Source organism: Triticum aestivum, chromosome 4A (assembly GCF_018294505.1).
Source record: "Triticum aestivum cultivar Chinese Spring chromosome 4A, IWGSC CS RefSeq v2.1, whole genome shotgun sequence".
NCBI classification, from domain to species: domain Eukaryota; kingdom Viridiplantae; phylum Streptophyta; class Magnoliopsida; order Poales; family Poaceae; genus Triticum; species Triticum aestivum.
In genome coordinates, this window is record NC_057803.1 from 632,376,533 (window position 1) to 632,448,621 (window position 72,089).

The 72,089-nt window shown below is 45.4% G+C and overlaps 3 protein-coding genes, 1 long non-coding RNA gene and 1 pseudogene across 4 annotated transcripts; 3 read left to right on the forward strand and 2 right to left on the reverse strand.

Annotated features, from left to right (window-relative positions):
• Window positions 1–20,029: 20,029 nt before the first annotated feature.
• Window positions 20,030–21,860, forward strand: LOC123082773 (uncharacterized). The gene is made up of 2 exons (XM_044505024.1): window positions 20,030–21,382; window positions 21,469–21,860. The coding sequence occupies exon 1, from the start codon at window positions 20,119–20,121 to the stop codon at window positions 20,824–20,826; it is 708 nt and encodes a 235-aa protein (XP_044360959.1). The 5' UTR covers window positions 20,030–20,118; the 3' UTR covers window positions 20,827–21,382; window positions 21,469–21,860.
• An 18,583-nt stretch (window positions 21,861–40,443) lies between these two features.
• On the forward strand, window positions 40,444–41,248 carry LOC123082774 (uncharacterized). The gene is made up of 2 exons (XR_006439113.1): window positions 40,444–40,886; window positions 40,973–41,248. It is a non-coding gene; the product is annotated as an uncharacterized lncRNA (long non-coding RNA).
• Window positions 41,249–41,608: 360 nt separating this feature from the next.
• On the reverse strand, window positions 41,609–45,324 carry LOC123082775 (protein FAR1-RELATED SEQUENCE 6). The gene is made up of 5 exons (XM_044505026.1): window positions 45,049–45,324; window positions 42,395–44,694; window positions 42,222–42,314; window positions 42,089–42,139; window positions 41,609–42,012 (listed from the first exon to the last, which is right to left on the reverse strand). Exons 2-5 carry the CDS (start codon window positions 44,690–44,692, stop codon window positions 41,794–41,796), a joined length of 2,661 nt encoding a protein of 886 aa, XP_044360961.1. The 5' UTR covers window positions 44,693–44,694; window positions 45,049–45,324; the 3' UTR covers window positions 41,609–41,793.
• Window positions 45,325–46,212: 888 nt separating this feature from the next.
• LOC123082776 (uncharacterized) lies at window positions 46,213–48,097 on the forward strand. Its single transcript, XM_044505027.1, has 2 exons — window positions 46,213–47,404; window positions 47,650–48,097. The coding sequence occupies exons 1-2, from the start codon at window positions 46,255–46,257 to the stop codon at window positions 47,679–47,681; spliced, it is 1,182 nt and encodes a 393-aa protein (XP_044360962.1). The 5' UTR covers window positions 46,213–46,254; the 3' UTR covers window positions 47,682–48,097.
• A 2,609-nt stretch (window positions 48,098–50,706) lies between these two features.
• On the reverse strand, window positions 50,707–56,869 carry LOC123082777 (linoleate 9S-lipoxygenase 1-like; annotated as a pseudogene).
• Window positions 56,870–72,089: the final 15,220 nt, after the last annotated feature.

Consider the following 72,089-nt stretch of genomic DNA (forward strand, 5'->3'; position numbering starts at 1 on the left):
GAGTCTTACTCAATTTCGCACCTTGCAACACAGCCAAGAACTCTTTCTTTGACTGTTCCATTTTGAACTACTTCAAAATATTGTCAAGGTATGTACTCATTGAAAAAACTTATCAAGCATCTTGATCTATCTCTATAGATCTTGATGCTCAATATGCAAGCAACTTTACTGAGGTCTTTCTTTGAAAAACTCCTTTCAAACACTCCTTTATGCTTTGCAGAATAATTCTACATTATTTCCGATCAACAATATGTCATACACATATACTTATCAAAAATGATGTAGTGCTCCCACTCACTTTCTTGTAAATACAGGCTTCACCGCAAGTCTGTATAAAACTATATGCTTTGATCAACTTATCAAAGTGTATATTCCAACTCCGAGATTCTTGCACCAGTCCATAGATGGATCGCTGGAGCTTGCATATTTAGTTAACACCTTTAGGATCGACAAAACCTTCTAGTTGCATCGTATACAACTCTTCTTTAGTAAATCCATTAAGGAATGCAGTTTTGTTTATCCATTTGCCAGATTTCATAAAATGCGGCAATTGCTAACATGATTCGGACAGACTTAAGCATAGATACGAGTGAGAAAATCTCATCGTAGTCAACACCTTGAACTTGTCGAAAACCTTTTGCGACAATTCTAGCTTTGTAGATAGTAACACTACTATCAGCGTCCGTCTTCCTCTTGAAGATCCATTTATTTTCTATGGCTTGCCGATCATCGGCAAATCCATCAAAGTCCATACTTTGTTCTCATACATGGATCTAATCTCAGATTTCATGGCCTCAAACCATTTCGCGGAATCTGGGCTCATCATCGCTTCCTCATAGTTCGCAAGTTCGTCATGGTCTAGTAACATGACTTCCAGAACAGGATTACCGTACCACTCTGGTGCGGATCTCACTCTGGTTTACCTACGAGATTTGGTAGTAACTTGATCTGAAGTTACATGATCATCATCATTAGCTTCCTCACTAATTGGTGTAGTAGTCACAGGAACAGATTTCTGTGATGAACTACTTTCCAATAAGGGAGCAGGTACAGTTACCTCATCAAGTTCTACTTTCCTCACACTCACTTCTTTCGAGAGAAACTCCTTCTCTAGAAAAACTCCGAATTTAGCAACAAAAGTCTTGCCTTCGGATTTGTGATAGAAGGTGTACCCAACAGTCTCCTTTGGGTATCCTATGAAGACATATTTCTCCGATTTGGGTTTGAGCTTATTAGGATGAAACTTTTTCATATAAGCATCACAACCCCAAACTTTAAGAAACGACAACTTTGGTTTCTTGCCAAACCACAGTTCAGATTGTGTCGTCTCAACGGACTTAGATGGTGCCCTATTTAACGTGAATGCAGCTGTCTCTAATGCATAACCCCAAAACGATAGTGGTAGATCGGTAAGAGACATCATAGATCGCACCATATCTAATAAAGTACGGTTATGACATTCGGACACACCATTATGCTGTGGTGTTCCAGGTGGCATGAGTTTGTGAAACTATTCCACATTGTTTTAATTGAAGACCAAACTCGTAACTCAAATATTTTACTTCTGCGATCATATCGTAGAAACTTTCATTTTTGTTACGATGATTCTCCACTTCACTCTGAAATTCTTTGAACTTTTCAAATGTTTCAGACCTTTGTTTCATCAAGTAGATATACTCATATCTGCTCAAATCATCTGTGAAGATCAGAAAATAATGATACCTATCGCGAGCCTCAATATTCATCGGACCACATACATCAGTATGTATGATTTCCAACAAATCTGTTGCTCGCTCCATTGTTCCGAAGAACAGAGTCTTAGTCATCTTGCCCATGAGGCATGGTTCGCAAGCATCAACTGATTCATAATCAAGTGATTCCAAAATCCCATCAGCATGGAGTTTCTTCATGCGCTTTACACCAATATGACCTAAACGGCAGTGCTACAAATAAGTTGCACTATCATTATTAACTTTGCATCTTTTGGTTTCAATATTATGATTATGTGTATCACTACGATCGAGATCCAACGAACTATTTTCATTGGGTGTGTAACCATATAAGGTTTTATTCATGTAAACAGAACAACAATTTATTCTCTTACTTAAATGAATAACCATATTACAATAAACATGATCAAATCATATTCATGCTCAACGTAAACACCAAATAACACTTATTTAGGTTCAACACTAATCCCGAATTTATAGGGAGTGTGCGATGATGATCATATCAATCTTGGAACCACTTCCAACACACATCGTCACTTCACCCTTAACTAGTCTCTGTTTATTCTGCAACTCCCGTTTCGAGTTACTAATCTTAGCAACTGAACTAGTATCAAATACTGAGGGGTTGCTATAAACACTAGTAAAGTACACATCAATAACATGTATATCAAATATACTTATGTTCACTTTGCCATCCTTCTTATCTGCCAATCACTTGGGGTAGTTCCGCTTCCAGTGACCAGTCCCTTTGCAGTAGAAGCACTTAGTCTCAGGCTTAGGATCAGACTTGGGCTTCTTCACTTGAGCAGCAACTTGCTTGCTGTTCTTTTTGAAGTTCCCCTTCTTCCCTCTGCCCTTTTCTTGAAACTAGTGGTCTTGTCTACCATCAACACTTGATGTTTTTCTCGATTTCTACCTTCATCAATTTCCGCATTACGAAGAGCTTGGGAATCGTTTCCGTTATCCCTTGCATATCATAGTTCATCACGAAGTTCTACTAACTTGGTGATGGTGACTAGAGAATTCTGTCAATCACTATCTTATCTGGAAGATTAACTCCCACTTGATTCAAGCGATTGTAGTACTCAGACAATCTGGGCACATGCTCACTAGTTGAGCGATTCTCCTCCATCTTTTAGCTATAGAACTTGTTGGAGACTTCATATTTCTCAACTCGGGTATTTGCTTGAAATATTAACTTCAACTCCTGGAACATCTCATATGGTCCATGACGTTCAAAACGTCTTTGAAGTCCCGATTCTAAGCCATTAAGCATGGTGCACTAAACTATCAAGTAGTCATCATATTGAGCTAGCCAAACGTTCATAATGTCTGCATCTGCTCCTGCAATAGGTCTGTCACCTAGCGGTGCATCAAGGACATAATTCTTCTGTGCAGCAATGAGGATAAACCTCATATCACGGATCCAATCTGCATCTTTGCTACTAACATCTTTCAACACAATTTTCTCTAGGAACATATCAAAATAAACACAGGGAAGCAACAACGCGAGCTATTGATCTACAACATGATTTGCAAAATACTACCAGGACTAAGTTCATGATAAATTTAAGTTCAATTTAATCATATTACTTAAGAACTCCCACTTAGATAGACATCCCTCTAATCCTCTAAGTGATCACGTGATCCAAATCAACTAAACCATGTCCGATCATCACATGAGATGGAGTAGTTTCATTGGTGAACATCACTATGTTGATCATATCTACTATATGATTCACGCTCGACCTTTCGGTCTCCGTGTTCTGAGGCCATATCTGTATATGCTTGGCTGATCAAGTATAACCTGAGTATTCCGCGTGTGCAACTGTTTTGCACCCGTTGTATTTGAACGTAGAGCCTATCACACCCGATCATCACGTGGTGTCTCAGCACGAAGAACTTTCGCAACGGTGCATACTCAGGGAGAACACTTCTTGATAATTAGTGAGAGATCATCTTAAAATGCTACCGTCAAACTAAGCAAAATAAGATGTATAAAAGATAAACATCATATGCAATCAAAATATGTGACATGATATGGCCATCATCATCTTGCGCCTTTGATCTCCATCTCCAAAGTACTGTCATGATCTCTATCGTCACCGGCATGACGCCATGATCTCCATCATCTTGATCTATATCAATGTGTCGTCACACGGTCGTCTCGCTAACTATTGCTCTTGCAACTATTGCTATCGCATAGCGATAAAGTAAAGCAATTATTTGGCGCTTGCATCTTATGCAATAAAGAGACAACCATAAAGCTTTTGCCAGTTGCCGATAACTTTAACAAAACATGATCATCTCATACAAAAACTTATATCTCATCACGTTTTGACCATATCACATCACAACATGCCCTGCAAAAACAAGTTAGACGTCCTCTACTTTGTTGTTGCAAGTTTTACGTGGCTGCTACGGGCTTAAGCAAGAACCAATCTTACCTACGCATCAAAACCACAATGATAGTTTGTCAAGTTGGTGCTGTTTTAACCTTCGCAAGGACTGGGCGTAGCCACACTCGGTTCAACTAAAGTTGGAGAAATTGACACCCGCCAGCCACTTGTGTGCAAAGCACGTCGGGAGAACCGGTCTCGCGTAAGCGTACGCGTAATGTCGGTCCGGGCCGCTTCATCCAACAATACCACCGAACCAAAGTATGACATGCTGGTAAGAAGTATGACTTATATCGCCCACAACTCACTTGTGTTCTACTCGTGCATATAACATCAACATATAAAACCTAGGCTCTGATACCACTGTTGGTTAACGTAGTAATTTCAAAAAATTTCCTACGCACACGCAAGATCATGGTGATGCATAGCAACGAGGGGAGAGTGTGATCTACATACCTAGTAGATCGACAACGGAAGCATTTGGTTGATGTAGTCGTACGTCTTCACGATCCGACCGATCAAGCACCAAAACTACGGCACCTCCGAGTTCGAGCACACGTTCAGCTTGATGACGATCCCCGAACTCCGATCCAGCAAAGTGTCGGGGAAGAGTTCCGTCAGCACGACGGCGTGGTGACGATCTTGATGTACTACAGCAGCAGGGCTTCGCCTAAACTCCGCTACAGTATTATCAAGGACTATGGCGGCTGGGGGCGCCGCACACGGCTAAGGAATAGATCAGGTGGATCAACTTGTGTGTTTCTGGGGTGCCCCTGCCTCCGTATATAAAGGACTAGAGGGGGAGGCTGGCCGGCCAAGGGTGGCGCGCCAGGAGAGTCCTACTCCCTCTGGGAGTAGGATCCCCCCCCCCAATCCTAGTTGGAATAGGATTCGCGGAGGGGGAAAAGAGAGAGGGGGGGGGGGGCGGCCACCTCTCCTTGTCCTAATAGGACTAGGGGAGAGAGGGAGGCGTGCAGCCCATCTTGGGTAGCCCCTTCTCTTTTCCACTAAGGCCCACTAAGGCCCATATAGCTCCCGGGGGGGGGGGGGGTTCCGGTAACCTCCCGGTACTCCGGTAAAATCCCGATTTCACCCGGAACACTTCCGATATCCAGACATAGGCTTCCAATATATCAATCTTTATGTCTCGACCATTTCGAGACTCCTCGTCATGTCCGTGATCACATCCGGGACTCCGAACAACCTTCGGTACATCAAAATGCATAAACTCATAATATAACTGTCATTGTAACCTTAAGCGTGCGGACCCTACGGGTTCGAGAACAATGTAGACATGACCGAGACATGTCTCCAGTCAATAACCAATAGCGGGACCTGGATGCCCATATTGGCTCCTACATATTCTACGAAGATCTTTATCGGTCAGATCGCATAACAACATATGTTGTTCCCTTTGTCATCGGTATGTTACTTGCCCGAGATTCGATCGTCGGTATCCCATACCTAGTTCAACCTCGTTGCCGGCAAGTCTCTTTACTCATTCTGTAATACATCATCTGCAACTAACTCATTTAGTTGCAATGCTTGCAAGGCTTAAGTGATGTGCATTACCGAGAGGGCCCAGAGATACCTCTCCGATAATCGGAGTGACAAAACCTAATCTCGAAATATGCCAACCCAACATGTACCTTTGGAGACACCTGTAGTACTCCTTTATAATCACCCAGTTACGTTGTGACGTTTGGTAGTACCCAAAGTGTTCCTCCGGTAAACGGGAGTTGCATAATCTCATAGTTATAGGAACATGTATAAGTCATGAAGAAAGCAATAGCAACACACTAAACGATCGGGCGCTAAGCTAATGGAATGGGTCATGTCAATCAGATCATTCACTTAATGATGTGATCCCATTAATCAAATAACAACTCATTGTTTATGGTTAGGAAACATAACCATCTTTGATTAACGAGCTAGTCAAGTAGAGGCATACTAGTGACACTTTGCTTGTCTATGTATTCACACATGTATTATGTTTCCGGTTAATACAATTCTAGCATGAATAATAAACATTTATCATGATTATAAGGAAATAAATAATAACTTTATTATTGCCTCTAGGGCATATTTCCTTCAGGGGGTGGGCCAAGGGGGCGCACCAGCCCAATATGGGCTGGTTCCCCTCCCACTTCAGCTCGTGGGGCCCTCCGGGATGGGTGGTCCCACCCGGTAGACCCCCGGGACCCATCCGGTGGTCCCGGTACAATACCGGTGACCCCCGTAACTCTCCTGATGGCCGAAACTGCACTTCCTATATATAATTCTTCACCTCCGGACCATTCCGGAACTCCTTGTGACGTCCGGGATCTCATACGGGACTCCGAACAACTTTCGGGTTACTGCATATTCATATCTCTACAACCCTAGCGTCACCGAACCTTAAGTGTGTAGACCCTATGGGTTCGGAAGACATGTAGACATGACCAAGATGGCTCTCCGGTCCATAACCAACAGCGGGATCTGGATACCCATGTTGGCTCCTACATGCTCCTCGATGATCTCATCAGATGAACCACGATGTCGAGGATTCAAGCAACCCCGTATACAATTCCCTTTGTCAATCGGTACGTTACTTGCCCGAGATTCGATCGTCGGTATCCCAATACCTCGTTCAATCTCGTTACCGGCAAGTCACTTTACTCGTACCGTAATGCATGATCTCGTGACCAGACACTTGGTCACTTTGAGCTCATTATGATGATGCATTACCGAGTGGGCCCAGAGATACCTCTCCGTCATACGGAGTGACAAATCCCAGTCTTGATCCGTGTCAACCCAACAGACACTTTCGGAGATACCCGTAGTATACCTTTATAGTCACCCAGTTACGTTGTGACGTTTGCTACACCCAAAGCACTCCTACGGTATCCGGGAGTTACACGATCTCATGGTCTAAGGAAAAGATACTTGACATTGGAAAAACTCTAGCAAATGAACTGTACGATCTTGTGCTATGTTTAGGATTGGGTCTTGTCCATCACATCATTCTCCTAATGATGTGATCTCGTTATCAATGACATCCAATGTCCATAGTCAGGAAACCATGACTATCTGTTGATCAACGAGCTAGTCAACTAGAGGCTTACTAGGGACATGTTGGTGTCTATGTATTCACACATGTATTACGATTTCCGAATAACACAATTATAGCATGAATAAAAGACAATTATCATGAACAAGGAAATATAATAATAATCCTTTTATTATTACCTCTAGGGCATATTTCCAATAGTCTCCCACTTGCACTAGAGTCAATAATCTAGTTACATTGTGATGAATCGAACACCCATGGAATTCTGGTGTTGATCATGCTTTACTCTAGGGAGAGGTTTAGTCAACGGATCTGCTACATTCAGGTCCGTATGTACTTTACAAATATCTATGTCTCCATCTTGAACATTTTCACGAATGGAGTTGAAGCGACGCTTGATGTGCCTGGTCTTCTTGTGAAACCTGGGCTCCTTGGCAAGTGCAATAGCCCCAGTGTTGTCACAGAAGAGTTTGATCGGCCCCGACGCATTGGGTATGACTCCTAGGTCAGTGATGAACTCTTTCACCCAAATTGCTTCATGCGCTGCCTCCGAGGCTGCCATGTACTCCGCTTCACATGTAGATCCCGCCACGACGCTCTGCTTGCAACTGCACCAGCTTACTGCCCCACCATTCAAAATATACACGTATCTGGTTTGTGACTTAGAGTCATCCAGATCTGTGTCGAAGCTAGCATCGACGTAACCCTTTACGACGAGCTCTTCGTCACCTCCATAAACGAGAAACATTTCCTTAGTCCTTTTCAGGTACTTCAGGATATTCTTGACCGCTGTCCAGTGTTCCTTGCCGGGATTACTTTGGTACCTACCTACCAAACTTACGGCAAGGTTTACATTAGGTCTGGTACACAACATGGCATACATAATAGAACCTATGGCTGAGGCATAGGGGATGACACTCATCTCTTCTATATCTTCTACCGTGGTTGGACATTAAGCTGAGCTCAATTTCACACCTTGCAACACAGGCAAGAACCCCTTCTTAGACTGATCCATATTGAACTTCTTCAATATCTTATCAAGGTATGTGCTTTGTGAAAGACCTATGAGGCGTCTTGATCTATCTCTATAGATCTTGATGCCTAATATATAAGCAGCTTCTCCAAGGTCCTTCATTGAAAAACTCTTATTCAAGTAGGCCTTAATGCTGTCCAAAAGCTCTATATCATTTCCCATCAAAAGTATGTCATCTACATATAATATGAGAAATGCTACCGAGCTCCCACTCACTTTCTTGTAGACGCAGGCTTCTCCATAAGTCTGCGTAAACCCAAACGCTTTGATCATCTCATCAAAGCGAATGTTCCAACTCCGAGATGCTTGCACCAGCCCATAAATCGAGCGTTGGAGCTTGCACACCTTGTCAGCATTCTTAGGATCGACAAAACCTTCCGGCTGCATCATATACAATTCTTCCTTAAGGAAACCATTAAGGAATGCCGTTTTGACTTCCATTTGCCATATCTCATAATCATAGTATGCGGCAATTGCTAACATAATTCGGACGGACTTCAGCTTCGCTACGGGAGAGAAAGTCTCATCGTAGTCAACCCCTTGAACTTGCCGATAACCCTTAGCGACAAGTCGAGCTTTATAGATGGTAACATTACCATCCGCGTCCGTCTTCTTCTTAAAGATCCATTTGTTTTCTATCGCTCGCCGATCATCGGGCAAGTTTGTCAAAGTCCATACTTTGTTTTCATACATGGATCCTATCTCGGATTGCATGGCTTCAAGCCATTTGTTGGAATTTGGGCCCGCCATTGCTTCTTCATAGTTCGAAGGTTCACCGTTGTCTAACAACATGATTTCCAAGACAGGGTTGCCGTACCACTCTGGTGCGGAACGTGTCCTTGTGGACCTACGAAGTTCAGTAGAAACTTGATCTGAAGTTTCATGATCATCATCATTAACTTCCTCTCTAGTCGGTACAGGCACCTCAGGAACATTTTCTTGAGTTGCGCCATTTTCCGGTTCAAGAGGTAATACTTCATCAAGTTCTACTTTTCTCCCACTTACTTCTTTCGAGAGAAACTCCTTCTCTAGAAAGGATCCATTCTTGGCAACAAAGATCTTGCCTTCGGATCTGAGGTAGAAGGTATACCCAATAGTTTCTTTAGGGTATCCTATGAAGACGCATTTTTCCGACTTGGGTTCGAGCTTTTTAGGTTGAAGTTTCTTGACATAAGCATCGCATCCCCAAAATTTTAGAAATGACAGCTTAGGCTTCTTCCCAAACCATAATTCATACGGTGTCGTCTCAACGGATTTCGACGGAGCCCTATTTAAAGTGAATGCGGCAGTCTCTAAAGCATAGCCCCAAAATGATAGCGGTAAATCGGTAAGAGACATCATAGATCGCACCATATCTAATAGAGTGCGATTACGACGTTCGGACACACCATTACGCTGAGGTGTTCCAAGCGGCGTGAGTTGTGAAACTATTCCACATTTTCTTAAGTGTGTGCCAAATTCATGACTCAAGTATTCTCCCCCACGATCTGATCGCAAGAACTTGATTTTCCTGTCACGTTGATTCTCAACCTCACTCTGAAATTCCTTGAACCTTTCAAAGGTCTCAGACTTATGTTTCATTAAGTAGACATACCCATATCTACTCAAGTCATCAGTGAGGGTGAGAACATAATGATAACCACCGCGAGCCTCAACACTCATTGGACCGCACACATCAGTATGTATGATTTCCAATAAGTTGGTTGCTCGCTCCATTGTTCCTGAGAACGGAGTCTTGGTCATTTTACCCATGAGGCATGGTTCGCACGTGTCAAATGATTCGTAATCAAGAGACTCTAAAAGTCCATCTTCATGGAGCTTCTTCATGCGTTTGACACCTATGTGACCAAGGCGGCAGTGCCACAAGTATGTGGGACTATCATTATCAACCTTACATCTTTTGGTACTCACACTATGAATATGTGTAGCATTACACTCGATATTCATTAAGAATAAACCATTCACCATCGGAGCATGACCATAAAACATATCTCGCATATAAATAGAACAACCATTATTCTCGGATTTAAATGAGTAGCCATCTCGTATTAAACGAGATCCTGATACAATGTTCATGCTCAAACTTGGCACTAAATAACAATTATTGAGGTTCAAAACTAATCCCGTAGGTAAATGTAGAGGTAGCGTGCCGACGGCGATCACATCGACCTTGGAACCATTCCCGACGCGCATCGTCACCTCGTCCTTCGCCAGTTTCCGCTTATTCCGCAGCTCCTGCTTTGAGTTACAAATGTGAGCAACTGCACCGGTATCAAATACCCAGGAGCTACTACGAGTACTGGTAAGGTACACATCAATTACATGTATATCACATATACCTTTCGTTTTGCCGGCCTTCTTGTCCGCTAAGTATTTGGGGCAGTTCCACTTCCAGTGACCACTCTCCTTGCAATAAAAGCACTCAGTCTCGGGCTTGGGTCCATTCTTTGGCTTCTTCCCAGCAGCTTGCTTGCCGGGCGCGGCAACTCCCTTGTCGTCCTTCTTGAAGTTCTTCTTACCCTTGCCTTTCTTGAACTTAGTGGTTTTATTCACCATCAACACTTGATGTTCCTTTTTGACTTCTACCTCTGCTAATTTCAGCATTGCAAATACTTTAGGAATGGTCTTTTCCGTCCCCTGCATATTGAAGTTCATCACAAAGCTCTTGTATCTCGGTGGAAGCGACTGAAGGATTCTGTCAATGACCGCGTCATCCGGGAGATTAACTCCCAGCTGAGTCAAGCGGTTATGCAACCCAGACATTTTGAGTATGTGCTCGCTGACAGAACTATTTTCCTCCATCTTACAGCTGAAGAACTTGTCGGAGACTTCATATCTCTCGACCCGGGCATGAGCTTGAAAAACCATTTTCAGCTCTTCGAACATCTCATATGCTCCATGTCTCTCAAAACGCTTTTGGAGCCCCGGTTCTAAGCTGTAAAGCATGCCACACTGAACGAGGGAGTAATCATCAGCATGTGTCTGCCAAGCATTCATAACGTCTTGGTTCTGTGGGACGGGTGCGTCACCTAGCGGTGCTTCTAGGACATAATCTTTCTTGGCAGCTATGAGGATGATCCTCAGGTTCCAGACCCAGTCTGTATAGTTGCTACCATCGTCTTTCAGCTTGGTTTTCTCTAGGAACGCGTTGAAGTTGAGGACAACGTGGGCCATTTGATCTACAAGACATATTGTAAAGATTTTAGACTAAGTTCATAATAATTAAGTTCATCTATTTAATGAACTCCCACTCAGATAGACATCCCTCCAGTCATCTAAGTATAACATGATCTGAGTTAACTAGGCCATGTCCGATCATCACGTGAGACGGACTAGTCAACATCGGTGAACATCTTCATGTTGATCGTATCTTCTATACGACTCATGCTCGACCTTTCAGTCTTCTATGTTCCGAGGCCATGTCTGTACATGCTAGGCTCGTCAAGTCAACCTAAGTGTTTGCATGTGTAAATCTGTCTTACACCCGTTGTATGTGAACGTTGGAATCTATCACACCCGATCATCACGTGGTGCTTCGAAACAATGAACTGTCGCAACGGCGCACAGTTAGGGGGAACACTTTCTTGAAATTATTATGAGGGATAATCTTATTTACTACCGTCGTTCTAAGTAAACAAGATGCAAAAACATGATAAACATCACATGCAATCAAATAATAATAGTGACATGATATGGCCAATATCACATAGCTCCTTTGATCTCCATCTTGGGGCTCCATGATCATCTTGTCACCGACATGACACCATGATCTCCATCATCATGATCTCCATCATCGTGTCTCCATGAAGTTGCTCGCCAACTATTACTTCTACTACTATGGCTAACACGTTTAGCAATAAAGTAAAGTAATTTACATGGCGTTTCTCAATGACACGCAGGTCATATAAAAATAAAGACAACTCCTATGGCTCCTGCCGGTTGTCATACTCATCGACATGCAAGTCGTGATTCCTATTACAATAGCATGAACATCTCATACATCACATATATATCATTCATCATTCATCACAACTTTGGCCATATCACATCACAAAACACTTGCTGCAAAAACAAGTTAGACGTCCTCTAATTGTTGTTGCAAGTTTTACGTGGCTGCAATAGGGTTCTAGCAAGAATGTTTTCTTACCTACGTGAAAGCCACAACGTGATTTGTCAACTTCTATTTACCCTTCATAAGGACCCTTTTCATCGAATCCGCTCCAACTAAAGTGAGAAAGACAGACACCCGCCAGCCACCTTATGCAACTAGTGCATGTCAGTCGGTGGAACCGGTCTCACGTAAGCATACGTGTAAGGTTGGTCCGGGCCGCTTCATCCCACAATACTGCTGAAGCAAAATAAGACTAGTAGCGGCAAGAAAGTTGACAACATCTACGCCCACAACAAATTGTGTTCTACTCGTGCAAAAAGAACTACGCATAGACCTAGCTCATGATGCCACTGTTGGGTAACGTTGCAAAAAACAAAAATTTTCCTACGGTTTCACCAAGATCCATCTATGAGTTCATCTAGCAACGAGTGATCGGATTGCATCTACATACCTTTGTAGATCACGCGTGGAAGCGTTCAAAGAACGGGGATGAGGAAGTCGTACTCGACGTGATCCAAATCACCGGAGATCCTAGCGCCGAACGGATGGCACCTCCATGTTCAACACACGTACGGTCAGCGTGACGTCTCCTCCTTCTTGATCCAGCAAGGGGGGAGGAGAGGTTGATGAAGATCCAGCAGCACGACGGCGTGGTGGTGGATGCAGCAGTCACCGCAGCAGGGCTTCGCCGTTCTTCTGCGAGAGGGAGAGGTGTAGCAGGGGAGAGGGAGGCGCCAAGAGTCAAGGGTGCGGCTGCCCCTCCCTTCCCCCTTTATATAGGCTCCCCAAGGGGGGCGCCGGCCCTAGGAGATGGGATCTCCTAGGGGGCGGCGGCCAAGGGTGGAGTGGCCCCCAAGGCAAGTGGGGCGCCCCCCACCCTAGGGTTTCCAACCCTAGGCGCAGGGGATGGGCCAAGGGGGCGCACCAGCCCACTATGGGCTGGTTCCCCTCCCCACTTCAGCCCATGGGGCCCTCCGGGATGGGTGGTCCCACCCGGTGGACCCCCGGGACCCATCCGATGGTCCCGGTACAATATCGGTGACCCCCGTAACTCTCCCGATGGCCGAAACTGCACTTCCTATATATAATTCTTCACCTCCGGACCATTCCGGAACTCCTCGTGACGTCCGGGATCTCATCCGGGACTCCGAACAACTTTCGGGTTACTGCATATTCATATCTCTACAGCCCTAGCGTCACCGAACCTTAAGTGTGTAGACCCTATGGGTTCGCAAGACATGTAGACATGACCGAGATGGCTCTCCGGTCAATAACCAACAGCGGGATCTGGATACCCATGTTGGCTCCTACATGCTCCTCGATGATCTCATCGGATGAACCACGATGTCGAGGATTCAAGGAACCCCGTATACAATTCCCTTTGTCAATCGGTATGTTACTTGCCCGAGATTCGATCATCGGTATCCCAATACCTCGTTCAATCTCGTTACTGGCAAGTCACTTTACTCGTACCGTAATGCATGATCCCGTGACCAGACACTTGGTCACTTTGAGCTCATTATGATGATGCATTATCGAGTGGGCTCAGAGATACCTCTCCGTCATACGGAGTGACAAATCCCAGTCTTGATCCGTGTCAACCCAACAGACACTTCCAGAGATACCCGTAGTATACCTTTATAGTCACCCAGTTACGTTGTGACGTTTGGTACACCCAAAGTACTCCTATGGTATCCGGGAGTTACACGATCTCATGGTCTAAGGAAAAGATACTTGACATTGAAAAAACTCTAGCAAATGAACTATACGATCTTGTGCTATGTTTAGGATTGGGTCTTGTCCATCACATCATTCTCCTAATGATGTGATCTCGTTATCAATGACATCCAATGTCCATAGTCAGGAAACCATGACTATCTGTTGATCAACGAGCTAGTCAACTAGAGGCTTACTAGGGACATGTTGGTGTCTATGTATTCACACATGTATTACGATTTCCGGATAACACAATTATAGCATGAATAAAAGACAATTATCATGAACAAGGAAATATAATAATAATCCTTTTATTATTGCCTCTAGGGCATATTTCCAACACTAGGCTAGACCCTGCTAGAGACGCGAGCCTAGAACACTAACAAAATCACGACGCTGCACGTAAACAAGGGAGGAGCACACTCTGAATTTTCTCTCTTTTTTTGCACTTTTTTGCACTGCAACAATTTTTTTCGAAAAAGTCTACGAATGGTCTAAAAACTTCCTAGCCAGAATTTTCCACACTTGTTTTTTTTGAGTTTGGAACTATTTTTTACTGCGGGTAGCACGGAAGTTGGAGAGTCTGACTTGGTCACGACTCGTACTATCGCGTGATCTGGAACTCGAAAATAAAGGAACAAATACTGGACTCGGACTAGGACAGATGGCGGAGATGAATCTGGTGGAACTCAGACTGGTGACGACGATGAATCTGGTGGAACTCGGACTGGTGGCCGATATATGTTGCAGGTGGACTCGGATTGGCGTGATGACGGCGGATAGGTGGTGGCGTATATGGACTCGGATTGGCGGTGAATATGTAGTGGTGGTATATGGTAGTGACGATGAAGTTGGTGCGGTGGTGGTATACGATAGCAGCGATGATGATGATGCGGTGGTGATATATGACAGCAGCGACGTGACAACCTGTGAACAAAACTCGAAACTCTAATGGACTAGACGCTAAGACCAGCAACTTGACACGACGATGCAACCGCAAATTCAACAAAGCAAATACAGAAAAGATTATGCAAAGGCTCAGATTGGTTCGGATAGGATGAACTAACCCTATTTTTTTTGCTTTTTCGTGGACTGTAGGTATGACGAACAAACTCGATTTAAACTACGAAAAACTGTAAAATCTCATCGAGGAATCTGGAAATCTGATACCACTTGATAGAGGCAAAGGTGTCCCGTCTTTCGATGAGATGGTGGCTATCGTTTTGGAGGAAGTCAACTTTGACGAACCGACTACGAACGTGCGAGGACGCCGCGCCTTAGCAATCGCTAAACCAACTCCGAGAGATTATTGACCACGCCGGAGCACGATCAACCTGACCACGAATGTCTGTTTCCTGCAGGCAAACGAAGAACAAGCAAGAAACTAAGGTTGCAATCTGGATATTGCGAATATAAGAGAAAAGTTTTATTGATCAAAGGTGGGGTTCTGTGACGTCTTGGTCTGGTCGTTGAACACAAACGAAGTACGCGAAGTTACAGCTAGGGCGAACTTTTAATCTAAACAAACCCAAAACAATGCCTAAGGGCTGTATATATGGAGGAGAGAGGGGGGAATTTCGTGGCCCTTGGAGGAGGGGTCCGAAATCAACCCGAACTCTTGTTTCCCCACACATACGGACTCTAAAAACTGCCTATAATTAAGTATTTTGAAATTACATGGGTCTGACCCAAAAATAAGGTGACGCGGTACCTAGAATAGTCTCTGGACGAAATTTATGAAGTGACATCTTGTATATTTCATCCAAGACTCATGCACTCATCGCTTCAAAGTTCTGAAATCATCACTTGTAACTCCGTTCTTGTTGCCTTTGCGCATGCCATCATCTTCATGTTTGAACTTGCTCCAAGGTTCATCTTTCTTGTCCAAGCTAGGCCCTTCATTTGTAAGCAAAACAAATGTATCCAATTTAGTCAGCATCATATTCTCATGAACATTCGAATCGTTACCAAGAAACGAAAGTACCTGATAATTCAATTGGCGTGCGCGAGTTCTAGTAATTGGTCCAGTATGTATAGTAGCAGGGGCTGTGGGTGTAACAATGGTATTGATGTCCTCATCATGACCCCCCCTGCTCTTGACTGGTTTACAGGATCCTCCATAAACGACTGAAATCCTCTAGATATAACAGATCGGGGCTTGAATATAGGGAAGCCTGTTTATTGGATATGTTGTTTTACAGAATCTATTCATGGCATTTTTGTAGCTTGTATCATAAATACCAAGGTTTGATCGCTTTTACGAGATCTACTAGAGATGCTCTAAACATGATGGTCCTCGACCACATGTACAACCACACAGTGGCGGCGAACATGAAGGTGTTCTGCGGCAGCATGGCTTTGCAGAACTTGTAAATCTGACTACTTCTATGACGGCTTTTACGGAATCCATGACGCCTATGCATCCGGGGATGTGTTTGCACCAACGCGGCGATGCGGGCAGTGGACGACGTGCCCAGTGACAAAAAATTTACCGACGAACCAAGACAAATCTGACTACTTCTCTAGTTTTCCTTTGAAACAACTTGTAAATAAATCAACTCAGGAGGGAGCCGACTCACAATGAAGTTTTTTCTCTTTGCGCCACTCAGCAAAAGCGCATGTTAGCCTCGCATAAGGATTTAATCATGACATACCCAAACACATATGACAATATACATTTGCTCATTCGTGGATTACATATATAAACCTTTTTTGCGGGTAATTACATATATAAACCTAATCCTGCCAAAACAAAACTAAGCATCAACTGAAACCATCACTAGTAACACAAGCACTGCCTGATACCTCGATGAAATCTAAGACGATGATGGACTCCTATCTTTATTGTTACTACTAGATCGATGCAAGGAAATAAATTGGCGGCGGACAACCATGAAGGCAGAGCCTTTCATGACGCCATAGTCAGTCATTTCGCACTCATCATCAAGCTCCTTTCCTTTGAGGAACATCCGCTGAAACGCGGCAGGGATTTCCGCTTCGTCCTCCATGAGCTCCTTCAGCCTTTCAACGCTGGTTAACTTATTAACCTCTAAGTTGATGTCGCGACGAGCACTCACCTTAACGGTCACATTGAACTTGAACGCCATTGCAATTCGGAGTTGGCTTCCCACCGGTGTGCCAAAGTGGAGGGTGGGCTCAAAGTTGACCGCGGGAAACTGAAGAGGAAAACAACCATTATTACCTCCTAATCATGTTGTCCAAATAAGCTCAAATTTGCCTAGATTACTATTGTCTGCTAATCCGCCTGTCCAAATAAGCTCAAAATTTGAATCTGTCTCACGACATAGCCATTATCTGCTAATCCGTTTGTACAAATAAGCTCAAAATTTCCCAGGTTACTACCGGGAACATATCATATTTACTGAAATCTTTATGAGCTATAGGAAAAATATCATATTTTGAACCGAAATTTAAGTATGTTTAGCAAATTTTTCATTATCTCCTAATCCTTTTAGTCCAAATATTTTGATTTTCCCTTTGCAAAGCTTGCGATATTTGATTTGACATGAACTGGGACAGGTTCGGGTCAGGAGGACTGCACGAGTAAAAATTGCACATATTCATAAATCTGCAACTAAGTAGTATTTGGACATGAAGCTTGTGGTGCTACCGGTGCACGGATCTCACATTGTGCTTTTAAAATGTTTAAAAAATTCTGAAAAATTTAGCACACTCACTCAACATCAATGTAGGTTGTCACAAAATTTCAAGTGAAAATTCAAAACATAACACGGAAAACAAAAATGACAAATTTAACGCTGAATAGTACATAACACAACTTGGACTTTAGATTCGGCCCATTATCACATTGATGTCAAATTTGTTATTTTTGTATCTCAAAAAATATTTTAAATTTTTATACGAAATTTTGTGACATCATACATTGATGTTGTGTTAACATGCTAGAATTTTTTTAGAATTTTCAAAAAATTTTATGGCATCCGGTGCACCCGCAGCGGGTGCACCAGATACATTCCCCTGGTGAGTGTGCGTGTGTGATACTGATAGGCGTGGTTGGCCTGGGCCGAGAGCTGAGCTAATGGGCTGAGTAAGAATAGCTAGTATTCCTCTGTAAACTAATGTAAGTTCGTTTTCTTCTAAGAAAATGTAAGATCATTTAGATGAAACGATATTATATATTTCTTTACAAAGGAAGTACTAGTAAAAATGTTCACCGGATGATCATGATACAATCAGTTTTAGGCTATTGATGATATGATGCCGTTGATAGACGAAATTCCTAAATTATAGCACGTTGTTGCGAGAACTGTTAACAAATAATTTAATGTTTGAAAACATGAGAAATTTGTGAAACATGGTATTAGTTGATGATAAAAAAATTTATTTGAAAGAAATATTGTTTATAGTGAGCATTTAGAGAAAATTTAAGAAAAAAATCCAAAAAACTGTGCGATTTATGCTATGTTAATTTTTATCTTGACATATATCAGCGAGGCGATATGAGACGAAAACAGTGTTGAGTACAAACAGTAGACATCTCTTTTTTTATCGTTGTTGTTGTTCCTGATCACTGCGAGAGATTCTGCGGCACTATAATAGATGACTTTGTTCTTCTTTTTAAGAAAACGAGTCTAGAATTTACGTACGAGCTCACCCAGCTTCTGCACTATGAGGGTCGGGTCTTCGGCATCCGAGGGCTTAACATAAGTGCCATGGAAAATTTCATGAACTCGGCCTCGAGCGTGGCCCATGAGTCGATCCACCCTAGAGGCAGAGTGTGTAGCCAGTGTCGAGCCGAGCCTACAATCTTAACGGCAACTATTTGATGGAGTGTAAATCATCGCCGTTTGCCACGTGGATTGCGAGATATAGTCCTTGATCTAGCGATTCTGGACCGAGGGGTCTGTTCACCCGTCATATTTTTCGACAATGACGATCTTGAAGCCTGTCAGGAAAAAATGAGCCATTACCCTATCGGGAAAACAGGGTGTATGCGTCGCACAACGGGTATGGGTGGTATCGACGGCGTGACATACATCATGATTACCTACGTCGCCATATTTGGAGTAGGTATGCTGATCTTTGTGTTTGTCATCCAAGTCATCCGTCCTGCTTGTTCGCCGAATGTTCTCCATACTCTTCGTGAGAATCCGTAGTGTACTCCATGCTGCACAGTCTAACGATCTGGCCTGTTGCGAATGTTTCAACTTGCCCCATGTTCGTGATCTCCGAGTAGATAACACCTTACGTCCTGCTTGTGTTTTAATACTTTGGATTGGAGCAGGGATGAAGCTAGAAAAAAAAGCTTGATGGGGTCATATCCATGGCAATGGGGTCATCTTTTATAAATCAACAATGATTAGTACTAAGTTAATGAAGGATTTAGTAATTTCATTGAGGTCAATTGACCCCAATACCTACATGCCAGCTCCGTCCCTGGATTGGAGTAAAAAGTACGGATGATCTACTTTGGATTGGAGTAAAAAGTACGGATGATCTATTATGAGATTGTTGTCTGTTCTCTATGAGCCCCACCCGTTAGTTTATATAGATCGGGGGGGGGGGGGGGGGGGGCTAGGGCTAATTGTGTTTTTTTTTGTCTTCATGCACTGGAGAACATTTTCCCTTCAATTTTTTTTGCTATGTGAGTGATTTCTATGTTGCCTTGGCAAAAAAAATGTCATGGCATTATAGTATTTCCATCATGGCAATTCTTATTTTTTATTAGATTTTTAATTTGTTGGATCATTTTATCATTAAAAACATATTAAATCTTGTTGGCATATTTTTCTCATGTAGGCACCTTTTTATTTTGTACTCATTTTTTAGGGGGTTTTGTTTTGTACTAGTTGAGCAGTGACAATTTTCTGTAGGCCTTTCTTTTTATAGGGTTTATTATCATGCTATAATTTTCTGTGGTTATTTATTTTTGCTTTTCATTTGAGGGGTCACCAAGTGTTCGTACAGAAGCCCAACAGGAAAACCCGAGGCCCACCGAGCTGAACGGTGCCCTGTCGAACCCTAACCCCCAAAATCCAAATCCCGATCGGCCGAACCCTAACCCCCACCGCCCAAATCCGCAATCCCGGACGGCGACGATGGCCGCCGGCAACCCCCGCCTCCCCAACTTCATCCTCCTCGACGCGGCCACCCGCATCAGCGATCTCCGCAACGGAACCGCCACCGCGTGGGCCTTGACGACGGCGGGCCTCACCATACAGGTCTCCTTGGTGGTGGCCGCGCCGCCGCGCCTCTCCCACTTCTGCGTCTGCTGCCCCGGCCGCGACGCGACCGCCTTCGCGGACGCGCCCAGGGTCGTCTGCTCCACGGGGGACCACGCCCTCATCCGGGCCGGCTTCACCACCGGCGACTCTCCGCAGCACTTCATCTACCGGGCCAGGGGCCCCGACGGCCGGCCGTCGCTTGACCTGATCCCGGACTTGATTGATTATTACTCCCGGAAAGAGATTTTGAGTCTGCCCCTCGGGTTCGTCTCCAGCCGCGACCACTTGGTCATAGCGGCTCTGAGCTACGGGCCGACGGACTTGCAGTACTATCTCCACACCCTCAGCTCCGAGCCGCGGTCCACCTGGTCCAAGAAGCTGCTGCAGGTGGAGCTCCCCCATGGATTATCCAAGAAACCGTTTGTGATCGATCACAGCAAGGTGATTGCCCTTGGAGGCGGGCTGCTGGGATGGGTCGATCTCTGGGAGGGCATCCTGATCTGCGACGTGCTTGACCCTGGGACGGCCCCGTTGCGCTTGGTGCCGATGCCCAAGCTGCTGCCCAGCAACAGACAACTCTGACCAGCAATCTTTGGCACGGGCGGTTCGGGACGTCACCTTCAGCCGTGGCTACATCAGATGCGTCGAACTTGAGGAGCTGGTAGAACTCAGAGTCAGAACTGTGCCGCCTCTTCCTGACCCCTCGGACATGGATGAGCTCCAAGACTCGGAATGCACCATCGATCCGCCCCAGGAGGATGGGGAAGAATATGTTACGTTGGTTGGAGGCTCATCACATGGTACAGGGCATTGACTTGGAACTGTTGGCGCAAGGGGATCATGGTTCATTCCGATGAGCTCGGTACTGTCTCCTTGCCTCAGCTAGGAGGTAGTGCCTGTGGTTTAAAACTGCCACTCAAGGACCTGAGAGTAGCTGCTCCTATTCTGCACAGCGACGGTGATGCTGTTTACCTCGCGTCCGCGCTGCATGAGCGGGACCCAACTGCATGGATTGTCGCTGTTGACACTAGGAGGAAATCGGTGGAAGAGCTTATGCCATACTCTGCAAAGGGGCTGTATCTTTACGATCCGACCTACATTCCATATGTGCTGACCGAATATCTGAATGATAAAGCAGGTAACTATATATGCTGTCACTGTTATCATATCTATTGAGTAGCCAGTGCTCATGTATCTAATGGTTTTCCGCTCTTTGTGTACTAGATGGAGCTCAGGTACAGACGCAAAATGCTTGTCATCACACTCCACGAAACTTTGATGGGTCCGAGAAGAAGCGGCAGCGACTTTCACATACAGAATATGAAGTCTGAAATGTTGATGATTTCATATACAAAATGCTCATGGACTTCGAGGATTAGTGAAAGCTTCAGATTTCTTGTTTGAGTAACTATCAAACTAGAAGATACAGTTTAGTAATCTTCAATTCATGAGTAAGTTTGGTAGCGTGAGTTACTCTATTTTGAGCCAGAATCGCTATAATCAGTCATGAAGTTTCATCATTTGTTGGCTTTTAGATTGATTGAAACTGTTAATTTCATTGTCAAATTCTTAGGCAGGGAACAGCCACATTGATTATTAATACTTTAGTTTGTTCATTGGCTTTCCTTTATATTTCTTTGTTACGTTTGAGCATAGTTTAATGGTTAAGCTTTCTTTGGGATGCCTTTTGGTCTTTGAACTCTGATATAATCCGTCTAATCCATGCATGCTGCACTTACACGTTTTTCTAGCTTAATTACCTCTTTTTTTTTCTGACAATAAACATGTAATTTTATATTCATCCAATGTGTGCTAAGAGTTCTCCTGCACAACTTATCCTTTTCATAGAATGATCTACAGGTAACACAAAGATGGGGTTGCATGACCTGGTAAGTTGAGTCAGCTGGGTGGTTTTGTACTGGGCAGTGCTGACATCGTAGGAGGATGCTACTAACAATGGGGATTAATTCTGACATTAATTCTGTGTCAACATTTTATTTTCAAAGTTGTGGGGAAGAATATGCTCGTTCTTTTCCTTGTAGCCCAGCAAAACGCAATCATGCCACTGCTGTCTTTGGTGACGCTGATTCTTCTACAGTCTTGGTTGAGTAGTTTGATTTTGCGACATGGACCTGCTTTTGTACTATCTTGTAAACTGGGATCAGCAGTACTCATGTAAATTTTGTTGTGTGCAAAATAATATAGTGGTGTTGCTATGATGAACTGTTGTGCAGTCCAACTACAATTGTTGTGATGAACTCTTGTTGTGGTAAACATCTCATTTTTATTCTTATTGTCTAATACTCTAATTGTACAAAGCTTACCCCTGCCTATCTAACAACAATTTTATGTGTGAGAGAATGTAGGGGATTGGTATGGGAGGGAATGTGGAGAATTGTTGAGGTATCGCTTAGCTAGGGGTGGAGTGGTTGTGGATCGAGTTCGGTTTTCAAGCCGGTACTCAGTGCGTTGTAAACTGACCTTTTTTGTACTTTGTTTCCCTAAATAAATGAACACGCAAAGCTTTTTTTTGTTTGAAAATAAATTAGTTTTTTGCAACGTTGTCAAGTTCAGACTTCGTTATCCGAACATGTTTAATTCATGTTTTTATGATTTAGCCCCTTCTATTTAGTTTATTACTCCCTCCGTCTAAAGCTAGTACAAAGTCGAGTCACTTATTTTGGGACGGAGGGAGTACTATTACCCTTGTTTACATAAACATGTGATAATCCAATAAAGGTATTGTCTGATGAGTTTGTAGGCTAATTGCTAACTTTTTCATCTGACTAACAGAAAACTACAAAAATTGACGAAAATCACAGTGTGCATCGTGAAGGGATCTGTACTCCATCGTTCTTTTCCTTTTCCAGCAATGGGGATTATTGTAGCCCAGCAGAACGCAATCATCTTTTGATGGTGTCACTGGTGTATGCTGCCGCAGCCTTCATTGCCTTTGGTGATGCTGATTCTTCTTTCTTTGAGTAGTTTGTTTTTGGGACAGGGACGTGCTTTTTTTGGTTAGTTCCTGGGAGTGTTTACCTGTTAGTCTCGAACTTCTAGTGTTAATGTTTCTTTGAGAGTATGCTGTTAGCTTTGCACTATCTTGGATCAGCAGTGCTCATGTAAACTCTGTTGTGTTCAAAATAACAGTGGTGTTGCTATGATGAACTGTTGTGCGGTCCAACTACAATTGCTGTGATGAACTCTTGTTGTTGTGAGGTCCTCAAGTTGAAGTCATGTGCTCGGGGCTGCCCTCTACCAATGACTCTAGAAATGGTTGTGAATGATTTCCTCCTTCAGTTTGTGGTCCGTGACCCAACCATTGTTCCTTTGCAGATCGTGGATGTGATTCTTTCTTCGTCTCGCATTGACACGTAGGTGGAAAAACTTAGTGTTGGCATCCTCCTCTTTTATATTATCAATGCGAGCACACTGCTTCTTTATTACTCTCTCCATAACAGCAAGTCTAAGATGCTTTGCTTGAGACACGCACGTGCATGTAGATCTTGCTCATCGGCAAAATGGGCTAAAGATTCCCGAGCGATGTTAAAGAGAGACGGATGGAGGTGCAATTCTGCCTTTGAGAAGAGGCCTCTACTCTATTTGGCAAGGACGCTCCCGTATGCTTGAGCTTATGAAACAGGTTTTGAGACGGACGACTCTGCACGCCAGGATGGCGCCTGCCAAGACGTTGGGACAAGGTCAGAGAATCTTGGAAGGGAAAAAAAAAATCTCAAACTTGAAGCTTGTTGGTCTCTTCAGGCCCCTATTGTTGGTGACGAGGAGAGGGCAGTGGTCGGATAATGAAGTGGAAATTGCATGAAGCACATGAGAATCAATATGCATGTTTTACTCGGCATTACAGAAGTAGGAGTCAAGCTTGCACATCATAGGGTTTGCCTGCTCATTGCCCCAATTAAGTGAAGCGGTGATTTTGTAAACGGATCTCTTTGAGCTCGCAAGTGTCCAGGGTGGTCTCAAAATGGTTGATTCTACTTTTGTTCACATTTCTCTTAATTTTTGTCTTAAGCGCGGTATATTAGATCGAAGTCTCACAGAGCTAGCAGAAGTCAATGATGGTGATGTCGGAGATGCAGATAAAATTTTCATACCAAAGCATGAGAATACCACCACGAGTCCTATTAGCCACCATTGCGTGGAAGTACGAAGGCAGTTGAGTTACCAAGAGCCCAAGACCACGCACTAAATCAAACGTGTGGCCTGGCTAGCCGGGGTTGGGCCGATCGAGTTGACCTGGGCCAGCCAGATGAGATCGTTAGAGAAGGACGGCTTGACGAAAAGAAGAGATGAAGAGATCAATTGTTCCAGCGATTCGTGTGAACAAATACGAGATCGACCCAGACATGGAGAGATCGATCGTTCCGTTTGGCTGTGATCCGTCCGGTGGGAAAAAAACTTCGATCAAGGCTTGACGAAAGAGGACAGATTACGAGATCAGGGGACACTGCTGTTTTTTAGATATAAGTAGATAGGAGAGATTTCAAAAATAAATATTATGTTAATTAACTACTCCCTCAGTCTTCGACAAGTATTTTCGGACAGAGAGAGTATTTTCTAATTAATTAATTAGTTAATTAATTAATAGAGACGGTGATTATTATTTTTAGATTGGTGATGAGTTTGAGCACGAAGGGAATAAGGATCATATAAAAAAAAATCCAATTAGGTCCGAACTGGGCCGTCTAATTAGAGAAGAAGGGAGGGAGAGGGAACAAACCCCAAAAAACCCCGACCCCGTCCGCCCGTCCGAAGGAAGACGAACCCAAACCCCAAATCGCCAACCTCGATCCATCGATCGGCCAAACCCTAACCCCGACCGCACAAATCCCCAATCCCGGCCGGCGACGATGGCCGACGGCAACCCCTGTTTCCCCGACTTCGCCCTCCTCGACCCGATCACCTGCATCAGCGACCTCCGCAACGGAACCACCGCGTGGGCCTTACCACGGCGGGCCTCACCATTCAGGTCTCCTTGGCGGCGGCCGCCCCGCCGCGCCTCTCCCACTTCTGCGTCTGCTGCCCCGGCTGCGACAAGACCACCTTCGACGACGCCCCCGACGTCTTCTGCACCGCGGGGGACCACGCTCTCATCCGGGTCGGCTTCACCGCCAGCGACTCGACGGAGCACTTCATCTACCGGGCCAGGGGGCCCGACGGCCGGCCGTCGCTTGACCTGCTCCCGGACTTCGATGATTATTCCGACGCGGAGAGTCTGCTGCTGCCCTACGGTTTCGTCTCCCACCGCAAAAAGCACCTGGTCATTGCGGCCCTGAGCGACGGACCGAGACCGACGGACTGGGAGTACTATCTCCACACCCGCAGCACCGAGCCGCATTCCACGTGGTCCAAGAAGCTGCTGCGGGTGGAGTTCCCCCGTGGAGCAGCCAGGAAATCGGCTATGAACGATCCCGTAAAGGTGATTGCACTTGGAGGTGGGCTGCGAGGTTGGGTCAATCTCATGGAGGGCATCCTGATTTGCGACGTGCTCGATCCCGGGGTGGCCGCGCTGCGCTTCGTCCCGATGCCCAAGCTGCTGTCCAGCAACAATCAACTCTACGACAATGAATCTCGCGAGGGCGATTCGTGACGTCACCTTCAGCCGTGGCTACATCAGGTGCGTCGAGTTTGAGGAGCTGGTAGAACACAAACCTATGCCGGCTGTTCCTGATCCCTGGGACATGGATGAGCTCCAAGACTCGGAATCGGCCGATGATCCGCCCGAGGAGGAGGAGGAAGATGTTATCGTTGGTTGGAGCCGTGGGAGAGCTTTGTTCTGTAGAGGAAGTCTATCTTTACGATCCGAGCTACATTCCATATGTGCTTACCGAATATTATCTAGATGATAGATCAGGTATATACTATCACTGCTATCATATCTAGTGAGTTGCAAGTGCTAATGAATCTAGTCTAATGGTTTTCTGCTCTTTGTGTACTAGGTGGAGCTCAGGCACATACGCTAAATGCTTGTCATCCCACCCCACAAAACTTAGATGGGTCCAAAAAGAAGAGGCAGCGACTTTCACAAACAGAAGAAGTGTTGATAATACAAGTCATGCATGGACTTTTGAGGATCAGTGACGCCGCTTGTTCTGCTGTGTCTGCCGTGGAAACACACACATACATATACATGCATATCTCCAACACCAGCGTGGAGCCCGGAAGAGTCGAGGAAGCACCTCAAGCAGGCTGGTGTGTTCGGGCATCATCAGACTGCAATAGTGCTCAAGTATGTCCCTACAGGCAGCTATATTAAATCCATAGACACGTGCTAGCTATATATGTGAACTTTGATTGACTGAAAGAACACTTGATTTGATTTAGATGATCACCTGAACCACACTCCTTGGTATGTACCCAACAGTTTCAGGTTAGTGAAGAGGAATTTGGGCTGAGGATTCCTTCCTCTTTTGTTTGAATTTTCTGTAGCATATATCAGCTTACTACAAGAGTAAGGATCAAAAATAGCTTCAGTGTGTGCCAGCAAGCGACAACAGATTCCTTCCTCTAATTGACACTCAAACAAAATTTTAGGTGTAAGAATCGCCAGATTACTTTTGTTTGACTTTTATGTTGGATGTACATCTGAATGTTCAGTTGCAGGCTCAAATCTAAAAATGTCGATGAAAAAGGTTATTGGCTTTTGGATTTTTATTTTTGCATTCAACATCTTCTGAAATTCATTTTGTTTTGCTACAAATATAAAGGTCAGGCTTCACTGCACCATCGCAAAAAAAAGGGCTTCACTGCTCCATAGATGCAACGTTTTCGTTTCTCTTGGCAGATTTGGTGCATATTAAAAAAAATATTGCATGGATGGGTTTGGAATGTTGTTTTATGTGTATTTTTCACATACGGCCTGAATAGCATGGCGACAATGTTGCGTGCATAGAAAAAACTAATGATGCCTCACGAAGAATTTTTGTTGAATCAACTTGCCAACATATTGATTTGTATCGAGGGGCTCAACATGAAAAAGGAAAATCCAGCACAAAGTAATATCTTGTTTTCTTCAACTCAACAGCATCAAACAAAAGCAACGAGAGGTCCCATCTTAAAAAAATCAATGAAAAATCATCTGCATACCTCAACGAGAAATGAAAAGGTAACATATATGGCATAAGGAGATATACAAAGGGTCACTAGTAGAAAACAGGGCTATGGTCCAGGCCGGCTCAGCCCATTAGTCCCGGTTCAGTCTAGAACCGGGACCAATGTGGGCATTGGTCCCGGTTCGTGAGCCCAAGGGGCCGGCCGGGCCACGTGGGCCATTGGTCCCGGTTCGTCTGGACCTTTTGGTCCCGGTTGGTGGGACGAACCGGGACCAATGGGCCTCGCTCCTGGCCCACCACCATTGGTCCCGGTTGGTGGCTTGAACCGGGACCAAAGGCTTCCCTTTAGTCCCGGTTCATGTCATCAACCGGGACCAATGAGGTGCCTATATATACCCCCTCGCGCAAGAGCAGAGCACAGTGCTTTGTTTTTTCTGGCCGAGGGGGAGAGGGCTTTGTGGTGCTCTAGCTCACCTCCTATGCACATGAGGTGTTCGATGGAATGCCCGAGCCACACTACTTAAGCTTTCTCCTCTCGAAGCTCGACCTCCAAGCTCCATTTTCCTTGAGATTTGTCTAGATTTAGCGGTCCGTCACGCCCCGTCCCCGTCTTCACCGCCGTCGATCACCCGCGCCGATCTCATCACCGACACCACCATGGTGAGCCTCTTGTTCTTATCTTCTTTCTGAAAGGAAAAATATTCTTACTTGTATGTTTAGATAGATACTTGTATCATTTTCTTACATTTATTATTGCATCTTATATAGTGCGATGGTTTTGGTATCCGCCCCCGTCGGCCCTCGTCCTGTCTATGATTCGGATTTGGTATGTATATTATCTTTATAACTATTGGTTCATTTATTGTTTATGAAAATTATGCCGACCAACGTGACATAGATTTTATTTATCTAGGATGTATGTGAATCGGAAATGCCAACCGACCCTATTGTCGAGAGGTTAAATTTAGTTGAAGAAGAAAACAATTCGTTGAAGGAAAAAATAAAAAAATTGAGGAGGAGAAGATGATATTGGAGTTGCATGTTGCGGATGTCGTCGATGATCACAAGATCAAGATGGATGCAATGCGCTTGAAGATTAGATAGATTGGAAAATATGCCATTCATACCGAGGCTTGGTATCATTATGCCGTTGGATCAATTGTTACCTTGGTTGCGATTATGATCGCATTTGTTTTCGCATTGAAATGTTTTACATAGTTTCAATGTATGGTTTAATTAATTAGATGCTCTGGAGAGCTATATGTTATTAGATGAAAACTATGTATGCACTTTGGTTTTAATGTGATGATGAACTTCTATTAATTTGGACACTTAATTATATATAATGCACGCAGATGAATCGGCAATGGATGTACGGTGACAGACACACCCGCGAGTACATTAAGGGCGTGCATGAGTTTCTCGATGCGGCTGAGGCAAACAAGCAGAATGGTTTTATGTGTTGTCCATGCACTGAATGTGGGAATACGAGGTCTTACTCTAACCGGAAAATCCTTCACTCCCACCTGCTTTATAAGGGTTTCATACCACACTATAATGTTTGGACGAGGCACGGAGAAATAGGGGTTATGATGGAAGACGGCGAAGAAGAAGACTACGATGACAACTATGTGCCCCTTGAATACGGTGATGCTGCAACGGGGGGAGCTGGTGAAGATCAAGAGGAACCAGACGATGTGCCCAATGATGCTGCAACGGGTGAAGCTGCTGAAGATCAAGAGGAACCAGACGATGTGCCCGATGATGATGATCTCCGCCGGGTCATTGTCGATGCAAGGACGCAATGCATTAGTCAAAAGGAGAAGCTGAAGTTCGATCGCATGTTAGAGGATCACAAAAAAGGGTTATACCCCAATTGCGAAGATGACAACACAAAGCTCGGTACCGTACTGGAATTGCTGCAGTGGAAGGCAGAGAATGCTGTGGCTGACAAAAGATTTGAGAAGCTACTGAAAATATTGAAGAAGAAGCTTCCAAAGGATAACGAATTACCCGACAGTACATACGCAGCAAAGAAGGTCGTATGCCCTCTAGGATTGGAGGTGGAGAAGATACATGCATGCCCTAATGACTGCATCCTCTACCGCGGTGCATACAAGGATCTGAACGCATGCCCGATATGCGGTGCGTTGCGGTATAAGATCAGACGAGATGACCCTGGTGATGTTGACAGCGAGCCCCTCAGGAAGAGGGTTCCTGCGAAGGTGATGTGGTATGCTCCTATAATACCACGGTTGAAACGTCTGTTCAAAAACGAAGAGCATGCCAAGTTGATGCGATGGCACAGTGAGAACCGAAAGAAAGATGGGAAGTTGAGAGCACCCGCTGACGGGTCGCAGTGGAAAAAAATCGAGAGAAAGTACTGGGATGAGTTTGCAAAGGACTCAAGGAATGTATGGTTTGAATTAAGCGCGGATGACATTAATCCTTTCGGGGAGCAGAGCAGCAATCACAGCACCTGGCCCGTGACTCTATGTATGTATAACCTTCCTCCTTGGATGTGCATGAAGCGGAAGTTCATTATGATGCCAGTTCTCATCCAAGGCCCTAAGCAACCCGGCAACGAAATTGATGTGTATCTAAGGTCATTAGTTGAAGAACTTTTATAGCTGTGGAATGGAAATGGTGTACGTACGTGGGATGAGCACAGACAGGAGGAATTTAACCTTAAGGCGTTGCTGTTCGTGACCATCAACGATTGGCCCGCTCTCAGTAACCTTTCAGGACAGACAAACAAAGGATACCACGCATGCACGCACTGTTTAGAGGACACTGAAAGTATATACCTGGACAAATGCAGGAAGAATGTGTACCTGGGCCGTCGTCGATTTCTTCCGACCAACCATCAATGTCGAAAGAAAGGCAAGCATTTCAAAGGCGAGGCAGATCACCGGAAGAAGCCCGCCATGCGCACCGGTGATCACGTGCTTGCTATAGTCAATGATTTACACTACGTAATCTTTGGAAAGGGTCCCGGTGGACTAGCTGTTCCGAATGACGCTGAGGGACACGCACCCATGTGGAAGAAGAAATCTATATTTTGGGACCTACCCTACTGGAAAGACCTAGATGTCCGCTCCTCAATCGACGTGATGCACGTGACGAAGAACCTTTGCGTGAACCTGCTAGGCTTCTTGGGCGTGTATGGGAAGACAAAAGATACACCTGAGGCACGGGAGGACCTGCAACGTTTGCACGAAAAAGACGGCATGCCTCCGAAGCAGTATAAAGGTCCTGCCAGCTACGCTCTTACGAAAGAAGAGAAATAAATCTTTTTTGAATGCCTGCTCAGTATGAAGGTCACGACTGGCTTCTCGTCGAATATAAAGGGAATAATAAATATGCCAGAGAAAAAGTTTCAGAACCTAAAGTCTCATGACTGCCACGTGATTATGACGCAACTGCTTCCGGTTGCATTGAGGGGGCTTCTACCGGAAAACGTCCAATTAGCCATTGTGAAGCTATGTGCATTCCTCAATGCAGTCTCTCAGAAGGTGATCGATCCAGAAATCGTACCAAGGCTAAGGAGTGATGTGGCACAATGTCTTGTCAGTTTCGAGCTGGTGTTCCCACCATCCTTCTTCAATATCATGACGCACGTCCTAGTTCATCCAGTCGACGAGATTGTCATCCTGGGGCCCATATTTCTACACAATATGTTCCCCTTTGAGAGGTTCATGGGAGTCCTAAAGAAATATGTCCGTAACCGCGCTAGGCCAGAAGGAAGCATCTCCACGGGCCATCAAACAGAGGATGTTATCGGGTTTTGTGTTGACTTCATTCCTGGCCTTAACAAGATAGGTCTCCCTAAATCGCGGTATGAGGGGAGACTGACTGGAAAAGACACTCTTGGAAGAGACTCAATAATATGCAGGGACGAATATTCTTGGTCTCAAGCACACTACACAGTTCTACAGAACTCTACCTTGGTGACCCCGTATGTCGATGAACACAAGAACAGTCTGCGCTTCAAACACCCGGAGCAGTGCGACGACTGGATTACATGTGAACACATCAGGACTTTCAGCAGTTGGTTGGAAACACGTCTCAGAGGTGACAACACTGTTTGTGATGAGTTGTATTTGTTGTCCAGGGGACCATCTTTTTATAGTAAAGTTATTCATAAACTAGTGATTCACAAATTTTTTTAAAAATTCAAATTTAAACTATTCAAAATTTAAAACTAATGGCACTAACAGAAAGTTTATAATTTTTGTGACCTAAAATCAAAAAGAAATCACTAAAAAACTATAAGTATTTAGTTGTAAGTATAAATAAAAAATAAATAGAAAAAAAATTCTATTTTTCTAGTAAAGTTATTCATAAACTAGTGATTCACACAAATTTTTAAAAATTCAAATTTAAACTATTCAAAATTTAAAACTAATGGCACTAACAGAAAGTTTATAATTTTTGTGACCTAAAAGGAAAAAGAAATCACTAAAAAACTGTAAGTATTTAGTTGTAAGTAGAAATAAAAAAAATAAAAAACCAAAAAAATGTAGAAATAAAAAAGAAAAAACCAAAAAAAATGCCTCCTACTGGGCCTCCACGGCCTGAATACGACTAGAAACCCTACATGGGCCAGGATTCAGGCCCGCAGAAGGCCCAATAGGCCCACAGGCAGTAGCAAGTTTAGGCCCGAAAGCCTGCATTAGAGAGGAGCTCGAATGGGGAGGCACACCCGCGCTTATAAACCAGTGCCGGCGCCCTTCAGCTAGCAATGTGGGACTAAACTTTTGGGCGCGGGGCAGCAAAGGTCATTGGTCCCGGTTGGCAGCACCAACCGGGACTAAAGGGGGCATTGGTCCCGGTTCGTGGCACCAACCGTGACCAATGCCCCCCTTTAGTCCCGGTTGGTGCCACCAACCGGGACCAAAGGCCGCCGCTTCCCGCCCTTTCGGCTGCTGAAAATTGGCCTTTGGTCCCGGTTCGTGGCACCAACCGGGACCAAAGAGGGGCATTAGTCCCGGTTGGTGTCACGAACCGGGACCATTGCTCTGGCTATATAAGCCAACACTTGTGAAATTTTGGCCAACCGCTCCCATTCGCCCCCAGGCCGTTCGTCGTCGTCGTCGCCGCCCCGAGCCCGTCGTCGCCCCGCGCCGTCGTCCCGCGCCCGCCGCGCGCCGCCCCGAGCCCGTCGTCGCCCCGCGCCGCCCCTTCCCTGACCCCGTCGTTGTCGCCGTCGCCCCGCGCCCGCCGCCGTCGCCCCGCCCCGTCCCCGAGCCCGTCGTCGACCCCGTCGTCGGCCCGCCCCGTCCTCGAGCCCGCCCCGCCCCGTCCCCGCGCCGTCGCCCCGCCCCGTCCCCGAGCCCGTCGTCGCCCCGCCCCGTCCCCGAGCCCGCCCCGCCCGCGCCCGCCGCGCGCCGCCCCTTCCCTGACCCCGTCATCGTCGCCGCGCGCGCCGCCCCTTCCCCAACCCCGTCGCCGTCGCCCTGACCACACGCCGCCACTTTCGGTCCGGCCGCCGGCGCCCTTTTTATCACTGATTTTAGGTTGATGATATGATGATGTTGATGATATGATGATGTTTTTTTTCTGTTGATGATATGATGATGTTTTTTTTCATATATTTATTTTTTCATATATGTACTATTTTTTTAAGTTGTTAGTAGATATCAATTTTAGGTTAGTGCATTTTATCACTGATTTTAGGTTAGTTGATCGATTTAGTGCATTTTATGTTTGTTGCATTTTAGGTTAGTGCATTTTATGTTAGTGGAGAGGAAGAAGGAGAAGACGAGGAGAGGAAGAAAAGGAAGAGGAGAAGAAGAAAGGAATAGAGGAGAAGAAGAAAAAATAGAATTTTTTTCTATTCTCCTCTATTCCTTTCTTCTTCTCCTCTTTTTTTTCATCTTTTTTTTCTTCGATCTTCTCCCCCTCCCGATAGGAAAGTTTTATATAGAAAGTTACAATTTTAGAAGAGTTTTATATATGCAAAAAAGTTACAATTTTAGAAAAAGAAGGATAGGAAAGAAGAAAATAAGAAGAGGAAAGAAAGAAGAAGAGGAGAGGAAAATAAGAGGAGAAATAAATAAGAAGAAGAAAAAAGAAGAAAAAGAAGAGGAGAAGAAGAAAGCAAAAATCTTCTTCTTCTTCTTCTTCTTCTTCTTCTTCTTCTTCTTCTTCCAGGGTCGTCGAGGGTTCGAGGGGTCGAGGATCGCCGAGGGGTCGAGAGAGGTTTCCTAGTGTCAAGTATTGAAGAAATCCATGCCTTCATCATTAGCCGGAAGTAATCAGGGCATGTTGGTACGAAGTTCTGCAAAGTTGTTCTAGAATGGAGTCCCGGATAGAATAATCCGCCTTTTGGTACGAATTCAGCAAAGGCCTTCCAAATAGTGATATTCGGAAGGCTCTTTCTGAACTTTGTACCAAAAAGCGAATTATCCTATCTGGGACTCCGTTCCAGAACAACTTTGAAGAGCTTCGTACCATCATGCACATGTTACTTTCGCCTAATGATGAAGACATGGTTTTGTTGAATCCTTTGACACTAGGCAACCTCCCGACCCCTCGGCGATCCTCTCGAACATGAGAGGAAGAAGAGGGTCGTCTAGGGGTCGAGGGTTCCAGGGTCGTCGAGGGTTCGAGGGGTCGAGGATCGCCGAGGGGTCGAGAGAGGTTTCCTAGCGTCAAAGTATTGAAGAAATCCATGCCTTCATCATTAGCCGGAAGTAACCAGGGCATGTTGGTACGAAGTTCTGCAAAGTTGTTTTGGAATGGAGTCCCGGATAGAATAATCCGCCTTTTGGTACAAATTCAGCAAAGGCCTTCCAAATAGCGATATTCAGAAAGCTCTTTCTGAACTTTGTACCAAAAAGCGAATTATCCTATCTGGGACTCCGTTCCAGAACAACTTTGAAGAGCTTCGTACCATCATGCACATGTTACTTTTGCCTAATGATGAAGACATGGTTTTGTTGAATCCTTTGACACTAGAGGAGAAGAAAGAATAGAGGAGATTCTTCTCCTCTATTCTTTCTCCTCCTCTTTTTTTCTTCTTCTTCCTCTTTTTTTATCGGGAATGAGGGTCGTCGAGGGACATAGATGTAGTGTCGTCGTTTTCGATATATACCCCCTCCCGATAGCTTACTATGATTAGGTAGCTAGTTCTATGTTTGGCACTAATATATCCATCTGTCATGTTTGAATAATAATTGCCATGCTGTAAATATTTGTAGAAACTATGGACACCGCCCTAGACGAAGCAACAAAAGAAGCGTTGTTGAGGGACATAATCGCAGAAGGAAGTGATGCCATCTCGTTGTTTCTCAACGAAACCGATGGTCTGGAAGGAGAGGGTGAACAAGCTGGCTACGGTGACCTAATGCCGGTGCAAGAAGAAGAACATGAGGACGGCTCCGGTGACCCAATGCCGGTGCAAGAAGGAGACCGTGATGACGGCTCCGGTGACCGAACCGAGTCCGGCCAGGTATATATATTAGTTAAGCCTATGCTGACTAGCTGATTGATGCATTCATTGTTTTGGTATGTACACATATTAATTAAGTATTTGTTCTTTTTTCTAGCCCTCCGAATCGAGCACAACTTCGGTAAAGAGACGAGGCCGGAAGAAAAAGTTGAGCTCGGATGAAAAGTTTGAGATCATAGCAATCGCGCCCGACGACCAACCTATTGAACCCTTCCAGACAAAGAACGCATTTGTTGCTCAGTGCGGGGTTCTGGTTAGGGACAAGATCCCGATAAGCATCCAGCAATGGTTTAAGCCGGCTACAGAAGACCCTGAGGTGTCTTATGTCAATGATATGCAGAAAAATGATCTTTGGACTGAGCTGAAGTCAAATTTCACCCTACCGCCTGAGGATAATGCAGAGAACCCAGTTAAAAAGAAATTAATCAAGTCTTTTGCTCTGAAGAGGATGGCAGAACTATTCAGGAGGTGGAAGAAAGAGCTAAATAAGTTTGTCGAAAATAATGAGACACCAGAATTTAAGGGCAGATATGAGAAGATCAGAGATCACTGGCCCGCATTTGTGGCCCACAAGACATCAGAAAAGAGTAAGAAGATGTCGGCGACAAACAAGCAAAATGCTGCGAAGAAGAAGCTTCACCATCGCACGGGGTCAGGTGGCTACCTCGTAGCCTGGCCTAAGTGGTCCAAGACTGAGAATGATCTGGTTCATAAAGGGATCGAACCAGAGACAATTAACTGGCCAGACCATTGCCGGACTTGGTTCTTCGGGGCTGGCGGAACCCTGGACCCTGTAACAGGGAAGTGCATTTGGACGAACGATCAAATGGACATACCAGTCAGTAAGCTTAAGCAGTATATCAAAGCAGCGCAGGAAGGGACGTTCTTTCCAGACAGAGAGAACGACGAGCTCACAATGGCCCTCAGGAATCCGGAGCACCCTGGACGGACACGAGGCACGCCAGGCTCCATTCCGTGGAAGGTTGGGTTTCCGGACGCAGGCGGTTACAAATCCCATGAGAGGAGGAAAAAAGTGCAGCAGACCCAAATACAGGCGCTGCAAGCAAGGGTAGACGCGATAGAGGAACGAGAAGCAAATCGCAGCAAACGTACTGCCGAAGCCTTCCCCAAAGCTACCCCGCCATCTCAGTGCAGAAGCAGCGTGGCTTCCACCGAGCTGCTTCAGCTGGAGCATGCCTTGACGGCTCCTGCCAGCTATCCCGTGGATGCTATAACGGAGTCTCAAAATTGCCACCTTATGACACAATGGATGAATTTGAAGGTCAAGGCGGCTGTTGGCTCTGTTTATCCTACTAAACCCGGCGCAACTTTTCACTGCCGGCCGATTCCAGAAGGATATGCTAGGGTGATGGTGGATGAGATAACGGAGGGATTTGAGGACCTCCAGCTTGACCACCCTACCGGTGAAGGGGAGACTCAGCTGGGGTCTGCTCTGAAGACTCCATGCCTATGGCGGAAGGAGCTCATCAACCTTCCGAACTGGACGCCACCGCCTCCTCCTCCTCCTCCGGCGAGTCAGGGCACTCCGCCTCCACCGCCTCCTCCGGCGAGTGACGATCAGGGCCCTCGGCCGGCTCCTTCTCCGGCGCGTGGCGGCACTCCGCCTCCTTCTCCGCCTGCGCCGACGCGCCCGAGCAGCCAGCCTCCTCCTTCTTCGCCTCGTCAGCAAGGGCGGAAGAGACCTGCCGCCGCTCCAGCTGCTCCGGCGCATCGTAGTCCTTCTCCTCCGCCTCTTAAGCAAGTAAAGAAGACAACCGCTCCATCTGCTCGGTCGGCGTCTAGCAGTACAACCAGAGGCGGGAGGACATACAGATTTGGTCCTTCTCTGAAGACTTCAGAGAAGTTACCATATGAGAGGACCCTAGAGGAGAACGCCGAGATCGCGTGAGAAGAAGTGAGGAACTTCTTTGAAGGGGTGAAAGCAAAGAAACATCCACCTCCGGAGGAGAAGGTATATCGGGTGAAAGTGAAGCGCACTCTAGCTGCCCTGACAAAACCACCGAAGTCTGGTCCGCCGAAAGGAAACTATGACCGCATTATTGGAAAGGAATTTGCCGAAGCGGAGCGGTCGGGAAGTACTGTCAGTGATCAAAGGCTGAAAGAACGACGAGCTGGGAAACAAATTGCCCAGCTCGGCGAACAAGCGAAGCAATCGTGCCCCCCGCTCAAGGTGCCTAGCCACAACGTCGCTAATGATCCGAGGATGGTACCCGGTTATAGCAATCTTGCAGATTACCTGCCCGACGAAGTACATTATGAACCCATGGACGTGCAGATACAAAGATACGAGTACGGGAAGCCTCTCGTCAAAGATGAAAGATCTCTATCAACGATGATGCGAAGATTGCATGATTGATACTTGAAAATCTGCAGAGACTCTGGGGGGAGGAGTACTTTGTATGTGAAAGTTAAAAAGGAGCATGACCTCGTTGGAATTGGTCTGTTGCCTGTTCCATTTGAGGAGTTCTATCAGTTTTTCAATCAATTGGCCCTCGATAAAACAACGGTCGCCTGCTACTGTCTGTAAGTAGTACTACTACTGTCATTAAGTTTCTCTATATAGCTTAGCTCTTTCATTGCATGTATTTATAATCATCCTCACTATATTATGCAGATTGAAGATCGCCGAATTGAAGAAAAGACAAGTCGGTGATATTGGGTTCATTAACACATATCTCATAGATGCAACTCAGGTTAAACTTCATGCTGCGGCTACCGAGGCCAACTTGCTACGATCGTTCGTAATAAATCAAAACAAAGATATAATACTCTTTCCTTACAACTTCAGGTGAGTGTTACTGTCTTGTGCGTATTCGGTTTCCCTTATATATTAGTCAAGGTTATAGTAATGTAATTCATGAGTTATGCATGTGTGTGCAGTTTCCACTATATTCTCCTAGAGATTAAGCTTAAGCAGGGAGTAGTAACCGTCTTGGACTCTAAACGAAAAGATCCCCAGGAGTATGCGGACATGACTGAAATCCTCAAGAAGTAAGTTAAATCGATCATTATCCACCATATCAGCAACTTTGTTCATTTCCTGATATCAAGTAATTGTTTTCTTTGTCCGGCAGGGTTTGGCAAAAATTCACCAAAACAGTTCCGGGACTGCCGAAGGAGCTGAAATGTAGACACCCGAAAGTAAGTACTATAGTACCATGTTCCGCGCATCTCCTAGTGATTCAAGCGCTAGTTTCATCAATACCATTTAGCATTCTTGCTTATCAGTTTGATTGACCTCTATTTCTTGTAAAGTGGTTGTGGCAGGAACAAGGGAATGATTTCTGTGGATACTACATCTGCGAGTCCATCCGCCACACGGCCTGTGAGTGGGGCGGGTACTCTAACGAACAATATGAAGTACGTAAATAACAACATTCACAATTTTATTTTATTACCATCATTTGTGTTGAGTTTCATTCATTTATATATATATATATATATATATATGTATGTATTGACCCCCTTCTTCAAATTAAATGTTTTGGAAGCGGGATGAACTCCTAGCACCAGCTCGCATGCGAGCAATTCAAGAGGAATTGGCGGCATTCTTTCTTGACCACGTGATCCCTGAAGACGGAGAATTCTATGTGGACCCTGAGTCCGTATGATTATATTTGTAAGAGATAATTATTGTATATATGTAGCCGGTAGTGTCAGATAGATATACGAGAACTTGTTGTTCGACCAATCTCTCGGAGAAGGAGAGGTGGTCGATATCACTTCTCTCTGTATGCATATATGTTCATGACGATGTTCTGTTTCCTTCGTTTGCTTACTAGCTAGCTAGCGTGTCTAGTCCTCTCTATACGTATGTATAGTACGTAGCGTTGACCAAGCACGGACATAACAGAGGACACTTCTCTCTATTAATTATAGCTAGCTAACACAATATAGGAAACACCTAAATTAACCCCCCAAAACCCCCAACCCCCCCCCCTTTCAAAAAAAAACAAAAACCCCAGCCACAGAAGTGCTGACGCGTGGATGCCTATTGGTCCCGGTTGGTGCCACCAACCGGGACCAAAGGGTCTCCTGACTGGGCTCTGCGCACTGCCCACGTGGAGGGCCTTTAGTCCCGGTTCTGGATTGAACCGGGACTAAAGGGGGGAGGTATTAGTACCGACACTTTAGTCTCGGTTCTGGAACCGGGACTAAAGACCCTTACGAACCGGGACTATAGGCCCTTTTTCTACCAGTGGGTAGATCAACCCCGGGGCACCACATTGAAATGTACACCGCGAGATTCCGTTATCATATTTACACTTCTTTAAAGCAAAAAAAAAGTGAAGTGATCCCTATCCTATTGTGTTGTACCAATGTGTAACAAATGAAATGGAAGCAAAATAAACACAACCGAATTTAACTATAGCATTTCATCCAAAAACATACACCTTCAAATAGTGCAAAGAAGATTATTCCACTTTGTATCTATATGAAAGAGCACTAGATAAAAAATGTAATAACCAAAAGCTTAAAATTAGTTCCCAAATGCAAAAACATAAAACATGGATGCATAAGGAAAATATTTTATTTGAAAGTACATTTTCATAAAAGATGGATGCACAAGGAAAATTCAGGTTTTTGTTTTGTTTTGAATTTTTATATTATGAATGAAAAAATTACTGTTTGCAGCTGGGCACCAAATAGCTGCTCCCGGTTTATTGTCTTCTTTCAGTGGCATTGAAGACATGAGAAGACTACTTATCAAATAGTGTACATGCCCTCACATGCCATAAGGACCAAGCGGGTACATAGCCTTATGTCAACAAGAATGATGGAATTGGTGCACATAATTGATGTAAATGAATAAAAGATAATTAGTTGTGTCATTTTCTTTATGAAATTATTCCTAGATAGAATCAACATAAGATATGCTTTTGTAATATCAAGTATCTCCGCATATTTTGTTTTTATGGTTTCAGTCTTTGTGCATGCCAAAAGATTTGCCTCCGGCATTAATGTCCTAGTGAAAGAAAATGAATGGTCCGTCGTATTTAACGTTTGAAGTTGAAGGAGGAGGAAAAATGCATATGCCAATGTAAAATGCCAACACACAAATAAATCAAGATTGATTCATTTTGCAGTTCTGCCAGCTAAGTGTGATGCCTGGTCATTCAACATCAACCATAAGGTTTTTTTTTTCCATTGCTGGTAAATCTTTTATATATATGAAATAAAAATTGAGAGATCAAAGCAAGTTCAGTACTTAGATGATATAGCCTTTGATCAAATAGCACCGATGAGACGATAGTCCAAGCAAATTAGCAACGGAAGCTCTTCAGCTAGCAGCAAAAAAGGCGAGTGCAGCCATCCTGCACGCAGCGGAAGATGCACGCAGCGCATCGACGGCCATGCTACGTGAGGTGATCTGTGCAAAGGAAAGTGTCAAAGTCAGTAAAACGGGAATACATAGCTGGATACAAGCAAAAACAATGTCAGAACTGACGCAAATGACCAGGCGTGCAGGGCTATTTTTTTTACGACGGTTGCGTGTGGGAGCTGTTGTCTGATACACTATTAACTACACCTACGAAAGCTCTACGTAAGGTTACGTGATGACTAGGAAGCGATCCGACGTGGCCGCAAAAGCCCGCGCGAGAAAGAAGGAACGAAAAAAGAAACGAGGCCGCGCGAGAACGAGAAAAACTTGCGGTGGGAAAAAAGGTAATCCCATCCCTTTCTCTCCCAACCACCCGACGACGGCCGACTCGCACAGATCGGCTGGGCGAGCGGCGGCCTGACGCCCAGGCGACGACGGACTCGCACAGATCGGCCCCCCTGCAGCAGCGGCCCGACGCAACGAGATCCCCTGCGGCGGCCCGACGCGGCGAGATCCCCTGCAGCGGCCTCCTCCTCGTTGGATGTGCCATTGCTGGCTCGTGCGATGCGGGGAGGTGATGTACTCATCGTCAGCAGCGTCAACGCCGGCTCCTCCGAGGTAGCGAGGCGGCGCTGTGGTCGACCCTAGCGCGGCGTACTCTCTCTTGGTGTGGCGGCCTGGATGATCTCATCCCCTCCCAGCTGATCTCCTGAACGTGCAGTGGGGCGAGGTGGATGTTCTCAGCCCCGCCCGGCTGGACCAGATCGACGAGGTACAAGATTGAACACGGTAGCTTAGCAGTTCTGCCATCTCTTGTTCTGAATTTTGTGAAAGTTTGAATTTTGTTCAGTTTTGCAGGGAGAGGACTATAGACGGCTAGACACTCCAGCCTACTACTATCTGCAATTCGACAAGAAACATGAAGTGCAGTTTAACCAAATCATAAGAGAGAAGGTTGCAGATTAGGCTTGTGTCACTGGAAGAGACGAAACTGGAATGTGCAAGTTCCAAATAGATATTGCTTATGTAGTTTTTGTTGATTGTAGACTGTACTTCAAGTTATTTGAATTGGTGCTGTTGTAAGATCTGACCTTGTGTCAATGAAATCAATATACAAGGTTTCAGTTGTGGAAAGATTAAAGGAAACATACATCTTTATGTACCATTATTCTGCCATTGATTGTTCAAAATGACAAATAAAAAGTACTCCCTCTGTAAACTAATATAAGAGCGTTTAGACAACTAAAATAGTGATCTAAACACTCTTATATTAGTTTACGGAGGGAGTATCAAGTTGTTGTCAATTTAGACAAGGTTGACATGGAAGCCTCCTTACACTACATATTCCTGAAGCACATGAAAAGAAGGACATACAATCTCCAGCATGCTTGTAATGTGTGCGCATATGCTTGAAACAAACAGTTTGAATAGAAAGCTCCCAATCATGTGTAATAAACTGGAAGCTATCAATCATGGGAGTTACCCACACAGATATCAATGAAAATTGCAAATGTATAATAATTCTGTATCTGTTATTCTGTTATAGTACTTTAGGGGAAAAATCAAATGATAAAACATAGATTTGTTTACTCGCTAGTGCACGAGTGCCTTTCAACTATTACATTGCCAAGTGCATCGGAATTTTCGTATCCAACATCTTCAAATTACATAAATCATGTTTAACTCTGGTCCGTCGTATTGTTCAGCCCTCCAGTTCCATCAAAGTGTAATTCTGTAGGACCGGACATTGGAGTCGATCCTTGCTGAACTTGAAACAACATGCTTGTATATTCTCCTAGAATTGGAGGCATAACCATTGTCGATGAACCTCCATATGGTATTGCAGCTGTTGGTGTTGGATTTATGTTGCCAGTGGTAGTGCCCACCTCAAATGATCCCTGCTCCAAATAAATTCATATAACGACATGGATTTCTCAAGTGTACTATAAATAAAAAGATGAGATCCAAAGATACCTCAGGTATGCTACTAGAAGCTCCACCTTGCAAATAAACACCTTCCTGACTCTGTTTCAAATTGCAAATCTGTTAACTACAAAGAACAGATGAAAATAATATTGTTGAACAACGGAGAACAAGAATTAGATACCGCATAATCCGTAACATCTTGTTGTACAATATCATCCTCTGGTTGTTTTCTTTTATTATTGCACCTTTTGTTGTTTAAATTTGTGGAGTGAGCCTGAAATAAATGCAAAAATTGTGAGTTTTTAGAAGAAGAAAAAAGTAGCTTATGAACAAATGTAACATATGCAACAATACCTTCTGTTCAGCTTTCTTCTTCTCCTGTTCTGCCTTTTTCTTGTCCCTTTGTTCAGCTTTCTTTTTCTCCTGTTCTGCTTTTTTCTTGTCCCTTTGTTCAGCTTTCTTCTTCTTATCGTTTGCTTGACGAATAAGCTTATCAACCTTCGATTCCTTTCTCAATGAAGGAGGACGTCCAGCATATCTAACAGGTATTGGACTTAGAATAGTTTTACTTGTTGTCTTCCCATCCGATGGCGCATCTTCCTGTGTGCCAACCTGATTCTTGTCATTTTTAGAAATTGAGTTGCTAGAGTACTCAATTTTGAGAGCGTGAAGCTTTTCAGTCAAAGAATTGCATGAAGCATCTGACATGGCGCCTATCTCCGCAATTGGGTAGAAAGATTCACACAATCTATCAAAGCGTTTTGCAACAGGTGTGTCTTCCATGCCGCCATATGTGCATCTGATAAAGTTATGCTTTCTTTTCACATTCTTTTTCCACCGATCATGGATGTATTGTGGAGGAACCTCCTTTATTTTCATGTGAGTGAGCACACATAATATATGCCTACAGAGAATACCTCTGAACTCAAAGCGGCGACATGAACACTTAACTTCAAACTCTTCCTCATTGAAATATACATGGTACACAATATCTTTTCTCCATCCTTTTTCCTTGTCAATTAACACATCCTCGGTTATTTCATATGTTGCTATTGCCCCTTGCTTTTGTATTAACTTTCGATCACAGTACATAATGTCTGTTAGCTCTTCTTGAAATTCTTTGAACTTCGAATTTGTATAGGCCGACTGAAATTGCTTCTCGATGTCAAAGCGTGTGATACAAGGTATAGTTGAATAGAAGGAATTAAAATCAGCAATATTCTCCTTCTCAACTTTATCACGAAGAGCATTCTCATATTGGGTAACAAAATGCTTCAATGTAGTTTTTGCATTAACATATCCATCAAAGAAGGCATTCATACTCTCACTACGTTGTGTAGTAGACATACCTACCCAGAAGGCATCTTTCACAAATGCTGGAACCCAGCGGTGTCGATGTTCATAAAGCCCTTTGAGCCATTCATTATCAGCAAGACAATACTTCTCAAGCATATGCATCCAAGCAACTTCAAACTCTGTAATTGTCAGTGAATCATAAACTGCGTTGCCAATGGCAACCTTTATGTGATCATATTCATCATACCCACCCAACTTCTCGGGTATCTTCTTCATTATGTGCCATAAGCACCATCTGTATCGAGATTCCGGGAAAACTTCTTCCACACCATTCTGAATTGCTTTTGCTTGATCAGTTATAATTGCTTTTGGTCGACGGTTTGACATACATGTAAGCCATGCTTGAAATAACCAGACAAATGTTGCAGTATCTTCATTTGATAATAAAGCACACCCAAGTAGCACTGAATGGCCATGATGATTCACACCAACAAAACAAGCAAAAGGCATATCATATTTGTTCATCAAATATGTCGTGTCAAAAGTAATGACATCATGAAAAGACTCATACACTGCTCTACTTCTGGCATCAGCCCAAAAAACATTCCTAAGTCGGGATTCATCATCAACATCCATGACACTAAAAAAATTTGGATTGGCAGATTGCATTTTGACAAAATAGTCGCGAACCGCTTCAGCATCACCGCTACCAAGTTTTAACCTTCTAGTTTTCTCTAGAAAATTGCGACAATTTTTCTCACCAAAAGTCAGGTTGTCATGACCATCTGCTGCCACAACAAATGAATTAAAATTCTTGTTTACTCGTATTCCAGCGCAGTCATTCAGCTCAAGCCTTCTCTTGACATGGAAATCTAACTTTTTATTGCATCTGAATAACCGAGATTTTTGTGGACTCAATGTGTGATTATGATCCAAAATCGCCGTTGAAAGATGAAGCTTCCCATCCGGACCACGTGCAATATTAATTTTAGCTTTACATCCTATCCCGGCTGTTGGATTTGGCTTCAACATATTTCTTGACTTCGATTGAGTCTTACCATAGCGAGAGCAAGAAAGTGTAAGGTACTTCAGTTGCCCATTATCATCACTGTGTGAACTTCTTCTCGTCACACCAAAGCCTTTTGCTTTAGCATATTTGATGTAATACTCTCGCACCTCATTCTCGGTGTCAAAGGCCATCCCCAATTCAGGTTCTGCAACTAATGCATCTGGTTGAGCTTCGCTATGTTCATGTTCAAGTTCTGCGCTGCGTTCATTTTGTTGCTTAATGCCATCATCATCGCTTGAAATACACATGTCACTTGATTCTTGAACACCAACCGTTCCATCATCCATTCCTATAATCATGAAAAAATTAATTATTGTCATTTGAAGGCAAAACTAAAACTGTAACGAAGTGGCCTAAATGCTGGAATGTTAATAAAAAATGATAAAAGGTAGATGAAATACAATTGGATGAAATATGCCAACATTCACAAGAACCCAAGAGCAAGAGTAGCACATAAGCGGAAACACATAAGCTATTAATTAACTTGATCATGGACGAGACGGCGGCCGCAGCGCCGACGGAGGCGAAGAAGCAGAGGCCGCCCTGTGCCGATGACTTGACAGAAACTAAAAAACAGCGGAAGCACACAAGCTATGCATTGACTTGACCAAGAAAAGCTGGAAGAACGATGCAGACACTGAACCTCGGCTCCTCCCAGTCCTCGAGGAATTTGGATGATCGACAGCAGGCGGCGGCGATCGAAAGCAGGCGGCGGCGATCTGGCAAATCAGGAAAAACGGACTGCCTCTCTGTTTCTGTTTTTTCTTGCGTGAATAGCGGCACGTACTGCTTTATCTTTTATCCTTTTTTTCTTTAATTAGCCTTCTCTCAGCGCGTGCGCGGGCTTTTGCGGCCACGTCAAATCGCTTCCTAGTCATCACGTAACCTTACGTAAAGCTTTCGTAGGTGTAGCATTATTGCACTATTAATGTGCTTTTTGACCACGCGGCCACTGCCAAGAACGGAGGTGGGTGCGGCGAGCGCCATGGGAGTCTCGGACTGGCATGTTGCCGGGGCGGCAGTGGAAGGACGGAGTCGGCGGCAGCATGTGTGGTGGAGTCAGGGGCCGCCATGGACGTCGTTGCTTCCTTGTGGGGTAACATGCCGATTGCAGCCGAGGGCGCCATGGCGAGTGGCGGAGCAGCGGTGGCCGTCACCAAAGGAGCTGGTCGTGGGTCAGCCGCTCGGGCGCAGCCATGGCAGCGGCGGGCGGCGGAGCTGGCATGGCCGCTGTCCGAGGGGGCCGTGCGCGGGCTTCATCCGCCCCCAAACGACATCGAGGCGGCCAACTGTAGGGGGAGCGGAGAGAGCGCGCAACAAGGACGACGGATCTGACCTCGGACGACGCAGGGATGGCCGGGGCTGGGAGATTAGGCCGGCGGCGGCTTCTTGTTTACCTGGCGGGGGCGCTGCCGCGAGAGCTCCTACGTGAGCGCAAGAGCACACACTTTCTCTGGTCTGACGTTCTGGTCGGTCCGTACGGGCGTGTTTGTCCTCTCGTCTGTGTGCGTACCAGCGTGTCAGATCGTGCTGTCCGTGGGGGTCCTCTGAAATACGCATATACGCTACATATCACTCTCCAGACGTTCGCCTATACTCCAATTAGCACATTCAGCTGTTCGAATCGCGATGGTACGCGCACCGTCGATGCACTGCGTGCAGGGATGCACTTCTCCAAAAAAGGCAGGGAAACCAAGCATCCAACCAGCCGCCCTCACTGTCCTCCCGGCCCCACCTGTCGGAAACCCCACGCAGAGCTGGCTGAACCGAACCGTGAGAGCAACCGCCTTCCTCCACACAACACGGCTCAAAATTTCCCCTCCCGACATCCTCGCCGCCTCCACCAACCATGCCGCCGCCGGTACCATCGCTGCCGGACGAGCTCCTCGAGGAGATCTTCCTCCGCCTCCCGCCGGGCGAGCCAGAGCACCTCGCGCGCGCCTCCCTCGCCAGCAAGCTCTGGCTCGGCCGCCTCACCGGCCCTTGCTTCCGCGGCCGCTACCGTGAGCGCCATGGACCTCCCCCCATGCTGGGCTTCCTTCATAGTACCTGGCTGGAGGGAAAAGATCTCTTCACACCCACCACGAAATTCAGCGCGCGCGTTCCCGACGAGGACGACTGCGGGAGCGGGTACCACAAGTACGATGCGTGGGACTGCCGCCATGGCCGCGTTCTCCTTGGAGACGAGAACATGTTGCCCATCGCGGTCGTCGTTTGGGACCCCATGACGGGCCGCCGGAAGGACCTGCCGGAGCCCGACCTGGTGCACGACAGCTATGGCGCCGCGGTGCTCTGCGCCGTGCCTGGCTGCGACCACCGCGCGTGTCATGCGGGCCCCTTCCAGGTGGTCTTTGTTGGCCTGGGCATGGGTGCAGATTTTGACTGGAATGGTTGCGTTGCGCAGGCCTGCGTGTCCTTGCCGGAGGCCGGTGACTGGAGCAGGCCATGCCCCGTGTTTGATAACCGTCACTGGGGCGAGCCTTGCTCTGGTCTTCATCTTGAAGACGATGCATTCATCGGCCGAATGCCCCCTGTCCTGGTCAAAGAAGCACTTCACTTCATGCTCGTGTATGCTCGTGATGGCCATGTAGAAATTCTCAAGTACGACTTGAGATGTAGTTGCTTATCACTGGTTGATGTGCCGCTTGTGGGGCGTGGCATACACGGTGCCGCTATCCTCATGGCGATGGAGGATGGTAGTTTGGGGTTTGCACATGTGGATGGGTTAACCCTCCACATCTGGTCAAGAGAAATGGATTTCAACAGAGTTGCGTCATGGAGTCAACGTACAATTATCGATCTCAGGAATCTTCTCCCCATCCAAAATACCGATGAAAGACTTAGACTGATTGGATCCGTTGAGGGCAGTGATACCGTTTTCGTGACCACGGACCTGGGCATCTACGAGATTAATGTCAAGTCACAGCGTTGGAAGGAGATATGGAAGAGCGAGAAATTTCGTGCTTTGATTCCGTACATGAGTTTCTACAATCCACAAGGTATAGTTGTATCTATATTTCTTTTTCATTTTTGTGATTTAGGGAACAAATGTTAATTAATACTCCATATAAGTTTGTGGAACAAACAAAATAATGAATCTCTAATCAGATATAAAGTTGCATTTCAAATTTTCCCGACCAAACTTTGGGTGCTAATACAACTAATTGTGCTTACTTAATTGGCAATTTATATAGTATCATGGCATCACCTTTTTGGAATCACATCGACAATTCTATGTTTGCAGAAAGGGTGATGCCCTGTGACGCGGCGCATTGACAAGGTATGGTTGAATATGCTTAAGGTTAGAAGGCCACTCTCATCAACAAAAAGATGACAAGCTTGGAGGCAATAGGGGTCTTGTGATGAATTAGGTCACTATTCAGTAGCCCTTTTGGTTCAGTGGTCACATTGTTTTTTGGCTTTTGTCAGTGAGCTTGATAGTTTGCCCAGGCGTGCGTAAGTGGGTGAATGGAGTATCTTGTAATGAACCTCCGGTTCTTGCAGCTGCAATAGGAACCATTCTTGAAAATGCATCTGCAGGCAGTACTCAAGAATCGGAGGTTTTTCTGTCCATTTTGAGAATTCTACAGTTTGCTCTCCCAACTCTCTAAATTCATCTCTCAAAAGGAGTACCTTTGAACTTTGAGGAGTTGATAATAATGGCATGTCTAGAGATAGTCGTTTGTCTCGCTCTAGAGAAGTAGACATGATGATGGTTTCTGCAGGCTGGCTCACTAATCTGTCTTAATTAATTTAGTGTTCTCTTTTTAGCAAAGCAATGTTACTGAAGAGTATAAGATGTAAACTGAATCTTGAGCTATATGTTCCGGGAACTACAGATATGGGGCTTTATTGCTGCCTGAAGATCTTGTAAGCTTTTATTTTGCTTAAGTAGCTCCACAAAACTGCAGGGAAGATCTTGAGTAGTTTGTTATTTGTTGCATATGTTTGGCCTACAGTGCACATACTAGTTTTTTGAACAATTTTTTTAAGTGCACATACTAGTTTTTTGAACAATTTTTTTTAAGTGCACATACTAGTAGACTGCAATGTCTATGTAGTGAGATGAAGATGTTCATATGCCTGGTCACAGTGCAATGCAACAATGATCATTGCAGCTGTTTTTGATGTATTATAATTTCCGGTTTGATTTCACAGATTTTCCTTCTTAGATAAGATCGTTTACTAAAAATCATGAACACACATTTCTGTATGTTTTTTTCTGCACCTAAAATACATGAAAGAAGTATGGTTCTATTCCACATGTTTCATAACTAGTTAATCTTGTACATCCTTCATGGGAAAACGAATTATCTTTTAAGTTGGTTGTTTTTCTGCATTCACCCGTCCCTCGTATTCAGATATAATTAGTGCACATTGCTAGATAATTGCTTGCTACACTGGGTATACCTGAGGCTTCTGTAAGATATCATAGCCATTATGGCATAGAGCTGCTAATGCAATTTTTTCTTCAAGTTCTATATCACGCGCATCGACAATGGTTGAGTATGCTGAAGGGTAGGGTGCTCGATATGGATCTGCTTAACCCAAGCTTGCTTGCACAATTTCGAAAATTTGAGAACTGTGTTTTGAAGTTTCAAAATGTTCTAAAAAGAATCAGTCATGACTCATGTACATAGGGTAGTATAGCATTTACGTGCAATTTCTTCTGATAAAGTGTGCTAATTTGTATTTATATACAGAAATACAGAATGCATGTGCATGATTTCTGTCGAGAATTTTGACTTTTGTAAGTTTGGTAATTTACTCGTGTCGTCCTCGTCCGTAAGGGTGATCATATATTTTCATTTTAAAAACCGTATAGTTTGCTCTCCTAGCTTTGGTCCAATCTCTAAAATTCTCTCCCAGAGGAGGTTCGGATGATGAGCAGAGTATGAGGGCTTGTCCTGAGCCAGGATTTTCTGCTGCTCAAGAGATGATGATGGCTTGTGCATGGCTTGATTATGCTTAATCATCCTTGTGAACCGAACTAGATTACATGTCAGGTGTTGTTGTTACTGCAGCAAATTAGTATTTTTTGAGCAAAGTAATATTGCTGCAGTATCCTTGCGGTTGTTTTTAGTTGTCATTTTTTTCCCTATTCTAGATTGTTACTGGTACTTGTTGCCAAGATTATGAATGAAATCCATGCTTCTGTAGTAATATAATTTAAACCATCCTTTAATCCATAGCTTTATTTCAGAAGGAAATCGTTTTCTGGCATCTTTTTGGAAGCTATCTGAACATTAGTACAAGTAGGCATTACGTTTAGAGAAGTGGCTTTCTAAGAAACTGAAACTCTGACCTCGAAACTCCCAACCGAGGAAGGATTGTTCTGCCAGGTACGAGTGGAGAGTTTGCCCCGGTACGTTGATGGTTCTAATCAGTCTTGTTTTGTAAAATAGAAGAGAAGTGGTGCCATCTGGCTGGCAGTTTCTTCAAACCTTCAACTTTAAAGTAACTTTAAAATCTTCTGCAAACTATAGGGATTCTGGCCAGCCCCAGCTATGCATTTTTATTACTTGCCTTTTCTCAGAATATGACTCTTATTTGTGATATCTGACTTCTCTCTCCTTGCTTTTGATATGTTACTAGAACTGACATAAATGTTCAGTATGTGGATTTAGATGTTCATATATGCTTTCTAAGTGCTCATAATTTACTGTTTGACAGATTCATGGTGCTGCAATAACTCAAGGCAGAGCATGGCCGAGTTGGCATGTTACTACCATAGAGGTACGCAAATCTGTAGGTGTAGTTTGGTTTTTGTTTCTAATTCAGGTTGTGGCTTTGGCATTGTTCTGCTTCTTACATCTATCACTATCGTATATGTCAAACTTTGGATCAAGCAAATAACTACTCTGCCTTGAGGAACCACAAAATCAAGAAGTGCTTGAAAGCTCCAACTATTGAGTCAAGCTGGCTTCAGAAGTAACACATGCCACCCAAGCCTAAAATTATACAACTTGGACCAGTTCTGAATTCTGATACATGTTTGTGCATCCATGCTTATTCAGTTGGTCTTTGTCTGTCCGGTGAATTAAAACTGTTTCATGAGCATACCGCCGGGCAATAAATTTTATTGAATCTATGAAACTAGATTAGAATCAGACTAAAACCATTCGATCATTACATAGGCAATAGCTTGTTTTGTTTACAGTTGCATATGCTTCTTTTTGTTTACTTGGTCAAGCAAGCACACTGAGAGAGATTATATTTAGTCCCAAAGAGAACCTTCAACCTGAATAAACCTCTTAGTCAGTGATGCCCGCAGATGCATCCCTTTTTGGCAAACAGAGCATCACAACATAGATTTTATTATTGGCCAAAAGAAGGGAAATTTTCTCTAAACAATGATGCATTAACCGGTAGGCAGTAGCCAGCTGCGCTTCCGCGTGTCGATCGGACCCGTCGAGCACGCATTATTGCCTTATTGAGGTCATCCCATGGCAAGCATGCACCGGCAGAACTCCCACACTAGCTAGCTAGTTCCGGTGCAAGCAGAGATGGACCTCCTCAGATGGAGATGCTGTTGGGGATGCCCTTGGCCGAGAGCCCCTCGGCCTCGCCCGTGTGGTCGGAGGTGTTGGGGAAGAGCAGCATGTACGGGAATTTGGCCGGCCCGATGCGGTTCTTTAGCCGCGAATCTTGGTTCCTGGCCTCCACCTGCTTCTCGATGCCCTCCAGTCTGGCCCCGAACCGCTTGAACGCCTCCAGTGCCTTGGCGTCCGACGTCCACGCCGGCGTGTCGTGCTGGCCCAGGTACACCTCGTCAGAGGAGTGCTTGGAGAGGATCTCCATGAGCGAGATGCCCACCAGGGCCTGGAGCAGGCTGGTGATGGTGTGGATGAACGCCCGCTCCGGGTCACGCGCCAGCTCCGCGTACTCCTCGCTGCCCGGCACCGGCATCGGTCGGCGGCTCATGGACGGCTTGTTGGGGTGGTAGCCCGAGTAGGCGTACTGCCCGAAATTGACGGCCGCGTGGAGCGCCGACCCAATCCAGATGATGGTGGCGCATGCCTTGATCAGCTCCGCCACTGTCTGCATCTTGGGCCACCATGCCGCATCCTTGAGGTCGCCGTGCCCGACTTCCCGCACCTCCTTCCACCACGCCTGTAGCTCCACGTCGCCCTGCAGCACGCTATCGTTGGGGTAGTAGATGGTCAGGTAGTCTGCCACCCACTGCTCGATCGCGTGCCAGACGGCGAGCCCGTCCGCGGCGTATGGGTAGTCCTCGATCAGCAGCCGCACCTTGTGCGGGCTCGATGGGTCCTCCACGGCCATGCCCCTGCATCGTCAAGATACGTCAGTTGTCATGGACCGATTCTCGCAAGGGCTTGCAATTAATCGATTTGTCTGTTTCGTCAGTATTCTATTTCTACCCACCTCTTGATTAGATCGTCTGGTAGAGCTTGCTCGGTGAAGTTCCAGTTCTTGTAGACCATGGAAGACATGGGCATAGCATGCTTGCCCGGGAACACGGTCATCTCGATGACGCCGTCGGCGTTGATGAGCATACCCCGAGCTCGCGAGTTGATGTTCATGGTGTCGCGGTAGTGCGGGTGCAGGAGCTTGTGCACCGGGTGGGTCACACTGAGCTGCCTGTTGGTCGCGATGACGAAGGGCTCCATCACCGCGTGCGTGTTGAGCCAGTGGCTGATCAGCTGGTGCCAGCCGTAGTCGTTCACGGCGACGTAGGCCTTGGCGAGCTGCCATACCCAGCCCTCGACGCCGGTGTCCTCCGGCGTGTACACGGTGCTCTCAGCCGTGGTCAGGTCTCCCTGGAGCAGGGGCGAGCTGAGCTCGATGGCGACCGAGGCGAGCGTGCCGTCCCCTTGCAGGAAGAGCAGGGTCCTGGTCGCGTACACGAAGCTGTCCTTGAGGTTGTTGATGTTGATGAGGAACGGCATCAGGTTGTCGTGCTGGTCCACGATGTAGAGCCTGTTGCTGGTGAGCGCCTGGTGCACGGTGAGGCCCTCCAGGTGCTCGCCGATGTGCGCCTCGGTGATGGTGCTGGTGTGGTCGCCGTACTTGCTAGGATCCAGAGTGCTCTTGGGAGGGAACTCCTGCACGCCTCAAACGGTATGAATAAATAGAGCATATATAATGGATGAATTTGCTCTTGTTAATGGCCGATAGATGGATGGATGGATGGATTGATTGTTCACTGCAGTTGCACTCACCGTGAGACGTTTGATCATCATGGGGTTGACGCCGGCTAGCGTCTCCCTCGCGAACTCCTCGTCAGTCATCCATGCTTTCTCGTGCTCTGTGTGATCCCAATTAACATTGCAAATTCGGTTTAATTAACCATTTTTTAGCTACCTAAATACTGGAGGAGTATTAACTATTTTTATTAGATGGACTGTGATATTTGGCACACGTGTGCCAGATAGCAAAACTATCACACACCTCATTTTTTATATTTTGTAGCTCAAATCGTCGGTCCAATGCAAAAATCGTTTTCATATAAAAGATTTCTCGCGACGAGATCTTCGAAATTAGATCCCATATTAATATGTTTCGATAACTTTTTCTTGGGTCAAAAGTTACCACGCATGGGCTACATAAGTTACCAAGCCTATTCTGTGCATGTTACCGTGCTATTTTCTCATAAGTTATCGGGGTTATATTTTTCAAACAAGTATTTCCCTTTGGTAAAAGTTACGACGGTGTTTGTACATGTGCTATTGGGTCAAAAGTTACCATCCGTGGGGTATGCAACTTATCGTGCTAGTTTGACATAAGTTACCAGGGTATGTTTTTCAACAACTATATATTTTTCCCTTGGTCAAAGTTACCGCGGTGTTTGTACGTAAGTTACCGGTTATGCAATGTCTACATTATCGTGCTATTTTACATAAATTATCAGGGGTATGTTTTCAACAACAAATTGTTTTCATTAGTCAAAGTTACCACAGTGTTTTGTACATAAATTATCGGGTACGCGGTTCGTACATTACCGTGCTATTTTCACATAAGTTACCGTGATTATGTGTTTCAACAACGTTTTCCCACTTGGTCAAAGTTATCACGATGTTTGTATGCAAATTGTCGGGTATGCAGTTTGTTTCATACTGTATTATTTTCACATAAGTTACACAAATCCACCCCCCCCCCTCCCAGTTACCGCGGTGTTTATACGTAAGTTATCGGGTATGCAGTTCATATATTACCGTGTTATTTTCACATAAGTTATCGGGGGTATGCTTTTCAACAAATTTTTCTAGCTCATCAAAGTTATCGCATTGTTTGTATGTAAGTTATCGGATATGCGGTTTGTAAATTACTTTGCCATTTTCACACAACTTACCAAGGTTATATTTCCAACAACTTCTTTCAGGGGTCAAAAGTTACCGTGGTATTTATATGTGAGTTATCAACTCACTTGTGTGTATATTAGAATGCTATTTACACATAAGTTACCGAGGGTATGTTTCAACGTCTTTTCCCCGGTTAGTAGTTACCACCTTTGTTTGTACGTCAGTTATCGGATAAGCAATTCATAAATTATCATGATATTTACACAAAATTTATCGATGGTATGTTTTCAATAAAAAATCCCACGGGTCAAAATTGTCATGGTGTTTGTATAATTTATCAGAAATGTACTACATAAATTATCATACTATTTACATAAAAGTTATCGGGGTGTTTTTATTTAGAAAGCTGTAGTAAAATTTACCATGGTGTTGCAAGTAAGTTATCAGGTCTGTAGTACGTAAATTATCATGATATACCGATAAAAGTTATCAGGTATGTTTCAACAACTTTAAGAATATTTTTATTACTAGGTCCATAAAGTTATTTGGTCCAGTCTGCCTAAGTTAACGCACCTGCGGTAAGTAAGAGGGTGCTTGGATACGTTTTAGTCCCATGACTAAAAGTAGTGGGACTAAAACATGCTAGCCTCACCCATGCTTGGATCCAAATACTAAAGAGACTAAAATCAAGTTATTGAGCATTTATTATCCTCCAAACCCTCCAATCCAGAACTCGCATGTGTTAAAGAAGAGGAATTAAATGAGGAGAGAGAGGGCTAATACATATTTTAGTAGGTTTCCTATGACTAAAAGTTTTTAGCCTCAAGACTAGTCCTAGCCTCTCTTTAGTCAGGAGCTTGGAACTTTAGCCGGATCCAAGCATGCTCTAATTTACCATGTTGTTGATGCTGGTGTTACCTACGGTTCTGGCTGATTATCTTACAATCTACAAAGTTGCAGACAAGATTGTTGAAGCAAACATGAGATGCATCTCAAACATACGAGAGACATAAACTCTGAAACGGACATGTTAAATCTTGCAAAACCAGTATAAATCAGGATACCTAGGAACATTTTCTATAGATGACAAGATAAAAGAGACAACACACCACCACCCCAGATCAACAACTGATGATCTCTATCTCCTACAGGCAAACTCCTTTTTTGTGGGGATCTAACAGGGAAACTCAACTTCAAGATAGAGAAAAATAATGCAGGGAGGAATCTCAAGAGAAATCTAATTTTCTGCAAAAACACCTAGGGAAAAAACCTTCAGCGGATCAAAGAGGCTCGCACCAGTACACTGAAGTAAAATGTATTTACATTCTTCAGTGGATGTTGCCGCTGCGATTTCTTCTCTTGCATTCTTGATTATTATTCCTCTTTGACACATGTAAAGGCCTTATCATCGCTCATAAAAGCCCTTTCTATACCTTCAGTTATTCAAATAACATTTGGCAGTCAAGCATTCAACGGACCGAACTAGAAGCTAGCCATGCATGGCTGTAATGTTGTAGCAAACTAGTAAGATGAAGCTCCGATCCAATGATGATGATGTGGTCAAACAAGGAAAATCTTTACAGAAACAAATCGCTGACACACACTGATAACTGAACTCAACTTACCTTCTAGATGGACAGGCGCTTCTGTGGGGGAGAATGAGAACACAATTCTCCCTTGGGACATGGAGAATTCTCCGTCGTACTTTGCGAGAATCATGTAGTCTAAGCATACCAAGCAAGCGTGAGTGTGCGGCGATGCAAACCACCGGCTGCTGCAGTCCCTCGCAAACACTAGGGAAGGGGTAATGGTCACCATCCCCAATTTATGTCTGCATCATCGAGAGCAAGAGCAGGCAGGGTGGAGCATGGCGGAGCTCAACTCAGATCGTCGGCGGCGGCTGGCTCGCCGGAGCGACGCGAGCACGGTTGGGCGTTGGAAGGAGTACCAGAGGGAGGCTGGGAGGTGGAGCTGCATCCGCGCGAACTCAGGTGCAGAGAGAGGAGGGAGGAGATGGAGAGGAAGGGAAGGAGAAGGGGCTAACGCGGGCAAGGACGTCGGCGATGGACGCCTGCCGGCGCGGCCGGTGCAGGTGCAGAGAGAGGAGGGAGGAGATGGAGAGGAAGAGGCGGAGAAGGGGCTGACACGGACAAGGACGTCGGCGACAAACGCCTGCCGGCGCGGCCAGTGCAGGTGTAGAGAGAGGAGGGAGGAGATGAAGAGGAAGAGAAGGAGAAGGGGCTGACGCGGGCAAGGACGCCGGCGACGGACGCTTGCCGGCGCGGCCGGTGCCGAGCGCATCGCGCAGGCGCACGAAGCCTTCCTGACTGCGCGGCTAGAGCGGGTGAGGAAGAGAGATAATAGGGGGGGCTGCCAGGGGAAGCGGGATCATGTCTGCTAGATTCAAAACCAAAGTTAATGAGACCGTGTGGCAGATTTGCAATCTGCCACACAGTTGCCATATATATATTTAGTTATTAGATAGGAACCTTAGTTTAAAACAGCGACATCTATTATGAATCGGAGGGAGTACCTTGGATGATGTGCGGCCTGGGGAGCTTGAGCTTGAGGAAGCGAGGGTCGTCGGCCATGGGGTGATGACGTCCTTGACAAGCTGGAGCTGGAGCCGGGAGCTCTTCCGCACCTTCTCGGGACCGGGGGCCGGGACGTTGGGCACCTTGATGCCGCCCTCGTAGAGCTTGAGAACGTCAGCGAAAGAGTCGAAGTCGCTGGGGGTGTCGTCGTTCTCAAAGTACTCGCGGATGGCCGGTATGATCCCGTGCACCAGCGCCGCGATCGTGTAGGCCCGGAAGTCGGACTCCTTGAGGTGGCCGAACTGCTCATCACGTGGCACGTAGACGGTCTCTCCCCGGCTCTCGTGGTCGGGCTCTGCACCATGCCGCGCCATGCCATGCGGGTCGGCGTCAGACCAAAGTACATGCATGTCGGTCAATATAATTACAAGGAGGAAGGAAGGCACGCACCGTTAGCCGAGGGTTTCCGGCCGGTACGGCCGCGGCGCGGGTAGGGGAGGTCCTCGGAGCCACCGAGGACGTCGCGGGTGTCGCCGAGGTCATTGTAGACGTCGTAGCGGTAGACGCGGTCGTGTTCCTCGTAGGGCCCCTCCTGGTCGTCACCCCGCAGGTTCCGGAGCTCGTCGTCACGCTACGGCTTGAGCGCCGCCGGCATGTGGTGCGGCAGGTATGTCTGCATGCACAACGGACCGGGCCAGTTGCGTAGACAATGAGAATCAAGCAGAATCCTATACAGCTACTCCCTCCGTTCTAAATTACTCGTTGCAAAAATGATCTAGATATATCTATTTTTGCGACGAGTAATTTAGAACGGAGGGAGTACTAGTGAATATATACTCACGTTGTTGGTGAAGAAGATGCGGTCGTAGCTGTACTTGGCATGCGGGTAGACCCAGGAGTTGGCGACGAAGACGACGGCGCCATGGCCGGGCAGATCTTCAAGGGTGATGGTCTTGAGGTAGAACTCGGTGTCGCTATTGTTCTTGACGATGATCGCGCCGGGAACGCCCAGCTCCATCGACCAGTTGAACGTCACCTCAAACTTCTCCTCGCCCGTCGGGGCGCCCAACAGGCTCTTCTTCAGGAGACACGGCTTCAGGTTTGCCTCCGCGCCCACCTCCCCGCGGCTCGTGTTGCCTGCAGCTGCAGCACACCACACATACTACTATATTAAGGCCCTCTTTGATTTGTAGGATTCTCAAAACGTGTAGAAAAAGTAAAGGATTAGAGTGGCATATCGACTTGAATCATATAGAATTAGCATAGAGTGTTTGATGCCATAGGAAAAAAAAGAAAATATAAAAAAGGTTGGAGTGGATGCTAGATTTTCAATAAAATGTACTCCCTCCGTTTCAAAATATAAGAATGTTTTTGACACTATATGCTAATTCTGGGATGAAAGGAGTAGTACACATGATTTTATAGGAAAAATTCCTATAGGATTCGATCCTATGAATCAAACGACCAATGTAGGAAAAATTTCTATGGATTCTGCCCTCCAATAATTCTATAAAATTTCTTCGAATAAAAGGAGCCCTAAATGTCACATGCACTTACACACGTAATTTTTTTTGCCCGTCTCTCTCTCAAGCATATATATACTTGGTGTGGAACAAATTAACTACTATTCCCTCCTATTCACAAATATAAGATATTCTTAATATAAAATGTATACAGATCAAAGTGTCTATATTCATCCAAATAAGAAAAATGTTTTAGAACATCTTATAACAGGAAAGGAGGGATTACTTTGCAAATTAAAAAAGAGCGCGTACGTGCACTGTGGCTGTGGGGGAATTAGGGAGTGGTGAGTGCTCACTGCGGCCGCGGAGGGTGGAGCTGATGAGCTGGCAGGTGACTCCGCCGCCGAAGAGCTGGGTGTCGGTGCCGCCGTCCATGGCGGTGCTGTGGAAGTCGTTGAAGTCGAGCACCTTCTTAGGGATGAGGACCAGGGAGCCCTTGAGCCCCCCAGCCCCGGGCAGGTCGCTCACGATGCCACCCGCGCTCAACATCTTCGTTCGAATCAAAAAGGGGACAACGAGAGGGAGGAAGGGTGTGTGAGAGCTCCAAGAGCAACCGGGAGGCTATTTATAGATGCACATCACATGCACTGATGCACGAGAAGGGTGGTGTGAGCAGAGAGAGCACTGGAGACATTGGATTCGATCTGGCTGGGGTCTATAGTGGCCAATTGATTTGAATATCTAGGGGATCAGGAAAAGATCTCAACAAGTTATACTATAAGCATGCATCCTGATGCATGGCATGGGCTGGAGTATTATCGAGACACAAATGCATCAACTGTGTGCATGCATACTACGGAGGCACGTGGGGGATGTCTGGACTCTGGACTCTGGAGTGACCATCGTCACAAAACAAATATTTTTTGCGACGTCCATCCCATGTGGTTTACGCTTCACGTATTGATAGGCTTGGATGGAGAGTAATACAGCACACCACATGACAGCCGCTTTTCAAGCGGGAGGAGATCAGTTTTTAGTTGGAATTTCTTGGCCAGGTCTCGTGGTACCAAATCTCGATCAGTGGACAGTGGCGGGGGCTCGCCACAATAACACATGGATTAATTCGTACCTCTAGGCACCCAGTGTATGCATACGCTGCCTGAATGTCTCCAACTATGGCAGGAGATCTCCGATCGAGGACCCTCCCCTATTTTGGAACGGAGGAGGTACTAGATAAAACATGACTAATATAGTAGAGATAAAAAAAATTATGCGTTCTGACAGAGAGAAGGTAAATAGCTTCTGCATATATGAACCGTAGCCTATCATATCTATAGCAGACAGTAGAACTAGTTGCATATATGAGGTAGAACCTAATGTACTTAGGGCAAGTACTAGTACGAGAAACTTTGGCAGGATATCTAACAGAAAGAAGAACACATACAAGACAGCAGCAGCAGTAGCACTGGACTTGGGGTCGGTGTCCTCGCCAGCCATGTCGTCGAGGAGGTTGTCGTCGTCGGGGAAGTAGTCGTCGGAGTTCGGGGCGTCCGTGACGAAGGAGTCAGTCAGTAGTCGCGCAGAGCGCTCCCCAAAAACCTTATCGCCCTTCTCCCGTAATTCTGGTGCGTCTCTCTGAGAGGAGCGACCTCCCTTTTATATGCGCAAGAGAAGAAGGCGAGAGGCTGCGCCGGGAGCTGAAGGGAACACGGGAGATGAAACGAACAGACAGCAGCCGAAGGGTGCAGCGTTCGTATATAATATTCATTACAGCAAAAACTTTCCAGCTCCTGAGTGACCTTTCGTATACCCGTAGTGCGTGGCAAAAATTTAGACATCGGCTCATTCCCGCAACCCGCGGCGCGGCGCGGCGCGGCGTGGCGAGGCGGGCGGCGGAGGAGGAGCGCGTGTGGATGTCCCTCTTGTTCTCGTACTCATACAAGTGGGGAAAGAACCTCCCTTATAAGGAGGTCCAACTCCCACTAAACTAGCAATGTGGGACTAAACTTTAGTAGTATCTCTTGCTTTGCACAAATGGGCTAAGTGGGCCTCTAGGATTTATTAGGAATTTCTGAAATAGTTATTGGGCTACCCCCAATATAGACTAAATTCCAGCAATCCCCCACCAGATCCCGGAGGCACACAGAGATTTGTCTTTGGTTCCAAAACACTGTTTTATATACCGGTACTGCAGTGGAGACTGTTAATTTGAACTTCCACCTCGAACTCTATGCTACACTAGTAAGCAACTTGAACAGTGGACTGGGCCTTGAACTGCAAGTTTTCTGCGAATCTAGCTTCACATAAAGCCTTGACCGATACGTGGCTACCGTGGGTCTTCCCCGCAGGTGGAGCTTATGCATCATACTCCGAGATCTTTCATGAGTTTACTAGAGAGAACCCTACTCATAGATTGCGACGTTTAACAATCAGACTCATATAGGTGTGTTCTTCAAAAGATGTTCTGCAGGACAACATCTCTGCTTCAAAGAGCCACTTAGAATACATTAAGATATACATCAACCTGCCATGCAGATTAGGAGAGTATTGCATCTTTATGGAGTGGTATTTTAACAGTAAGGATACTCTCCTCCCAGTTGACCAACAGCTTGTCTTCCACATCTAATTCACGGGATCTCCGATTACAAAGAATAGGTTACCGCTGTGAACAACTCATATTGTGGGTCTCATACCCATCTCTCTCGATGCATTATCTATCACATTACGTGATAGACCCTTAGTAAAAGGATCTGCCAGATTCTTAGACGTTTGGATATAATCCAATGCAATAACTTTGGAGTTTCTCATTTTTCTGACAGACTTTAACCATCTCTAAACGTGTCTTGATGACTTCATGTTATCCTTTGAGCTGCTCACTTTCGTGATCACAGTTTGATTGTTCAACCACGGAGCTTGGTCAACCACGGAGCGCTTTTCAGTCATCCTGTAGTCATAGAATTGCTCCATGATGTACAGCTCAGTGCCAGCATCCGAGACCCCAAACTTGGCCTCGAGTGCATCCCACATATCTTTTCCATTATCAATTGACGCATAAGCATCAACTATGTTCTCACTAAGAACACTCAAGAGAGCAGCCTTAAACAGAGTATCCATTTTCTGACAGGCTTGTGCCTATTGAGCATCAAGCTCCCCTTCAGGTGTGCCGAGAGTGGTGTCATAGCAACTCATGGTTTGAAACCATAAGACTGCTCTCACGCGCCACCTCTTATAGTGGATACCCTCAAACATAGAAGGTCTCATGGAAGTAGTAAAACCACTTGGGGTAAATTGCCTATGATAAGGTTTTTGGATTGTTGGAAATATGAGCAATTTACCAAATGATTTTATTAACAGAAATACTAGATAAAGCATGACTAATATAATAGAGATAAAACAAGTCATGTGTTATTTAGGGCAAGTACTAGTACGAGAAACTGTGACAGGATATCTAACAGAAATAAGAACACATACGGGACAGCAGCAGCACTGGATTTGGGGTTGGTGTCCTCGCCAGCCATGTCGTCGAGGAGGTTGTCGACGTCGGGAGATTGGAACCGGTGGCGAGAGGAAGGAGAAATTCTGGTGCGTCTCTTTGAGAGGAGCGACCTCCCTTTTATAGACATCGGCTCGGCTCATTCTTGTGGCGAGGCGTGGCGGGCGGCAGAGGAGGAGCGCGCGTGGATGTCCCTCTTGTTCTCATGCTCATACAAGTGGGGAAAGAACCTCCCTTATAAGGAGGTCCAACTTCCACTAAACTAGCATTGTGGGACTAAACTTTAGTAGTATCTCTTACTTTGCACAAATGGGCTAAGTGGGCCTCTAGATTTATTAGGAATTTCTGAAATAGTTATTGGGCTGCCCCCAATATAGACTAAATTCCAGCAGTGGTCTCATCTTTGGATCGTGCGCCAGCTCGAAAAGCCAAGGATCTAGCGGGCCTGATCATTGGTTGGAAAGAAACGTGAGGGTCTTCAACAACAAAGTTGCTTCGGCCAATCTCATGGGAAGCAAGGCGATGGAGGCATTCGGACTTTGGGAGACAGCGCGGCGCTTCAGGTGGCGAGGGGTATATCATAGTGAGAGAACATAATTTGTACCAAGTGTTGTGGTGGATGTACATGGTACATATGGTTGCAATACCCCTTGTAATTCAACTGCTTTTCCCAATCTTAATGAAAATGACAAGCAATACAGGTTGCCTGTTCTTGTTGAGAAAGAAAAAAATAACAGTGTTAATTTGGTCAGTGCTAGCCCGGCTAAGATTTTGACCGACGTTTAGTCATTGATGGGCGCTAAACCCATCAGTGGAGAGGCTTACATGTTCAGTAGCGTTAATCTCACGCTCTTGATAACCCCGTTTTTTCACAGGGTGTTTCCTGCAACAGGAACGGGTTTCATTAGCACTGTGAGATTATGGGCGCTAATTCCCTTCTCCAATGGGGGGTTAATAATGTTTACAACATCCCATTGCATCGCCGCAAAGACTTGTCGGCTCTTTGCATGCTCATTTGGTGGCAGATTTGGAAGGAGAGAAGCAGCAGATTTTTCAATGCAAGTTGAGTGACTTCATCGGAACATGCAATCTGGAATCGAGAGCGTGAGATCGCTGGCGCAGTACAATGTTTCTTAGTTTTTCTCCCCCCTGAAACCCTTTCCTTCATATCTACATTTGTAAAGTTCTTGGCTGGCTGTACTACTTGTCTGCTGCAGTCAGTTTCTTTGTATTTCCTTGATGGATTTTCTATTTAATAAATGAAAATTGTCAAGAAAAAACAGGTCTCCTTTGATTTATAGGATAGAAATAGAATAATCATAAAAAATAAGATGACATGTATCTTTTTGTAGAGAAAGAGATATCATTTGGACAGAAACTTTTTTTATTGGAACTAGGCTAAATGGCTTATATATTCCTATTCTCCGTAATGGTAATTTCTATGTTCGGTAGAAAAATAAATCTATTTCTATAAACCAAAAGGCTTCAAAGAATTTTTTTTATAAAATTCCTTTAAACCAAAACAAATGAAAGCCTACAAACCAAAAGGCTTCAAAGAAATTTTTTCTATAAATTTTCTGTTCTTTAAAATTCCTAAAGAAGGTCTTCAAACCAAAACCAACGAAAGGGGGCCTCGTGCATGATGCATGCATGTGTGAACGGAGCTCGTCCCTTCCCTTGGCGTGCAATCTCCCGCTATCACCGGCGCCACACACCGCGACGGCTCCACACGCGCTCCACGCGCCCAAATATTTTAAGCTCTTCGTACGTGCTGCATGCCACCTGCGGCCGAGCTTCACGGGGGCGAAACACCGGCTCAACTCGTACGTGGCGGTCCGATCGACCGGAGAGCCGGACACCTGCCACATTGGGAGCACGTATGTTTTTTTTTTTGAGGGTAGGGAGCACGTATGTTAAGCAGCAACTATGCATGCGAATCCCCCGTTCGTATAGTTTTTGAAGATGGCATCTCGCAGAGTACATGTCGAAGCGATCATTTTGCTCACCCCTAGGATATATAAGACATTTCATGTCCCCCACACGTGCCATGCCATGACGGTAAATTTGACAATTTTAACCTGGAGACGAAATCAAATCACAGAATAAACTGTTCACAAAACTAATTCACACGACTGACCATTTTGTGTGGCGCCCGACACACTGGCGCCATATCCTACGGTGCAGCGCTTAGCTCTGGGGCGTTGCACATCTATCCACCGTGACAGCCCCTGAGCCCACACCCAGCAGTGCAGCGCCTACGAGCTAGGCGCCACACATATAATGTGCAGCGCCTAACCCTTAGGCGTTGCACTGTCTGTTACTAGTTGGCTGGCTCCCCCTCCCCCACTCCCCCACCCCACACACCCTTACCCCCAAAGCATCCGACCCGAGATTTGCCCCCTCTCTCCTCCTCTCAAATCCTCTCCCAAAATCTTGCAAATTTGAAGATTTTGTCTGTGGATTTCGAACGCAAACCCTCCCTCAAGGTAATCTTCTCTGATCCCCTTGTTTTGATCCAAGTAATGTTAACAAATTGCTCATTTGTTGCTAGTTTGGGGAAACCCTAGTTTTGTATGGATATAGAGATTTGCTTGGAGATGTGAGATGTTTGTTTGCCAATTTTCTATGATTAGGCTTGTTAGTATGTTAGGGTTATTCTTATGGGTGTTAGGGTTAGGGTTGTTGTTTCATATGTATTTTAGGGTTTGTAGTCCGTGTTAATCCTTGGATTATTACTCATGGAAGCAATGTTACGTTGTGTTGTTTGAATGCTTGTAGGGATGGGAAGAACATGTGTGTTTGTTCATCATGGGGACAAAGACGCCTTCTTGAAAGGCAATATTGAACCGGACACGGATGAGTTTGACATGGTGTTTGATAGTAGTCCTAGCTATGCGGAGCTCTTGCAACAAGTGAGGAAAGAGTTGAATTGGATGGACCCTAGTGATATCGTTGAGTTGGAGGGAAGGCACAATATTGGTTTTGGAATGCACATCCGTTGGAAGACAATGCGTGTCAACTCGGAACAACGTTGGGTTGCATACAAGGAGACGGTGGCTGAATCACTAGACATGGCTCTTGAGTTATTTACAACGAAGAAGGTTGATTTAAGTTTGCATTTGGACTTGAACTGGAACCCCTCCCCTTTGGTTGCTAGTAGCCCCCCATCCTTGAAGCGAGATGAAATTGTTGAACCTCTTTTGACCCAAGAAGTGAGGCCAACATTGAGCACATTTCCAAACAACCAAAATGAAGCTTTGCAAGAGAAGAATGATGAGTATGCGGACGATGACAATGAAGTTGATCTCCATGACAACAATGTGGGTGATCTCGACAAATATCATTTGCAAGAGACAATGGACCATTCCATCCCTTATTCCCGTGGCTATGCATCGGATTCGGATGACGAAGGTCCCGATGAACAAGTTGATGAGGAGGGGTTCACGGTGAAGGAGGTCGAAGCTTTTGAGAAGGTATTCGGTCATGATCATCGGACTACATTGTTCAAGGATGTTAGTCTCGCGGATGAAGCCGTGGTAGATGGTGGCCAAGGTATATCTCTTGGGGTTAGACCAAGATCTCACCGTGATTTGGATGACGGCAAGAACGGGATTGCTAAAGGGTCTTCGTTCGATACCTTCTTGGAATTGAAGATGTGGTTCGACAACTACTCGTTTACGCATTATCGTCCACACAAGGTGGTGAACTCGGACGTCAATGTGCGCTACACGGTTGCGTGTGCATGTGAAGATGAAATATGTCCATGGATTATGCGTGCAAGACCATGGAAAGGAGGTCCCACTTGGCACGTAGTGAGTTGTGTGCCAACTCACATGTGCCGATGCAAAAGGGTGGATGGCAAGATTGTGTCCCAAGACCACGGACAACTCACGTCTGAATTCATCGCTTATAGGCTCTCCAACTCAATATCCACACTTCCAACAATGAGCGTCCAACATGTCATTGACCTTGTAAAAGCCATCTTTCATTACAAGGTGAAGTACGACAAGGCATGAAAGGCGAAGCAAGCCGCATTTAAGATGTTGTATGGTACTTGGGAGGAAGCATACAACCGAATCCCTAGGTTGTTGTTAGCCATGGCCGCCACAAACCCGGGCATGATTCATGTGGTCGAGCCTTATGGGGAAAAACAACGGTTCATGAAGGAAGGGAAGTCCGAGTATTTGGCCATGCTTTGTGGGTGTTTGAGCAATGTGTGAGGGCTTTCGAACATTGTAGGCCGGTCATCGCCATCGATGGCACGTTTTTTACCGGACAATACAAGGACACCTTGTTGGTTGCGATAGCAAGTGATGCCAATAACCGGGTGTTGCCATTGGCATTTGCTTTGGTTGAGGTGGAGAACAATGACAACTGGGAGTGGTTTTTACGTCTTTTGAGGACGAAGGTGTTACCCGCTCAGAGGGAAATTTGTGTCATATCGGATCGGCATCAAGGAATTCTTAACACGGTGGAGATTGACATTCCCGGGCATGCTCCATTGCACCATCGATGGTGCATGAGGCACTTTTTTCGAACTTCTATAGGACGTGTGGCCTTAAGGAGTTAGGCCGATGATCTTCAAGATTGTTGTCTTACTTTCTCTGACAAGCGGTTCACCACTTTGTACAAAAAATTGCTCGCACACAAAAAACTTGATCCCGGTGGTCAAGACTTTCTCAATAGGCACTTTCAATACCGGAACAAGTGGGCACGTACTTTTGACGAAGATGGCCGGAGATACGGTCAAATGACAAGCAATATGGCCGAATGCTTCAATAGGGTGCTCAAAGGTGCACGTGGATTACCCGTGACGGCAATAGTTAAATACACATTTGACAAGATGAATGCGTGCTTTCTAAAGTACTCGATGGAAACGGATGCACAGATAGCGGGTGAGAACAATCGCAAGTACAAGTACAAGTTCCCACCCAAGGTTGATGAATGGTTGGAATTTTAATCACGGAAGGCGAACTCACAAGAAGCTATACTATATGACAACGAAGAGTGGAAGTACGAAGTGAAAGAGCCAGGAGGAACCACAAATGATGGCCGCCAACATGGAGGTCGGGCTTTCAAGGTGTCGCTAACATGTTGTGATTGCTCTTGCGGGAGGCCATTGTTGCTTCATCTCCCATGCTCACACTTGTATACCGCCGGTCACGTTAGGAATGTGGACGTTAATCACCCACTCACTGTGAGGGAGTCAGAGTTCTCAGTCATGACGGTCAAGAAAACATGGGCTGTCCGCTTTTACTTTGACCAATCACAATGGCTGGAGCACCATGGAGTTCAACTATGGCCGGATCCGGAGTTGAAGGTTGTTAAACGGGGTCTACGTAAGACAAAGCGTCTTAGAGGCAACATGGACGGATGGGGCCATGGTGGCCGCCGTGAAGTGGGCAACGACCAATTCCAAGAGCCTCGTGAGAGCTCCCGTTGTGGGGGAATGCAAAGGTCATGGCCACAACAAAAGAAAATGTATGAAACCAAGAAAAAGGTCCAAGAGAAATGATGCAAGCACAAGCCAACAAGGAGTTACACAAGGAAGCCAACCAAGTGGTAGCCAACAAGTGCCAAAGGTCTAAGAAAAATGATGCAAGTGTTGGGGAACGCGACAGAAAATGAAAATTTTCGGTATAGCGAGCACACCCAGGACCACTATGGAGACTGCATACAAGGTTTGATCTATTCCGTACCGACTCGAAGCGCGGCGGAAGAAGAGTCGGTGGAGATCGTTGGTGCAGATCCTCGCAGCTAGGATTTATAACCTTCCAACAGCAAGGATGTACTCCCTCGCCGGACAGCCCTTCGGGAGGCGGTCGGACAGTCCCCCGGACGATGTCGCGGACAGCCCTTCGGGAGGACCCTCGAAACTCGAACGGAGACTCGGACAGCCCTTCGGGAGGACACTCGAACAGCCCCTCGGGCAAAAGACCGAAACTACGACCTCTCTACGGGGTTGCACACATACGGTGCCAGCTATCCGGCAGGGCTTCGCCGTCCAGAACTAGTTCCTGCCGGAACCCAGACAGCCTTACGGCTCTACGAAACTCTTTTCGTGGGAGGGAGAGAAGAAGCCAGATAATGCATGGCATGTGTATGAGAGCAAGGGGATGAGCTTTGGGCTTCCCACTCCTCCTCTATTTATAGGAAAGCCAAGGGGTAGGGATGGCCCACAAAAACCCAAAATGCCCATGCAAATGTCACACATGAAGGGCATAATGGGGAGGGAAGTGGAGCTCCATGGAGCCCCACACATGTGGCCGGCCAACCCCCTTGGGGGCCCCCATGAGGAGCATGCTTGGCCCCCAAGCCCTTCTAGAAGCCTTTTGGAAATATCCCAAAAGGTGACTCACCATAAAATATCCCAAAAAACACTTTCACTATTCACGACGACATTTTTCAGCGTCCGTTCGAACTGAAAATATTTATGTGGGCTTAGAACATTTTCAGTACCCACCATAATAATTTTCAACGCGTTCCGAAACAATTCCAGTTTTAGTGATTTTCATCTGCGAAACGCATCTGAAGTGGCTCCGGCAGCTCCGGAACATTTCCGATTTTTATCTCAGAAAATTCCAAAAAGCTTCCAGAATGATTCTGGCACCCTCCAAGAATTATCAGGCATTTGCCGAAACCAATTTGACTTAATGGTATATCCCGAAACAACTTTTCGGTATCATTGAAACTCATCCGATGACCTCTCTCCGCGGTACGATTCCGTTGTCCGAAACTTTTCCGGTGTCCGAAACTTTTTCGGTGATTTTCTCGCAAACTCCCTGTCTAGTATTCAGCAGATAGATGACCCTTAAGCGTGTGACCCTATAGGTTCGGTGAAGTATAGACATGACCTGGAACCTCTTCCGATCAATGATCAACATCGGAGCTGTGGACACTCGTATTGACCCCTATACTCACACGAATGAATGTTCGAGTGAACCTCCAGTTGCCTTGAGCTATTCCTGTTGCTTCGCGATATGTCACAAACACCCGAGGTGAGATTTATTGCATTCCTGTGGATCAACAATTTGTCCACCATGCAAGTTACCTCGTTACCGGTTTTGTTCTTTTTTCTCGTTTCCGTGTTCCGGCATCCCAGTGATCAAATCACAATGTGTCTGGCCAGACGATGATGGATACCGCTACACCGAGAGGGCCCGAGTATATCTCTCCATCGTCGGAGGAGAAAATCCCAATCTTGAGCTATCTCGTTACTTGCCATACTTTTCCGTGAACCCGTAAGCCACCGTAATAGCCACCCAGTTACGGATGACGTTTAACATACCCCAAAGTTCACGAAGCAAGTATGAAGGAACTCGATACTCTCATGGTCTAAGGAATTATGCAAACATTGACTTCTCTGTGTTATTAACCATTAACTTGTGACGAATGTATCTCATAGCATAACATCAAATGGGTCGATACAACACAAGTGTTCTACTAATAATTGTGCCCTCAAAATTGCCGGTATAGTCATGCCCATGATCAGGAAAACAGGATCATCATGCAATACTTGAGCCAGTCATAGAGGCTTGACTAGGAATACATTTTACCGTTTATTATCCCACACATGCACATGAGTTTCCCTCCAAGCCTCGTTTTATTTGCAGACTCGAGAATCATTGCAGTTATAGCATGGAACATAAACCTTCATTACAAACCATGAGATACAAAATAACTGATATTACTGCCTCTAGGGCATATCTCCTACAGCAAGCACAAGCCAACAAAGAGCTACACAAGGAAGCCAACCAAATGGTAGCCAACAAGCAGGGGCGGACCCACGTTGGCCCACCGGGTGTCACGGGACACCGGGTAATTTTGTTGCTTACCTTGTATATGTAACCATTGTATCACGATGACACCCGTAAATATTCTGTATGGACACCGGTAAAATTCCTGGATCAGGAACAAGTGACGGAGACGCACCCTAGGCCCATCTAATAGCCCGTGCGGCCAGGGACGTGCACTCGCCCACGGTATGCCCATTCTTTCTGAAAAAAAGAATCGCATGCCCTAGCTAGCTATGCCATCTGATCCATCAGAGCGCTACCTGCGCGGCTGCGCCTACTTCTTGGCCGCCGCCTCCCGCAAACAGCAGACCCGCGCTTGTTCGTCACGACGCCGCCTACTCGCGCACTAAGCATCTAATCGGTGTCGTACCGACTTCCTCGCCTACTCGTACATCAGGAGTACTGGAGAGGTAAATTGACTATTTCTCCCAAGAGTATGTCTCTTTTTGTCTAGTTCTTGCTTTCTAAATTATACGCCTAGGGTTTATAATTTTAGGTGTTTAGTTGGGAATTAGAATACTGCGTCTTGTCAATTTCTGGGAGCAACTTGCGTATGTTTCGGTTATTCCTTGACGGCTAGACGCACAACAACAAGGTTAAACTCCATGATCAGTTAATCACACAATTCGATCATTATGCTTTATTAGTCAATTTTATCCTCTCATGTGGAAATGTAAATGGTTTAACATTGTACATTTCTTCTAATATAATAGATAATTTTCGGATATGAGCTGCATATTATTGAATGCCACTTGTGGACTTTCACAAAGAAAATACATGATTTGATATCGTGTAAAGAACAAATGCCCATGTATATTTTTTTAAAAATAGAGTTTTATTAAATTGGAATAACATTTACATGATCTTTAAGGCGGGATAACATATCATTCCGAGGCTCCTGAAACCAGTCATAAGTTGTAGAGAACCTAGCTATGCTCGCAAGCTCATGAGCAATCATATTTGCTTTCCAATTACAATGTTCAAAATTAGTGATAGGAAAGTGCCCATGTATCTGATATTGTGTAACTTTTATGTATTTGCTTATCTAATGTGCATGTGGACACCGGGACATTTTTGTCCTGGGTCCGCCCTTGTCAACAAGTGCCAAGGCAACCAGGTAATAGCCAACAAGTGCCAAGCCAACCAAGTGGTAGCCAACAAGTGCCAAGCCAACCAAGTGGTAGCCAAAGAGGATCTAGGCAACAAAGAGGGCGGCAACTAGGACTTACAAGAGGCCGTGGTGGTGGTGGTCTAGGCCGTGCTGGTGGTAGAGCTCGTGCTGGTGGTGTTGGCCATGGTGATGGTCTTGTCCTTGGTGATGGTCTTGGCCTTGTTGGTGTACTTAGCTGTGGTGATGGTCAAGGGCAAGGTCGTTATATAGGAATGTTTGGATACCTCAATGGACCATTTCCGTATGTTGCTCACTAACTATAATGTTCCACATGTTCTTGTTTTTTATATGTTCTTGTTTTTCATATGTTCTTGTTGTCCTTATTCACTAATATGCTGCAATGTACATGTTCTTCCATTTGTTCTTATTGTCATTACTAACTATTATGTTTCACTCATTGTAGGTATGGCGGCTTCTCAACCCAACAAACCAACAATGAAGGAGGGTGGCGAAGATGAGATGACGGGATGGTGGGAAAAGGCTGCGAAGAAGCTGAGAGAGAAGGATGCAGCCGCACTAAAGAAGAAGAAGGAAGAGGAGCTCGAAGAGAAGAGGAAGGAGAGAGAGAAAAATGGACCGTGAGTGTCGCGCTAGGGAGCATGCGTTGAAAACAAAATGTAAGGAGGCACAGAAGAAGCGTCTCAAGGATTTTCAAGAAAGAACCTTGAAACTTTGGGCATTTGAAGATGAAAAAAAGAGAGGGAGAACAAGATATTCATGAAGAGGGTGGTTAAGGAGGCTCATCGCATAAGGAAAAGGGAGGAGGAAGAGGAAGAAGAGAGGAATAAGAAGAAGGGGAAGGGGCCTTGCTCTACGCAATAGAGCTATGTCATCTTCAACTTGCTTGTGGACGATGACCGTGTTATCCTCTAAACTATGCTTTTCGATTTGGTTGTGAACTACTATGTGTCATTAACTACTATGTATTTTGGAATCCTCCTCGATTTTGTTGCAAACTACTATGTGTTGTGAAGTACTATGTATTTCCTCCTCGATTTGGTTATATGAACTACTCCTCAAGTTGAAGTACTATGTGTTATGAACTACTATGTGTCATGAAGTACTTTGTGCATATGTTGTATTCACAGTTGTTTGCCTACTTTCTATGTATACTATGTGTGCATATGCTATCTTCACAATACTAGGTTTGCCAACAAATTCGCTAAGTCCAAGTGCAGCACCCAGCTCTTGGGCGTTGCACTGCTTCGTGTGGCGCCTCCAGGCTAGGCGCCGCACCAGCCTGTAATATGCAAACTTTCTGTTGCTCTCTGTTGCACACTTTCTGTTGCTCTCTGGGTGCAACAAAAAGCAACAAAAAGTTTGCATGTTACAGGCTGGTGCGGCGCCTAGCCTGGAGGCGCCACACGAAGCAGTGCAACGCCAAGCTCTGAGCCGTTGCACGCCTGGAAAGAGCTATCCAGAGAGCAACATAAAGTTTGCATGTTACAGGCTGGTGTGGGCGCTGCACGCCCACACCATCCTGTAACATGCAAACTTTATGTTGCTTCCTGGGAAGAGCTATCCAGAGAGCAACAGAAAGTTTGCATCCTGTTTGTGGCCAGAAAAACGTTAAATGTTTGTGTGGCACCTAGCAGGGAGGCACCACATGAAGCAGTGCAACGCCCATGAGCTAGGCGCCGCACTGCTTGGTGTGGCGCCTTCAGGCTAGGTGCCACACCAACACTTAGTGTTTTTTGTCCCTCATACTGGGTCATTTCTGGCACATTTTCAAGCACATATATTTGCATCACGAATAAACCTCTTCTACTATTGGGGATCGTAGCAGAATTTAAAATTTTCTACGCATCACCAAGGTCAATCTATGGAGTAATCTAGCAACGAGGGGAAGGAGAGTGCATCTACATACCCTTGTAGATCGCTAAGCGGAAGCGTTCAAGTGAACCGGGTTGATGGAGTCGTACTCGTCGTGATCCAAATCACCGATGATCCTAGTGCCGAACGGA

Coding starts and splice junctions, on each gene's coding strand:
- LOC123082773 (XM_044505024.1), top strand. CDS start 20,119: ATGGCCGCCGGCAACCCCCGCCTCCCCAACTTCATCCTCCTCGACGCG.
- LOC123082776 (XM_044505027.1), top strand. CDS start 46,255: ATGCCGCCGCCGGTACCATCGCTGCCGGACGAGCTCCTCGAGGAGATC. Junction 47,405..47,649: donor GAGTTTCTACAATCCACAAG/GTATAGTTGTAT, acceptor CTATGTTTGCAG/AAAGGGTGATGCCCTGTGAC.
- LOC123082775 (XM_044505026.1), bottom strand. CDS start 44,692: ATGGATGATGGAACGGTTGGTGTTCAAGAATCAAGTGACATGTGTATT. Junction 42,315..42,394: donor AGAAGAAAGCTGAACAGAAG/GTATTGTTGCAT, acceptor CATTTATTTCAG/GCTCACTCCACAAATTTAAA. Junction 42,140..42,221: donor AAGATGTTACGGATTATGCG/GTATCTAATTCT, acceptor AATTTGAAACAG/AGTCAGGAAGGTGTTTATTT.